We start from the raw sequence: 72,089 nt of genomic DNA, 5'->3' as shown, positions 1-72,089 counted from the left end.
AAAAAAAATGGTCTTAAGGGTTTTTTTTTTTGTTTTTTTGGCAGTTAACATCCATTTCTCATTGGCCTGACAGTTTAGCATGAACAGTAAGGTAACATGACTAATATAATAATTTATATTAGTCTCTTATGGCAACAGTGACAATAGAGTTGAATACAGTTTCATTTCAACTATGTTGTCTTTGAGATACCATATGCAACTGCTCATGTTTCTAATTCTATTTATAGACTTAAATAAGAGAAAAATGCTCGACCAAGGATTAAACAGAAAGATAATCTCATCTAACAACGCGCATCATAGAGAGGCTTTACTAATAATCCACAGACTCCAAAGTCTTATGTAGCTCTTTTGCTCCAGCTAGCTTTGTGAGCTTCATATTTTCATGTAATAAAAAAAACCCCAATACTCATATTCAAAATGGATCCTCGAATACATGAGATTTATTTCACTATCTCAGGAAATATGTTTTCCTTTAAATGACTGTTGGCTCGACTATCTGGTTTCGCTTCACAAGAGCCTAATGTTGATAAATGATGCTGTCTTGTCAAGGTGGTTTATTTATGGTTAGACTACTGTGCCTGTTGTGTGCTCAGCTCAGTGATTTGATGGTTTGACCCACCTCCACCATCTTACATTTCAGCTCTCCTACTCATTCTGTGTCTGCTTGCCAGAAGCAACTCTGCCTGCCTCAATAACATACTAATAACTTCTTTGTACCTTTGCTGAACTTCTGTGTAGAATAATTGATTATCTTCATGACATTTTACTGACGTTTTGGGTTTTTTTATTGGGTTTTTTTGTAATATTGAAGCAAATAAAATATAGAGAAGTGAGGAATGGAATAGGCGGGTCAATAGTAGACTGTAAATACCTCAGTCATTTTATTCTCTTTCTGAACCCCCAACAAAAACTGCAGGAAGCCCTTCCTCCAACTTGAGCCCTCCCTTTGTGCATAGTGTTTATTAAATCATAGCGCACATGGATGCTTTATTAAATGAGAAAATATTGAAATTCAGACATTCCTCTCCAGTTCAGTTTGTTCTCACACTCCTCTGCTCTTAAATTGATTTCACGCTCTATGGCTATATGCATGGGAAATAATGTGCAGCATTATTAACCAGGAGAAGGGGAGGAGAAAATCACAGGGGAGGACAGGAGGCTCTGACTAAGTATTTGGGCCCCAAATAAATGCTGCCAGTCTGTCATCTAAAGCTGAATCCAAATCTAAACTAGGTATTCAGCCCAAATTAGCATTGTTCACTTGATGCCATACTTCTCCTCAGAACTGAACTATCAGGGCTTGGTGTTTGTTTTGGGATGGCTTTGTTGGCCTTCTTAGCCTTTTGTGCCTGCCCCCGTCTGGACCAAATTGATTTTTAGTCCTCTCTCTGAAGATGCAATTGCTCGGGAAAGTCACTATAATAATGGTAAATTACACGAGCACAATTGTGCTGCCAGCTCATATTCATTTTCCGCAGTCCTAGCTACTGCAAGCTCTGTGCATCTACAATTAGTTCAAGTCATGCACACTTTTTGGTGCTCAGAGAAAATACTCAATAGTAATTGTGTAACTGTCCTTAAAGCCTACACTGCACGCTCCATTTCCTAGTTTTGTAAGATAAACATATTGGATCATTTTAAAACTAAAACAATTAAAAAGTCTTTTCAATAGTCACTAATAACACATTCTGTACTCCTTGAACTATTTTATTTTGCTAAACCGAGGAAAAAATACAGTTTTTTTTAAATGTATAAACAGATTCCTTATTTAGTATGTACCATAGTGTATGTAGTTATTAATGCTAACAGACTGTTATTGTTCTGGTTCTTATTGTTCACCTCAGAAATGTTGCTGCTAAATATCTAACTCTAGTGTCTTTTTGCGTCATTTTTAGTCATTTGAGAAGTGTGATTGGTCACTCCAGAGAACACACCTCCACCAGTGGCGGTGTGCTTTACACCACTACATCTGATTTTTTGCATTGAGCTTGGTGATATAGGCCTTGGGTGCAACTGCTCGGCCACTGAAACCAATTCCATGAAGCTCACTGTGCATTGTTCTTGACCTAACCTGAAGACCACAAGTGTGTAGCAACTTGGGCGAAGTGGGCTTGTTACACAGGTGATATCTTATTATGGTATCACGCTGGAATTCACTGAGCTCCTAAAATGTTTATAGAAAAAGTCTGTGTGCCTATGTGCTTGATGTTATACACCTGTGGCCATGGAAGGCAGAAATAAATGGTAAATGGCCTGTATTTGTATAGCGCTTTACTAGTCCCTAAGGACCCCAAAGCGCTTTACACAACCTGTCATCCACCCATTCACACACTGGTGATGGCAAGCTACAATGTAGCCACAGCCACCCTGGGGCACGCTGACAGAGGTGAGGCTGCCGAACACTGGCGCCACCGGGCCCTCTGACCACTACCAGTAGGCAATGGGTGAAGTGTCTTGCCCAAGGACACAACGACCGAGACTGTCCAAGCTGGGGCTCGAACCAGCAACCTTCCGATTACAAGGCGAACTCCCAACTCTTGAGCCACGATCGCCCCCAAAAATGGAAAGCATAAGGATTGGACCTATTGGTCCAGCACATCCCACAGATGCTCAATTGGATCAAGATCTGGTAAGCTATGTACATAAATAGCTTACATGTATGTACATAGCTTACTGGATCTTGATCCAATTGAGCATCTGTGGGATGTGCTGAACCAACACGTCCAATCCGTGGAGGCCCCACCTCGCAACGTACTGGACTTAAAGACTCTGTTGCTCACGTCTTGGTGCCAGATACCACAGCACACCTTGAAGGTTTGAGTGGAGTCCATGCCTTGATGAGCCAGGAATGTTTTGGCAGCTAAAGCAAGACCAACACAATATTAGACAGGTGGTTAGTGTATTTCCACATGTTTTTTTTTTTTAAAGATTCCTGAATCAGCAACGACTCCACAGTACATAAACTAATCCATCTGTCAAGGCCCTTCTGCTTTTGATTCAGTTCACATATCTCTGCCTGTCAATCTGTCAATCTTTGATGCACTGTTGGCTCTAAATAATTTTTCACAACAGTGAACAGAACATAAACTGAAAGATGGAAAGCGTGAGTAATGAAGAAGAATAACGAACACGATGTGGTCAGCCACAAATAAACGGCAAATAAACAAAATAATAAAATAAATAAACACACACCAAACCTTACAAGCTGGCTCGTGATGACACAGAAAGTGCTTTTTAATCTAATAGAGAGCTTTTGAGCAGTGAATTAATGCGTGTATGGAGTGGAGGTAGTAATCCTCAGTCTGGCATAAGCTGGTGCTCTGAGTCCTCCTACGCCGCTACAGGGTGACACAGAGTTCTCTCCGCAAATTCTCTTTCACTCTTTGGCTTGTTAGCCATGTATGAGAATATTTGTAAACAGTACTGAGCGGACCCACTGTGTCTGGTCAAATGCTACATAATATTTGTTGAACTCTTCATTGGCCTCTCCAGTATTTGACCATGTGTCATCTTCACTGCTAACACTGCTTCTTTAAAGAATAGATCTTGTGGTAAATTTGTGAGCAAATGGACTCAGTTTAGTGAACTGACCTTAAAACACCATGATATTGCATGCCTTGCTCAATGGCATGTTGATAATGATAGTTTGTGTAATGCTAGATGCTCTGCAGACACTAGCTCACATATTTGGCATGCATCACTGTCACCACCCGCGTCATCATATAAATGTTTCACCTAACATACTCTCAGTTGCACATTTCCGTTTGCCTAGATTCCAATCTGAGGAAGTGGAATTCCATGTTTTTCTTCTTTTCAGTTTTTTTAAACACGGTAATTTCCATCACTGAGTGACTCACTCTGTCCAGGACGCATGGCGGCTGAGGACAGAGTCACAGAATATCTCTCAGGGGAATTGGAGATTGCTTTGGAGGGTACTGAGTGACTCTCCAGAGCCAGCGACTGCATTCTTGCACCGATGCAGATATCTCAGCTGCTTTGCTCAATGCTCTCCTGTGTCTTGCTGTTCTCTCACTTTGTCAAACTGTTGCATCCCAGGAGACAAGCAAAGTCTGCCTTTGCAGACTCTACCCTATTCTAATATACTCTCTTATTTCACAAAAAGGAAGAAGCAAAAAAAAAGGTCATTTCCAATAATAACACAAACAATCAAACAAACAAAATTATCATTAATTTGAAACTGCTTTACATTGTTCTTAAACGAAGAACAAAGATACCATGTCAGTCATCTTGTCTGTGCAATGTGTACCCATACAGTTGATGGACACAACAAACTAACTAAACCTTTAAATATTTATGGGTGCACATCTAAATGGTACCCGTAAGTCAAAGCAAACAAAAAACATGCAAACTTTTTATTGCTGGATTGCAGTAAAATGCCATTCCACAAGTTACTGCGCTTGTAAATCAAATACACAGACTCAGTCTTATAAGCCAATGTGTATTCTTTTGGTACTACAGTCTTTGAACTGCTTCATTTAACTTAATCGAATGACCTATTTACTTGTCTCTTCAGTACCAGAACCAGTATTACAACAACAGTGCAGCTGTTTGCAGTTTTAATCACACTGTTGTTTTCAGGTAAGTGCTCACCTAAGTTTATTTGTATGTAATGCATGTGCACTATGTCAAATTTATTTATTGCTTCTTTTTTGCACATATTTAAACTACAGACAGCAGGACCTGCATGGGGATCAATACATTTTAGCAGTAAATATGCACACATTTCAAAGACAGACAATATTGCAACTGAATGTTTTAAGTGTCCTGTTTTCAATAATCTTCTATGTAAATCTCAAATTAATCCATCTTTTGCTCGTTTCCAGAGGCAATAGTTTTTATCACATCCAATTTCACATCTTATCCACCGTTTCACAGAAATTAGTGACAGATAAGGTGTCTCAGATCACTCAGTAGGCTGAGAAACACACACCTTTCCAGTAACATGTAAAAATATTGCCTCAAGCCAGATTCATGAGAAAATTTCAGTGTTTTCATGCTTCTTGGTGAGAAAAGAATGGTAGCACCTAGAAAGACCAAGAAATGGTGAATCTCTTTGAAAGTTATTACAATGCACAGAAAGCATGCATAGCTTATTATCTGACAAACGTTTCAGCTTTGAACTATGGTTTCAGCAACAGCGATTGAGGAAAGACTGTTAAATATTTAAGATATGTTTCTTTTTTGAAATGAGGATAAACGCAGTTATTGACTGGAGTTGAGGTTTCAGTGGTACAGAGAAACTGTGCTGTACCGTACTGATCACATCATACCAAAGAAAATGTTTTGTCAGATCCTACAGATAAGTAGTGTTTACTTCTTTGGATTCAAAGAAGGGACTCATGTTTATACATGTATTTGCTTTTTAAGACTGAAAACACCATGCCTCTCACACCTAAGCAGACACACATAGAAGAGATATCTTCGTACAAGGTGCCAAGTGGGAATAAACCACTGGTATATTAGTAATAGGGAAAAGAAAGAGGTCATGCTAAATATACACTACATTTTTTTAGATTTTTGTGTACACAACATGTAGCATATAGGAGATTTTTGTCTTCTAGCCTTCACCACTCTGTGTAAAATAATTTCTTTGTCTTTGTCCTAGCTGAAAGACAATTGTCTCATTATAGATTAGATTACTCAGATGCCCACAATCTTTTAACCCTCCGGTTATAAGCTATAAGCTAGTCTACTATGTAGAGACTGTGGCCAATTACTTGTTATTTTAGTCATAAATCCATGTTCATGTTAAATCCATGTTTTTTTTTTTTTGTTTTTTTTTTTTTTTTTTTGGGCCTGTCCTGTTTGGCTCTTTTGCCATCAGAATTGTTGTCTAAAGGCAAAGAAAGATGCCCAACGGATTTACTTTACCAAACTGACCATCCCAGCCTTGCCGTAATGGTCCATTTGATTCACCTTTTATTGTTTATTTTATTTTCACTTACTGAATACGGGACAGACTTGACTGGGGGAAAGAAGGGGAGAAAGAAAGAGGGAAAGAGAAACAGCTGAGAAGAGGGACGGGGGAGAAGGGCAAAAAACAAAAACCAACAGAACAGGCAGAGAAAAAAAATGCATATATCAATCACCTGGATCACCTGCTGAGAAAGAAAAAAGAAAGCAAGCAGAAGAGAACAAGAGTAATAGAATAAACAACATCACAATGATATATGGGAATATGACAGTAAATACTAAATGTTAAACATTATTGTGCAGCACATAAGATCAACAGAACACAGTGTGCTTTGAGGTAGGAGCCAAAAAGGGTGTAGTTTGTGGGTGTGATCACCCGTGTGTACACCTGTGAGCATGGACGCGCTTGTTTTTTGTTTTTTTAAAAGGTTCCTTCATGTAATAATCTGCTAGAGGGTGTGGGGGGGCCACAGCCCCGTCCTCCAGGGCGTGAAGCAGGTGTGGAGGAGATCAAAACTCCAGACATCCAGAGGCCCCCAGAACACAAGAGACCAAGGAAGACCAACAGAGGGGCAGCTGCGCCACTGTCCCGGAAAGAGCTGAGGAGAGTCCCAGATGAGGGCTCACTCAGCAGCCGCGGAGCAGAAGCCAGGGGGAGTTGCAGTGACGCGCCCGTGAGCTCCGCCGGCAGCCAGCTGCGCCTGAGTGACCGAGCCCCAGGCCGAGAGGCCGGGGGCACCCCACCTCCGAAGTGGCCCGAGCGAGCCCCAGGCTCCAGGCCCCGATAAGCGGCCGCCAAGGAGTGAGCCGGTGTGTACCTGGACGCCCATCCCCGGACACAAAGAACCACCAACGCACCGATGTCTGAGGGGGTCCGCCACTGGCAGGGGAAGTGGTGGTAGGGGGAGATAGGCCTCCAAACCTTGTTAAATCCATGTTAAATCCAAAACAAATTTCCCACGTGTGGGACTAATAAAGGTTATCTTATCTTATCTTATCTTATGTTGTTGGTGATTTTTAGGGCTACTTGAGCAGAAAGCAGAAAGACAGGATTTTCTTAGAACGAGTCAAAGAAAACTGAAGTAAAGGTGAACTACTAGTACCAAAATTGCATATCATAAAGTAGTTTTTCATAACTAACCATACCTAATTTTATTCATGATAAAGATTTTTAATATATCGTAGTTTTAAATCCATTTTCTCTGCCTGTCCTGTTCTGAGCCACAAGGGAACCAGAACCTATCCTGGATGTCGTAAGGCAAAATGCAGGATAAACCCTGGACAGTTCAACAGACTGCTGCAGTAATTAACACAGAGAGACAGGCAATCATTCTTGAGACAGCCATTCTAGAAATACCAATTAACTGAACCCATGCATATCTGTGGGAGGAAGCTGGAATACCCAGAGACAACACAGGAAGGTCCCAGTAGGCCAGTGGATTCAAACCAGGAATCCACTTCTGAGACAACAGTGCTAAGCACCACATCACTCTGATATTCAGGTTTTTGTTTTGTTTTTTAAATTACAGTTAATATATATAAAAGGTATTATCTCACATTTCCGTTCATATTTTTCTGTTGTATAAAGTCCAAAAGCTAAAATGACAGTTGAGCATGTTATGATGGCGTACATATTTGAACATGTGCAGTCAAAATATGAGCCGCATCTTCGTGTTTATCATACATTCTGGGTGTTCAGTTTCTGCTGAAACGAATTAATTGTTGGAATGAAGAAAGCCATATGCACAGTCTGAAGGGTTATTGCAGTGTTGTGTTATGGTGTTGGACAGGTTTGCATGTTGACTTGTTTGGCTGATGTATCAAACATGTATTTCTCTGACGGGGCTAAAGCAACTGAGATTTTTGAACGCTTTGCTTAATTAAGCATCAACTCATATTCAGTTTAGATCAGTTTCACTAACATAGCATTTTTTCAGTTAATCCTACTGAGGGGCAGATGGTCAGATGATTGGTGAGCTGAATGAGTCCAGACACAAACTAAGCAGAGGCACATTTCAAATCAGTGTTAGCCAAGATCACAATAAAAGATCATGTATGGAAAGCAGTATATTCCTTCAAAACATAATGCCTTAATACCAGTGTTGGGACTAACGCGTTATTAAGTAACGCGTTACAGTAACTACGTTATTATTGTGGTAACGAGCACGGTAACTAGTTATTATGCCAAAACCGGGAACGCGTTACTCGTTACTGGGATTTAGATAGGCTCGTTATTCGTTACTTCGTGTGGTGGCTATCGCGGTCGGAGCGGATGAAACCAGGAGATGTCCTTACTGAATCATCAGAGCTGTGATGGAGAAACAGGTTTACCTTTTAGGTGACATGAATGAGTTGAAGGGAAGTTATGAACTGTTTCTGAGAGACAAATAACACCAGGATCCTTTTCTAAGTAGCTGACAGCTGGTAACTGTGCAGGGGCGGGTCTAGCAAAGTGTTGCCAGGGGGGCATGTAGGGAATTAAAAGGGAAAGGGGGGCACAAGGAAATACTTTCTTATTCTCATTTAAAATGTCTCACTTTTAAAAAAATAATTATCTGCGTCTTACAACAAACGATTGATAGATTGATACATATATACCATCAGAACAGTGTACATCACTGTCACAACAGCATTTGTTTTCATTCAAAGGCTTTATGATTTTTCCTATAATGGTGGGCCAGTCTCTAGTCAAAATGTCCGGGCCAATTTTCTGTCCCAGTCCAGCCCTGTATGCAGCTCATCTGCAGTCTGGTGTTACCTACATCTTCCTATTCAGAAGGCAGAATTTCCGAGTTCTGAGTACAATCGAAAGCACCACGACTGCAGTTTTTGTGTTGGATGTAAAAAGCGAGGATAGAATGGCTAGGATAGAATCAGGCGTGGGATTTCTCTCGTAGAAATGTGCACATTATTTTTTCCTTTCTATTGGTAGGTGGCACAGTGCACTTGTGGCAAGTAAGCAAGCTAGAAGACTGGCAATCTTGCTGGGTATCCAGTTACGGAAGCAACACATTAACAAGAGAATTCTGAGTTAAACCAAAGTTACTTTCCCTAGTAACTAGTTACTCTGAAAGTAACGAGTAACTTGAAGTAACTGAGTTACTTTTGATAGAAGTAACTAGTAATGTAAAGTTACTAATTTAAAGTAACTTACCCAACACTGCTTAATACACTGTTGTTAGACAGGCTGATTAATTTGCGTTGACTATTCAGAACCTCCAGAAATCAGAGAAACAGAGATTTGATAGATATGATGAATACACCCCTATTAAAATAATTAGCCATTTGCCAGCATGCCAAAAATCAAACCAGTTGTATTTTGAGTTGACCTTTTGTTGTAAATTCAGCTTCTTTGGCTTTGCTGTTGGCACTATTTGTCAAACACAAATAAACAGAAAAGTCTAAATTTGATGCAAACCTTTTTAATTTGACTGAGAGAGTAAACTCATACAGCCCCACCCTCTTTATTTTATCTCCTGTTCTCAACTCAGATCTCTCAATATGCAATACATACTTTACATACATTGTCACTGTACAGATCTCTTGTATGTATGTGTATATATATATATATATATATATATATATATATATATATATATATATATATATATATATATATATATATGTGTATATATATATATATATATATATATATATATATATATGTATTTTATGACTATTGTTCCTTTTATTAATTGTGTTTTTTGTAAGGTGACCTTGGGTTTCTGAAAGGCGCCCTCAAATAAAATGTATTATTATTATTATTATTATTATATGTACCACCGGCAGATAGGGGAGGCCGATATCCAGAAATCCAGTGGCTGGACAAAGCTGGACTGAAGGACAGCACAAAGGCACTAATCATGGCAGCACAAGAACAAGAGGCTGGGGTCTATCACACCAGGCAAGACCCCAGGTCCAGGCTGTGTAAAGATGCCCCTGAGACAATCCAGCACATAACAGCAGGGTGCAAGATGCTACCAGGCAGGGCATACAGGGAACGCCATAACCAAGTGGCCGGCATAGTGTACAGGAACATCTGTGCCGAATATGGCCTGGAAGTTCCGAGGTCAAACTGGTAGATGCCCCCAAGGGTGGTGGAGAATGACCGAGCTAAGATCCTGTGGGACTTCCAGATACAGACGGACAAAATGGTGCTGGCTAACCAACCGGACATAGTGGTGGTAGATAAACAGAAGAAGACGGCCGTAGTGATTGATGTAGCGGTTCCGAATGACAGCAATATCAGGAAAAAGGAACACGAGAAGCTGGAGAAATACCAAGGGCTCAGAGAAGAGCTCGAGAGGATGTGGAGGGTGAAGGTGACGGTGGTCCCCGTGGTAATCGGAGCACTAGGTGCGGTGACTCCCAAGCTAGGCGAGTGGCTCCAGCAGATCTCTGTCCAGAAGAGCGCAGTCCTGGGAACAGCGAAGATACTGCGCAGGACCCTCAAGCTCCCAGGCATCTGGTAGAGGACCCGAGCTTGAAGGATAAACCGCCCGCAGGGGCGTGCTGGGTGTTTTTTTTGTTTTGTTTTTTTATATATATATATATGATGATACAGCCACTGGCTTTATAATGTCTCATGACACCCAGTTCTTACTTTCTTTATATTAAAGTCAGGTTTGAGGCTCTGGTAAAACATAGGTCAATTGCTTTTCAAAGTAGGAAAATGAAAATATGAAATATGTACAACACATTGATGCTTGTTCTAGGGCAGATCAAGGTTATTTATGCGCTGTCTTTCTGTGGCTGTGCTTGCATCTATGCTGTAGTTGAATTTACAAATCTGCATAAACATGAACTGAAGAGCCAATCTTTATGAATGCTAAGTTTGTCTGTGAAGGTTCTCAGTCATCCAGGTCATCGTAGTCAAAGGAGCTTGCAAAGAAAAGCGTCTGGACTTCTTTAAGTTGCTTGAAGACGTTTCACCTCTCATCCGAGAAGCTTCTTCAGTTCTAAGGTCAAATGGTGGAGAGTCCCAGATATAAACCTAGTGGGAGTAACCCCCCACAGAGGGACAAAAGGACCCCCTGATGATCCTCTAATCGCCTGAGCCAAGGTGGGCGTGGGTCCCAATCAGCCAGAGTTTCGGGTGTGTTCATTGTGAAACCTGGCCCCACCTTATCATGCGAATTCCTGAAGTCAGATGGCCCAGGATGTGAGTGGGCGTTAAGGCTTCTGGGAAGGGATCTCATGCTAAGTTTGCAATGTCATCTTAATAAATGCTTTGTAAGACAAAAAAATGCAACAGTTGCAACAGTAACACTATGCTGTATGAATGCTGTTTCACCTAATATATATTTTCAGTTTTAACTTTACATGTGATGTATTGTACAGCTTTCAAAATTAATGCCGTCATTTACACTTGTATTTATATTTGTTTATTTACTAATTGCAGCTGTGACAAAACTTCTCATGTGACAAAACAAGAGAAATGAAATGATCGACACTATTATCTAGCATGAAGTCCTAAACATACAAAGGTAACAGAAAAATATGTAGCTTATTCTGAGTTAATTAGCAACCTCAGAACCAAGAGTGATGAGGTTGCATCACTCTGGAAAGCTGAGTGAATGTTGACCCCAGCCCAGCAGTCAGACCCTGAATGTGGGACCGTACCCTGCTTTGTTTTGTTAAATGGTAGTCGATGTCATTTTACAGAAAGCGCAAAAGTAATGTAAAGAGTATTATAATAAATTATTTTCTTCTGAGAGTAATCAATAATAGTAATACATTAAATTTTTTGAGTAATGACCCCAAAACTGAGTACAACAAATTGGTTAAATATCTCTAACATATGCACTAATGTAATGTCTTTGATATGGTGACTTTCAAAGCCAAGCCAATGAGAACCAAATGAGAATCCGTAAGGAATCTAATTGATAAGTGATAACCATAATGTAATTGGAATTGCTAAATTCTTATCAATTCCCATCCCTATTTATGGCTGCTTTCTTGAACTTGGGCAGGAACAGGATTTTTTTTTACCTTTCTGGTTTTAATTTGTTTGTTTTTCTTTGGTTTTTTAGTTTTCCTTTTTACCATCCATCGAACTTTTGCTGCTTGTCCAGGTTGCTGGGGCAGCAGTCTAGATGGATGACATAATCCCTCCATCATGTCCTGGATCTTCTGTGGGACCTCCTGCCAGTTGGACATGCCCAAAACACCTCACTTAGGAGGGGCCCAAGAGGGAAAACTAATCACCTCAGTTGACTCCTGGATGTGGGAAACTCTAAACCCCTTCTGAGTGACCCTATCTCTAAGGGAGAGTTCAGGCACCCTTTGGAAGAAGCTCATTTCTTTTGCTTTTATCTGCAACATTATTCTTTTGGTCACTACCCACAGCTTGTGGTCACAGGAGTAAGAGAAAAGGAGATTGACAAACTGACAATTTTGCTTTCGGACTCAGCTCTCTCTTTACCACATCAAAGCGCTTGTCCACATTACTGCAGATACTGCACCAGCCTATTCATCAATCCCACATCCCCATACATGTGAACAAGACCCCAAGGTCCTTAAAGCCTTCCACTTGGGGCAGCAACTCATTTCCAAAGGAGTGGACACGCAACCCTATTATGATTGAGAACCACTGCATCTTGATGCTAATGTTAGTTCTCATTGTTGCTTCACACTAAACTGCAAACGTCACCAGTGCAATCTGGAGGTCAAGCCGACCGAATCACATCATCTGCAAAAAACAGAAATGGGTCTTCCCCAAGTGCCATGTATGCCCTGCCTGCTAACATCTTGCACCCTGCTGTTATGTGCTGGATTTTCTCAGGGGCATCTTTACACAGCCTGCACCTGGGATCTTGTCTGGTGTGGTAGACTACAGCTTGTTCCTGTGCTGCCATGATTAGTGCCTCCGCTCTATCTTTCAGTCCAGCTTTGTCCAGCCACTGGTAGGATTTCTGGATGCTTGCCACTTCCTATATCTGCTGATGGTACATACCGAATTGAGGTGAAACCCTCCATGCATGGTCAGGAGCTTCCTTGTCTTGATGTCAGTGGCTTCCATCTGCTGCTTTGGCCAGCCTATTATCCCAGCAGGGTACCTGATCCCGGGAAGGGCGTGGGTGTTGATAGCCTGGATCTTGTTCTTACCGTTCAGCTGACTCCTCAGGATTTGCCTGACCCTCTGCCGATACTTGGTGTTTGCTTTCCTAGCAACCTCTTCATGGTTCCCATTTGCCTGTGCCAGGTACTTGTAGCTGTCCTGAATATCTGTAATGTTGCCTTCTGCTAGTGTGATCCCCTCAGCTCTGTCTACCTAGCCAGTCTTGTCAATGATCTCACTGTGGGGTTCAGGCCTATGCAGAACAGCAGTGGGGACAGAGAATCTCCTGTTTAGATCCCACACTTGATGGTGACTTGTGCTATGGGCTTGAAGTTGGCCTCTGCTTTTTTAACACTATGTGACATAATAGACATTTAACTAAATTATTTCACTTATCTAGGTATGTTTGTTTCAATGTTTTTAGCATTTTTAGTTTTTAAACACTTGTTACTGTGTTACTCATTCTTCCATTTACTTTACATTTACAGTATCTTATTTTGGAAAACTTTTTAGGGCACAAGCACAATTAATTGGATAGTCCTACATCATTTTATTTGGCCTCAACTTCAGAGCAAATGCATTTACCTTGCAAAGATTAGTTTTGAATGACGCTTATATAACACATAGCCAAAGCAATCAGACCTTTCCCCATAGCTTCCTGCAACTCATTTCTTTGAGCAAGTTTAATTATCTTTAATAGCAAAGTCGGCCTCTGCATATCTGGTAAGAAACAAGGTCCATACCTCATAAATTCATTATACTGCTGGGCCTGGGTAGGAGGTAGTGCTTAAGGCAAGTAAGCTGCCTGTGTCACTTATAGAAAAGCACAGAATGAAGTTAGCTGTGGTATTTTGTTTTGATTGGACTGCAAAGAAAATTATAAATTGAGACAGAAATACTTAATTGTAATCAACCTGTATAATAACCATTCACACCCTGAGGGATGGACGTGTTTTTAGATATATCCTGATTTGATTAGATTTTTTCCTTAACTGTATTTGTGACTCTGCGACTGTCATGAAGCATCTCTGTCTTTGTAATCACAAATATCTTGCATGCACCAATAGAGATTGACAGACCACGTGACTTTCGCGCATTGCATGCCGGTAACTCGTGGCAAAACAATCCAAGTACCTGCATCAAATGCAAGCATTTGCAGCACCGCAAAACGTTCATTCTTCGGTTCCAATAAATTCTTGCTTTTTCTTTGCCGCACAAAAAGGTATGTACAAAACGAAGGAGAACAATGCCGGTCCGTACAAAGACAGACTTGATGAAAATTCAAAGAAAAGATACGAGGAAAAAAATCAAACCAGTGAAAGGGTCAGACCCTTACAAGCACACAGAGGAACAAAATACGTTAGTGTGCTGCCCAACTTTCACCACGCTCATATTTATAATCATACGGTTCTTGGAGTGAGTGCATACACTCGTGAAGTTTAGTAACTTCAGGTCACTGCAACAAGCCCAGGTACAGTTTACCGATGGATGGGTACAGGACCTTGAAATGCACCGTGTAGAAAGTAAAGACCATCGTACCTATCATAAGTTTACCAGTCTCACAAATCGTCTTCATAAATACACATTCGTTAACCGTTTATTAATAGGACCTTTGAGCTCAACGGTAATTAATTAGTAGTAGAAATAATTTCTGGTACGCATCACAGAAATGTAGCAGTGACAATAATACTGTATGCTGTAATCGCACTGGGCAATTAGTGATACAAAACAACTGTTTTATCCTGTGAATAAAAGTATATGTTTTTGTCAGTGTACCATAATAACAGAAGCGAAACACAATATTGTGTCAGGACAATTTACTATTTATGCACAATAAATAAAGGAGCATAGCGCGACAATTTCTGCTCAGCGCCAGACTTGCTTGTAACCTATATCACCAATTATGTTAAGAAAAATGACGCATTAACTACAACAGCAGACTGACCTTTGTGGAAATGCTTGGAGCAGACTAACCTGTGAGCTGGAGTGTTCTGGGACGTTATATTTTGTCTTTGAATGGCTGCAATCCAGTCGCGTCTTTGTTACTTCGGAAACATGGCTCGAACAATTTCTCTTCAACGACGTAATCCGAAAACAACCGATCTCTTTACCCGTCGGCTTCCCGTGGCTGTCATGCGACCGGCTATTGCAGTTAATAATACAACAGCTTCTTGCCAGTTTTTGTGTTTCTTTTTATCGCTGTATAACTGATTTCAATTGAAAGCCTGCGTGCGCTAGTACCTCTTGCCACGAGTTCCCAGAATTCTTTGCGGTTTTACCCCTGAGTGACGTCACATTTTCAATCTCTATAGTACTAACTATAGTGTTGGTTACTTTTTTTAAAAACTATATCTCAGTCTGCTCCTGTTTCAGTAGTACCAGCCTGTGTTTCATTGTACCTTCAAGCTCTCAGTTAATAATGCTTTCTTGGTTTCAGAAATCCTACAGCACCCAGTGTCTTGAGTTGCTCTTTAATGTGTCAAGAAACATGTTTTCTGGTAAATTCATCCCAGGGCCATTTGGTCTCTGTGGTGGCATAGGTCACAGATCCTGCCAGAACAAGCAATATGGGATTAGGAAAGAGTGTCTTCGTTAATGGCTGGCTCCATTGTTCCAGACTGCTAAGTCTAAGATAAGCAGTTAGCAGGTAGATATTCAGATCTACTGTCTCCAGGCTGAATTTGTTTCTTCCAGTTCAGGATGCTCACATCATTTAAGCCAGTCGTTCCCAAACTTTTTTTGCTGGGCCCCCCTTTGTTTTACAAGAAAAATGTACAAAATATCAGCCTGATATTATATGTATCCCACTGTAACGTTACTGTATAAAGAGCTAACATCTCCAAGATGTCAGGAGTAGTTATTTATTACAAGTGTTTGTGAACTAAAAGTCAAGAATGTGGGATACTGTTTGTCTGTGATTTGGAGAATCCTGCGCGTGCTCCCGACAGGGAAAACCAATTCTGCAGGGGAGACCTACCTTGGCACTTGTGCAGGTGAGCCAAAGGGAAGATATGCTTCACCATATTTTCTAGTCTTTGGCTTGGAAGGAAGTTGGTTTGGAAACATATTTGGTGATGCTTCATCTCCTGCTTTGCATTTGTGTGGGAGCCCCATCAAAAACCTGTCCATTATGCCAGCAGTGTCCAAGCTTTCTTTTTTTTTCTTTTTTTTTTCATACCGCGCCCCCCCTGCAATGACTCTGCGGGCCCCACACTTTGGGAACCTCTGATTTAAGCAGACAAAAATGAAAATTCTAAAGCATTTTTTATCATCAGTAACCTCAACACTAAAAAAATACTTCATTTCCCATATAGTGCTCCTAAATTGCACCAATCCTTCAAACACAAGCCCATACTCCCATCAGTACACAAACAACAACAAAGCCTAAAGAGGCCCCAAAGGATCCTCAAGAGTAGTTTAGCTGGCTTTGAACAATGTATGTACATTTTATTTACCCCACAGAAATGAATAAAACGACTATTGTAACCCAGTTCCTAAAATCATCTTAAACAAAAAAAGAAGAAAAAGTAAAACATTTGATGTTCATTGTTTCTGTTCTTACTGTCCTTGTTTAATGTAAGTAACTTGTTGTCGTAGAGGACAGAGTGAAACCGGAAGGTTTACTGAGCTGTGGCTTCACGTAAACACTAAGCATCCACTCGACAGCGGTAAGCTAAATGTGGCTAATTAGACACGTGATGTACCGAGTGCGGTTACAGTTGTGGGGTGTCTCTAAAACGCACTGTTGTTATGCTAGTTATATCGTTAACCAAGTCATTAACCTGTGAAAGCTGTATATGTTTAAAGCAGCTGAAAATAAGTTTTATGGTAATTGTAAGCAGACTATATGTTGCTTCCTGATACTGTTCTAATGTCATTATAATGTCATATACTCAGTATTGAACACTTGGAGGTAATTTTTAGTATATTTCCACTTCTACTAATAGGCCTATGGTACAAGCTGGATTAAGCACATCTATTGTAATACTCCTATCTGTAGACTGAGTCCTTTTGTTTACATGTTATTGAAACCGCACCTAGTGCTCCGGTTACCACGGGGACCACCGTTACCTTCACCCTCCACATCCTCTCGAGCTCACACACTGGTGGAGGCAAGCTACAGTTGTAGCCACAGCTGCCCTGGGGCAGACTGACAGAAGCGAGGCTGCCATATCGCGCCATCGGCCCTTCTGGCCAACACCAGTAGGCGGTAGGTGAAGTGTCTTGCCCAAGGACACAACGACTGAGACTGTCCGAGCCGGGGCACATTTTTATTTTTATTCAATTTTTTTTTTTTTTTTGCTACTTTGGGGAAAAAAAATTATACTTGAAGTTCTGTTAAAACCTGTTGTAATTCAGTGTTGGTTACAACATCACTAAAGTACTTTTAAGCCACACAACTGTGTTTGTCTGGTTTCTCTGCCAATCATGTACCAGAGCTCTAAGAGTCGTTCTTAATCTTCTGATACTAGCCCAAAATTCTCATTACCTTGGTTATTATCCATTGGTACTGTGTATAACTCCACGTAAGTGCTACATGATCTTTCTCTTTATATCAGCAAAAAGGAAAAAATATGACATGACGGGAGGCCTTTCTTATATATAGTGTATTGTGTGACAAGACTTTATGTAATCATGTAGTCTGTAATTTCAGGTGATAATACTAGGTGGTTCCTTGAACCTCATGTCATTTATAACGTGGTCCACGCTTAAACAAAAGTTTCTTGAGACAGAAATTATTCCAAGGATGACCGCTAGATTACCATCTGTAGGCAGATCACAGCACAGATCAAGTCAGTGAAACCACTAAATCAAGAGCCACAAAGCTCATTTGTGAACAAAGGGAGAATGAATAAAAAAAAAATATGCATCTTTGTTCAAATGTGAGAAAACTTCATATCCGATCCACAATTTTGTGTGCATGATACATGAACCTATTAAATTTTAACAAAAAAAGGACCTAAATGTGAGTGCAGCTTACTAATATTGTCCTTTTTAAAGATGCAAACTCTGCAGAGAATCAATTATGTGAAATAGAAAAAAAGCAGCAATTCACTCTGTGAATGAAGGCGACGCGCCACAGAGAGATTTGCATTGTGCTTGTCCAACTTGCAGAACCAACCTGCCAGAGATGATTTTGTGTTTCCTTAGAAGGAAGTACTGTCTGTAATACAAATGAACATCTTTGGTGCAGAGTTGTAACCTTTTTGTACTTAATGTGTTTTGACATTATGTATTATCTATATAAAGTATAAAAAGGGATAGTCAGGGAAATGAAGAAAGTAGACAGACTACTGAGGGATTGCATGTATAACAAACAGAGACATGGCAAAAGTAAAGGAAAAGGCTTACAGTAAGTTGCAAATGTGATTGCACATTAAGGAAGGAGAAAAGGACTTGTATTGATTAACCGCGCTGAGAGATCGAGCTGGAAAGGATGTGCAGTAGGTTAGAGTGGTTAAGAGTAGAGATGGAAATGTGCTGACAAGTGATGAGAGTGTGGTGAGAAGATGGAAGAAGTACTTTAAGGAGCTGAAAAATGTGAATCTACAAAGTCCAAATCTCAACCTGATTAAAATGCTGTGGCGGGACCTGAAGAAAGCTGTTGATTAGCAAATGTCCACAAACCACAAACCTCAATAAAGTGAAACAACATTGTAAAAAAAGAGTGGGCCAAAATTCCTCTAGTGATGTGAGAGACGTCCATAAAATGACTACTTTAAGTTTGTCTTGCTATAAATGGTTCTGCAAGCTACTGAGGTCTATTTCTTTTTTCACACAGTGCTTCTGCATTTTTGGCTAACTTTTATTTATGGAATATGTCATATATTTTTGTTTGTTTGAGGTAAGGACTAGCTATTTATTCTGTCCTGATATATAAAACCTAGGCACTGACAGAGGCTCTGCTTTGTTTTAACATATGATAACTCATATACCTTCAATAAGGGTGAAATTGGTATGGTTTTGATAACAATATTACTACTGCCACTTCTACTACTACTATTACTAATAATAATTCAGTTTCATAGTCATATAATGACTGAAAGCCATAAAAAAGACAAAGAAAAATATTTCAGAGAACTCTGTATTATTTTATAAGACAACTGAGGCATCTCTGGAGGTTTCCTCTATGGTGTAATTTGAGAGAAACAGGATTTTCTCACCCTCATCTTCTTCCTTGTCACCCCTTTTAAATAATTGAAAGCTGAGCAAAGCTGGGCAATTCTGTCCCACTGAATAAGAGAAAATTCTTTTGTGCACTCCTGCAGTGAGACTGCTAAAAAAGCCAAAACAGCTTAGATTTGTAATATCTTTGCAGCTGTGTGGTGCCTTGCCATTGTTGTATTGATCATCCCCAGGGCTTTGCAAAGAGAGAAAGTCATTGCTGAGACATTCAACTTGTTTGTGTTATCCACCCTTTTTTCTCTGAGGGATTTGGGTCATAGAGAACAACTGGATTGATCACAGCTCCCTTTGTATTGTCAAGTACGCCTGAACATTTCTCTATGAGAATTTTAAGATATGAATTGACCTTTTAAAGTTACCCTGTCATACAGTTATTACCTCTGGAGATAATTAGTAACTGTTCTAGGAAATTGCTTTATTTGATAATGCACACTCCATGTAATAATAATACCGCTGTCAAAAATAAGTGATTCTGAATAGATCAGCTCATTTGAGAATGACCTGTAATTAACATCAATGTATATGGAGTCCTTTCCTTTCTACATCGATGCCTATATGCACCTCTAATACAGGGAGCACACTTTATCATAATGATGACACAATTTTGAACACAACCCATCATTATTTTAATTCATAGTTGAATATGAGGCATTTGCAAAGCATGCCACTGAGTGGGAACAGCTGTGCTGAGGGAATTGTTTGTTTGTAGAACACAAGCCACGTGCATTTCATGCACTTCTATCAAGTGTTCATGAACTGTTTGGCTCAGAACTGTAATATACAAATCAGTCTGTCTATTAAAATTTTAAATGTTTGATATGCCCCAATGAGCTTCCAAGTGCTAGCAGCTTCATATTGTAGATGACAGTTCCAAACTATCTAAAAAATTTGAACTTGTTCAGAACCTGGATCCTGGTTCCTTGAGCAAAGGCAAGATACTTGGAACATCACCAAGATGTACTTTGTTAATTGTTGTTCTTCCTGTCTTCTCTGGGATTGCACTACATATGGGAACATTAGTTAGTGAACAAGTGAAAGTCAGTCAATAACATTAGCTGATTAACTAAATGCTAAAGAGACTGAAAGAACAGTTAGCTATAGAATGCATACATAATGCTGTTTTAGTCTGCTTTAAATAAATTACAATTATTATTATTATCATTTCTTAAACAGGACTTTCATATACAAACTCATTGATTTATAGTTCAATGAAATTAATTTGTTGTTAATTAAGCTTCAAATTCAAGTCAAAATATAAATGGTAAATGGCCTGTATTTGTATAGCGCTTTACTAGTCCCTAAGGACCCCAAAGCGCTTTACACAACCTGTCATCCACCCATTCACACACACATTCACACACTGGTGATGGCAAGCTACAATGTAGCCACAGCCACCCTGGGGCGCACTGACAGAGGCGAGGCTGCCGGACACTGGCGCCACCGGGCCCTCTGACCACCACCAGTAGGCAACGGGTGAAGTGCCTTGCCCAAGGACACAACGACCGAGACTGTCCAGGCCGGGGCTCGAACCGGCAACCTTCCGATTACAAGGCGAACTCCCAACTCTTGAGCCACGATCGCCCCTGAAAGGCTCACCCCTTTGATTCGACATGTTTATATTAGCCTACAGGTCATTATCATTTTATGCCTAAAACTATAATACACTATAATGCCTGAGGTAACAAAAATGGACTCTGAGCTGAACTATAGGGATGAAAACATACTATATTTTGGAGATAAAGGTATTTTGAATTAAACACCATAATTTCCCACCAGTATTCTTGTAATCTGCCTCTTAAAAGCTTTAAGACCAGTAGATGTATTGCCAGTTCCATATGATTATACAAGACCTACCAAATATCTCATATTTATTTTATTTCACTCCTCCTACAAATCTTTCTTGTGGTCCTTATGTTCAAAATGTTGAACCTTCAACATGAATGAAATAACATATAGCAGGGCCTCTGAAAAACTACAGACAGGCAAAAACACAATATCAGAAAACAGATGGAGAAAATAATGAAAGATGAAACCCGCACTCACCTGCAGATATCTTGAAACAATGCTGACAAATGGGAGTAGCAGCCTGGCTATGCTGTTTCATCAGATCACATCGTCTATCTCACAACAGCACCTGCCTCAGCTACCCCATCAAATTTCTGCAACCTGCTGTCCTTGAGGCAAGTAGGCAGAAGCCAAATTATTTGCAGAATAGCTACCCACTTCAAGGTGAAACAGCAGCTGAGATCTCAATTATTTCACAGCGGCATATTCAGGACTTGTGCAGGGGAATTGGAAATGGAACACAATTATAGGATGGATTGGCCCCTTACCGTCTTACCTATTTACCTGCATAATAATTGCCCAAATCACTGTGGTAATGCATTTGCCTATAAACAATCAGCTGCCCCATAAAGTGAGGACAAATGATAGGCTCAGTAGAGAAATTTCCTTTCATTGGGTTTATTTTAGCAGGTTGCCAAAGACCTGGTTTTAATGGCAGACAGATGCAGTCTTTTTGCTGTCACATTTCTTTGAACTGGGAACTCATGACTCTTTCATGGGGTTGTTAAATAAATAAGAAGGCTAGATTGAGTCGCCTACAGAGATGTGGGTTGTGGCATATGGTCCAGGCCAAAATGGGCCTCAACAGATTGCACTTTTTGGATGCCATCTTTGTCCATGTTTCATAGCCACAAGCTGGCCACAACAGTAAAACAATAGCAAAGCAGCCTTTTAAAGAACGCAGTGGGAAGTGTGTGTGTATGTATGTGTGTTTGGGGGGTGGGGTGGGGGGGAGCCAGTGTTTTTAACATAGCAGGGCTCAGGGTGGTGTTTACTATGACTATGCAGAACTCTACTAAACATCAAAGCAACAGCTAAATCTCCTCATGGGAGCCGCACCACACATAAACCCCTGAACTCAGAAGGATCAAAGACTCACCCACTATTCAACTAAAGGCATATTAAACAAATATGAAAATTCTTAATATTTTGTTAGAAGTATAAATAGACAGGCCTCCACTTGGAACACACTTTTTACGATGATCATCTTATAATTACTGAGGATATTCAGAGAAAATGTTATGGGACTTAAGCTGCCTCTTTGTTTTTTGCTAGATTCTCTGCTTTCTGTAGTACTCTCTTTCTAATTTTATCTACCACTCTGTATTTGCACTTATAAAAGCTTTCATGTCTAATTTCGAAACAATTCTGGAAATTATAAGGAAAAAAGTCACCATATATTACATATACTGGAATCCATATATTGCTGAAAAAGGACATTTCTGCTTTGACAGAATTCCATTAAAATGAGACAAGAGACTCTTACCTTGTTCCCTTAGAAGAGCCAGGAAATGGTTGGCCTTGGTTCTTTTCAAATACCTATGTATAGACTTCATGTTCACATTAAAAGTACAAACCTTTATCTGGCAAAAAAAAAAAAAGATTGCTGGCGATGCCTATTAAATAATCATTATTATGATGATTCAACTGATTCAACTATGATCATTCAACAGAATAGCATGGCTCTGGTGGGGAAGAAAACTGCACATGAAGCTGAGGGACACCTGGGTTCTGGAACCATTTTCCTGGTTAAGGCCTGGACTCTTTTCCACTCTGGAGTTTGCACTTGTGCATTGACTGACAGCTCAGCGTACCTTCTTTGAGCCTTCTTGGAGTCACTGGTTGGAAAACTGAATTTTGCTCCCAGCAGGAGACTCCTTTATCCTGCTGGAAAATTTCAATGACAGTGAAACTGGAGGATCATGAAGGGGCTGAACAGAATATGAGCCCGAGTGGAGTTTTGTAATTGGACTTCTGCGCTCACCACAGACTGTCCATAACAATAAGATCCATGGACATATGTCTTCGACACTTGAGTGCAGAAAGGGACCGAAGAGTCAATCCCTATCCCCATCTGGTGTAAAACTTGCCCCATCTGGAGGCAAGTTTTACACATGACCCTGAGCCTCTTAAGGGTTATTCTGAGAACCTGTGCCATTTCATTTGTAAATGCAGTTTCTACTTTCTCAACTTCGTACACTTTTTTCTATGTACATTATACAGGATTAAATATAAAAATCATATATGTTCCTGAAGCATTCAGGTCTTCTGAGTAAAGGCACCTTATAAGGTAAAATTGTAGACCCTCTAAAAATATGTTTTCATTTAAAGAACATATTCCAAAAATTAGAGCTAGCATTAGCAAATAAACATACCTTTGTGATTTATCATCATTGATACGTTTTTCCTGATAACCAACCGTGGCCAAGCTGTGAAATCTAGAGGAGGCTGCAGTGTGAAAAAGGTCGTAATAGCTGCTTTAGCACCTTAGCAAAGAAAGCCCCAATGATGAAGACTGGATGTCAGCTTTAATTTAAAAAAAGTACGTTAAACAGACTGAGACACTACCAGTTCTCTAAAATTAGTATCTATGAAAAATGACGTGGTTAACTGAAATAAATTAAATAAATAAATAAACGCATGAAAAAATACAAAACTTTCTATTTTCCAGAGTCACCACCTTCATTTTTCATTAATGCTTTTAATCTGTAGATATATAGAGTTGCCCATGTCACACAGTGTTCAAGACTTTTAGAAATATATTCATACTTTTTTTTTTCTAAATCAAAATGTTGGCCTTTGCTTCTGAGCTTTTTAAAATCGATTTAATTAGAGGCGCGGACCTATATTATTTGCCAATAATATAGTTGTTTATGCAGTGACATTTTTTCATAGTGTTTTACTTCTTTGCTAAAAGAATGGTCCTATAAAGTTCCTCCATTTCTAGGGACAGTTAGCTAATAGGGAACACTTTGATGATGACTACAGAAGAAGTAATATATTTCAGTTCTTCAATTCATTCATATGTTTGAAAATGGTGCTATTTGTCAATGCTGTTAACCAACGGATAACCAACGAAGATCTATTTACTGTTTTGCTAGCTTTAACTCTGTTTTGCTAGCTTTGCCTCAAATTATGGTAGTGTTTTATTTTAAGCCTGGTTATTTCACATACTATACTTTCACTCAATGTAAAAAAACTGTGTATATTTTAAGCATATGTTTAAATGATTAGAGGGTTCAAGAGACTTATTACTACAATATAACATTTGTAACACTGTTGGGTACGTCGTCCTTAAAATTATTATTCAGTTTATTCATTATTAATTTAATTTGATTTAAATACATTTTAAGATGTAACCTTTTTCCATTTTAAATCAAATTAAAAGTACAGTGGTTGTCCCATGTGTACTTTGTTAATTATTGAATTGGAATATTTTATGAAATATCACATATAGGATTTAGAATCGATTTTAATCAGGACTGTGTATGGTTTGACTGAGAGTGACTGAAATAGATTCAGAAATAGGTATAATATAGAAACACATATAATAAGAGATGTTTTCATCCTTTGATATGAATATGAGAGACAGCGACCTGCCATGAGTTTAGATTCCACATCAACATAAAAATCTCAAATGACTTGCTTTTTATTTTAGGCATCTGAAGCTTCTACTTTCTGATAGAAGTGCAGCCAACAGCAAATTCCCACTTTTGTTTGCTTACATGCTGTGTTTCCCAGATGTTGTTAAGAGCGTGGATTTGGATGAGTGCAAGGAAGACCCAGAGGTGTGTCTATATTTTCATGCTCAGCTGAGGAAAGACAACTTGTCGCATGGTGTCAGAATCCATCAGCCTGTTCCTGACCTAGAATTTTAAGCACAGATCTAATATCTGAGGAATGAAAACAATGGATGTCTCCATTACTCCCTGGAGCTCTTGGGCCTCAAGAATAGCTTCTTTCCTCTTCTATTCTGCCTGTCTGTTTTTGAGTCAGAAGATAAATGAGCATGCTTTGATACAGCTTGAGGAAAAAAAGAATGTCAAAAGTCCCCACGGAGTCCTAAAAGGCAGCAAAGATATGGAATAAAAGGGAATGGGACAGAGATTCAAACTCACTGAAGGACAGAAGTATTTTATGAAACCAGGCTGTCCTAGTCGTATCCTTGGTCATTTCCCATAATCGTCAAAGGGCAACCTAATTTGCTACTGTTTTTCTAAGACATATCACAGAATAATAGTGTTACTCAAAGTGAAACAGCCAGTATTTGGTTATATTTCGAAGTTCCCTAGCTGATGACTTTGTCTCTTTTAAAATTACAATTGTGCAGAGTAAATTAAAAATATTTCCAATATGCAACACAGTGCCAGTGAACCTTTACTAATGGTGGTTAATAAATGTTTAGAAGCTAGGCAAATGAACAATTGGACTACAATTTTCCCTGTAAACAAGTAATTAGCACTGAAATATATGATATTAAATTTCCCTTCAGTCTGAATCATCTTGTAATGAGCTATTCAATTGAAAAAAATCAAACATTAAGTTCCTCATTTGGCCACTGATACACATATACTTGGTAAACAGAAGTTTAGAAAATTATGCTAAATTAAAAAATGAAAAAAAAAAAAAGAATCTGGTAGCTTGTAAATGAAATAATTAATGGAAATTGTGGCAATTTTACATAAGTGATGAGGAGCTTCAGCACCTGAAAAGTCATCAGTACATATATCTGAGCTGAATCTACCGATACATAGCTATGACATATATATTATTTCTATAAGAAAAAACAATTGAAACTTTAAAACCAAGATAAAAGCATCACTTTTTTTTTTTTTTACAAAAGTCCATAGATTGTTTAATACAACATACCATATTCTCAACAATTCAACATCAACAAAATTTTGTTAATTAAAAAAAAAATCTGCATATTACCTTTATTGCACAGAACAATTTGAATGTATTTTCCATAGATTTCTTTTTTAGTATATATATTTTTTTGTAAAAAGTTGGCTTGGACTACATGGTCAGTATAGTCCATGGTCAAAATCAAAAAAAGTAATAACATATACCAAAATCAGAACTTCCCAAACCACTTAGGAAGGAAAAAAAAAGGCTAGGTACAGTTGCCACACTTTGAACAAAGAGAGCATTCATAATCAGCAAGAGGGAGAACCATGAGCCATATCCAGCGTTTTTTTTGTTTTGTTTTGTTTTGTTTTGTTTTTTTCTCCTTTATGCAAAACGGATTACACCAAAGCTGCTTCAGATTGCTCCATGGGTGAAACCATCTGTGTCACTTCAACCATCTGCATATTCAGTTCTTACTTCCAGCCATTACTGTGATGTAATATGCAATGTCATCCATCATAGATAACTTGGCCTTTATCCTCACATGTTTTCAAAGCCCGGCTGTACAACAGTGTGTACTTGAAAAGGTAACTTTTGATTTTATTTGCAGAACCAAGTGGGAGCATAATATGCTGCAGTTTTTCCCCCTGACAAATAAATGCACATTTCTAGGAAAAAACGAACATATAAATGATTCTGGAAGGTAATTTTTCCATGGCTTTGCTGGGGGAGGCAGTATTGTCATGAATAAAGCATTAATTTCATTAAATTTAAAAAAAAAATCAAGAAAGAAATGACAGAAATGTTCTTACAGCTTGAGGAGCACATCATATCCAAAGCGTGAGCACCGCAAGTTTTATTCCATCTAATCATGTTGAGCACAAACTAATACTATTACATAAGTTTTTTTGAAATGCTATTTAAAAGCTTAGGAGTAAGTACTTAAGTGCCAGAGTCAACCATTCTTTTGGATGGCAAAACTGCTGTGGATAGGTGCATCTATTGTGAGAACAGAGCATGGTTTCAAACACTTTTCTCATTTCCTTTTTGTGTCAGGTCCTTAATCTATCTGTGAGCACTGTCTGGGTAACATCTGAAAATGGACTGAGTGGCACTGGTGCTAAGTACTCACTTCAAACCATTATGTAAAAATGTTTAATACTCACATTTAACATGATTTTATGCATTTTTTTGCATTAATTATTTATGTGAATATTGTCGGTGTAAAAATGCAATTTTTCTTATATACCTTTTGGCTGTTTTTTAGCTGATTTTTTAGATCAGTAAAAATGGACCGATTGCCAAAAATTTGCACCAAATTACTGCTGTAATCATCATTGCGTTAACAGGGTTATAATCTGATTTTACAGACTGTTAATTGTTTTTTCTTGGTTATGAATTGGGTGCTGTGAAATTAAGATAACATTTTACAGATGTTAGTAACAGTTTTGTCTCTCGAAGAATTTGCTGTGTTTTTTTCATAATATGACACAATAAATTTCCTGAATCACAGAAAAACCATGGAAAAGAAAAAAAGGAGGCACAGGAGTATTCACAATGATATACAGTGATGAAGATGTACTTGAATTGGCCAGTGTTTAAGGTGCTCAACAACCCATACAAATATCATTCATAAGAGAACACCTAACTTCAGAATAAAGCAAACACGAAATAAAAAAAAATACGCACAAAAAACAGAGACGGCCAAAATATGATCTGCCCCTCGCATTCTAGCTTTTAAAATGTTTTATTTTTATTTTTGTGATATAGTTATCTCATTAGAAATCCACAGGAATAAGAACTGCCTATGACAAATCTGATTTTCAATTAATGCCCCCACAGGCCTTGTGGAAACCACAGATGCCATGTAACACTGGGTGTGGTTTCATTCCTTGTCCATCAGTCAGGAGAAAGAACATTTTACTCTATGTTAACAGACCAGGATCCACAGGTTTGTAAGAGAGGAAAGGAAATGTCTTCTTTACCATTTGTCTTATTTTAAAGTTCAAAATTAATAAATTCCACAGCTCTGTTAGATCATTTTCATGTTAAATTTGCGAGGAGCATCCACTGTGTTGCTGCTCATGCCAGCGTCTGATTTCCGTGGCACATACTCAATCTCAATGTTGTGTTTAGTGTTGCCTTTACCTCTGCTCCAGAGGAACAGCAGTACCAGGCAAAAGAGGACGACACCAAGAAAGGAGATGAATCCCATTGTAGTTGCAATAATCAATGTCTTTATGTCGAATGGGAAAGGGGCATTGACTTTTGTATCATTAGCTCCAGTTTCTGTCGGCTGGTTGGATATGAAAGCAAATGTTTTGTTGGGCTGGTGTGGCCAGTCAGGCGAATAGCTATGAATATGAAGGTGTGCAAGAGAGGTGTCATTTCCACCTGCGTTGCTAGCTATACACACATATGTACCGTTGTCTTGAATCTGGGCATAGCGCACTTCGAGAGTACCATCTGGCAACACAGACAGCCTTCCAATCATCTTGGTGGTGATAAACTTTTTCTGTGGAGATCGCCACATTATCACTGGAGCGGGATCCCCATCTGCTTGGCAAGCAAAATGAACAATGGCTCCCTCGTCAACAAATTTTTGCTGAGGTTTGCGATCCCTAATCCTAGACTTGCGACACGTGAAGTAGTTTGGCTGCAGAACATCTGGGAAGTCTTTGAACTCTTTGCCTTGGACGAACTCAGGGGAGGCACAGGTGGGCTGCTGCCTGTTGAAGTTCAGTCTCCAGCGCCGGCGGAAAACCCACAATAGTCGACAGTCACAGGCCAAGGGATTATCATACAATGCCAGGGTTTCCAGGTTGCCAACTGAATGGAAAGCAGACTCCTCTAAAGTACTAAGCGAGTTCCCAGACACATTTAGTATTTTCAGGTAGTTTAGACCTCGGAAAGAGTAGGGTTCAATCATTGCCAGTCTGCCTCCCACAAGGTGAAATTCCAGCAGACGCAGCAGATCATGGAGCTTATTTCCTTCAATGGTATGGATAGGGTTGTATGAAAGATTGAGAAAGCGCAAATAAACCAAGTGCTGCAAGGCTACATAAGGAATTGTGGTCAGGTTGGCATTTGCAATCGTCAGGTAGGTGAGATTTAATCCATACAAGCAATTTGGGGTCATCGTATCCAAATATGGCCAATTTGCTATTTCCAATATTTTTAACCGATAGAGCCGTTTAAAAGAATAATCCCGTATGACATTGATATTGAGGTGACGCAGCCTGAGAGTGATTAAACTGTGGAGGTGGGTAAAAGCCTCTGTTGGCACAGAAGACAAGTTGCACTTCTCAAGACTCAGGTGCTCAAGACTACTTAGGCCATGAAAAGCTCGATGGGAGATGAAAACCAGATCATTATCACCCACTTCTAAAGAGCGGAGGTTATACAAATCCTGGAACATGTAGTCCAACAGGATGACAATCTTGTTCTCACTTATGTCCAGCTGTGTAAGATTGCTCAGACCTGTGAACACACCGAGCTGGATGAGCTTTAGCTTGTTGCTACGTAGCCCCAATATTCGCAAGCCATAAAGGTTGTTGAATGCTCCAGGCTCAATAGTGGAGATTGTGTTTTCACTCAGTTCCAGGTGTTCAAGGTTGGGACAGTTGGCAAACTCATCTGGGTTAATGGTTCTGATACGGTTCTTGCTGAGGTCCAGCAGTCTTGTTTCTGCAGGAATGCCTTCAGGAACTGTTATGAGTCTCTTGCGGTGGCACATCACCGATCGCTCTTGAACATTGCAATCACACCGGGATGGACAGCCTGTTGTGGATCCAGACAGAACGGTGCTCAGCATCAGAATCAGAATAGGCTGCCAGAAAGCCACCAGGTAGCTGTGCCCAGTCGCTTCCCTGCCCACCATCTTATCGGTTACCTAGAGAGACGCAGATACATAGCAAAATGTTCATGATGATCTGTTCAGTTAAAAGACAAATACAGTGCAAATTGTGAAAAACTGAAACATATGAGCTAAAACAATAGTTTTAACAGTCTTGAGCAATGAGTTGATTTGTCATCATGCAGTTTAATGATAAAATTCTACTATTTTACATTATATGTGGGAGATGTTCAGAACAGGAGTCTGAATTAATAGCTCTCAGAACAATTCTCTTTGGTTATTATGTGCATTTTCTGGCAGTTGGCAAGTTCAACAACTGCATGTGCTAAAAGGACAACATTCTGATGCGACACAAATGCTAACAGAACAGAGAAGAGTAGAGAGAGTGTGTCCTGCTGCAATATTCATGAACAGACTAAAGATGAATAGAGGTTACAAGGAATAAGGTATGTGCATGCAATTATAAATTCTGCATCTTGAACTTGCCAGTGCAGAGTTTCAAAAGGTATTTTAAATCCGAGCAGCTCCTGTAAATACACAGTCGTCCATGAGACCTTGTTATATGAATAAAAATACTGATCCAAGGAAGAAAATCAAAGGCAAAATCATTCTAGTAATCTACATACATCTTTCACTACTGTATACCCTCTTGGTGTACGCTGTGGAGTCCTGAACATATCTACACTAAACCTTACAAATAATCAATCAGTCAATGCTGTCTCCGTGACATAAAGCAAAGAGACGTGTCTAGTGGAATTAACAACATATTTCTGTAATCCAAGTCATGCTGTGTTGTAACAACTTTTTCTGAGCACATCCGTGGTTTAGTGTGGTATTTTGAAGTCTTTTTCTTCCTATTACTTAAAATGTAAATTTGCTGTGTGAGGGTTTGCTGTGTGAGGGTGGAGCAACAGTAACAAAATGATACAATCAAAGATAAAAATGGTGGCAACTATGACGTATGTGCTATGGATGACAGTTGCTCACAGTTAAAATATAGACCATCAGTGAATTAGAAATGGAGAGATACATATGTACAAGACAGGAAACAAAACCTGTTTGATTTGATTCCACTGGTTAGCGTGAGTCTATCCTTTCTAACAGCAATGAAATGATCCATTTGTGTCATAGCAGAACACCCATTTACAAACAAACAAAAAAAGAGCATGTGATCAGCATTAATGCTACAACAATTTTGAACTATATTACCACACAAGGAGTTGGATGAAAATAAGAGGTAAAAAATGTAAAGAAAAAACAGGCTGAAAAAAATTATTTCACATATAATTTGCACTCCTCTTTAGACATGTCCCTGGGAAATGCCTGTCAATGTGTGATCACTGTTGTCACAATACAGTGAATATTCCCAGTGGTATGCAGTTTTATCTCTTCTTCTAAATTAGTCTTTAGGATCCCCAGCACCTCATCTGGTATAGCATGCGACTCAGATGCCAAGGCTAAGTTCTCACTACATTAACCCATCCTGGTCTCTGTATTGCGTGTCATTCCCCGTCTCTGTCTCCCAATCTTTCTGTCTCTCTGTGAGGCACACAAAAGCCACCAAAAAAGAAAAAAGTCAATTTCTGAGTGGTTATGTGATTGTTCTTCCAGATGCCCAGGAGGTCTGTGAAGATGGATAATGCACCTTTATATTTCAGCAGATTCAGTGGACCACAATACATTTGACAGATTGATAGTGTAGAAAGAAAAAATCAGTGATATCCAGCTTGACAGTTAATTATGGGGTAACCTGTTACTACTATTGTGGCCACCAGCCACTGATAATTTTTACCCCAGTGAGCCCATAGTCAACTGGACAGTAGAATCATGAAAAAATGGGTTAGATTTACTTTGCTCAATTTCATTTTATTCGCTCTGAGGTCAAAGTTCAGATTGGGGATTTGATGATACCATCTGTAATCAAGTGATGCCAGAAACAGTTGAGAATTTGTCTGAATTCAGAGACCTGCACCGGAACCTGCTGTGCTTCATGCTGCCTCTGGATATACTTAATATTTCTTGTTCCTTAATGTACACTGATTAAGTAAGTGGCCTGTGAGTGACATAGTGTGTCATAGGACATCGCAAGAAGTCTATGAAAAGTGAAAAAAAAAATGGCCTCATGACAGGCTCAGACTCTATCTGTTGGCCTACATTGTGGGGATATATCACATATTGGCTATCACTCAATGAGATGCTATTATGCCCAGCCCTAATGCCACTGACACGTTAACACAATCATAGAAATATTCAAAGTATAATCCCCTGTTGGTAAAGCTCCTTGACTACAACTTCAGCAGGTTGTGGATTGCAGTAAGGCTTCCGAACAAGTCCCTGCACTCTTCTATACATCCCAACAGTGCACGTGATTGGGCAATATTAATAAGAAATTTGAATATTTAAGTAAAGTTTTTGATGAAATTGCATTTTTATGACTTAGATGCATCTAAGTCATTTGCAGCACAATTTACAATTTATAGCACACGGCTTCAGCAGCAAATATGCAATGAAACATGAAAAGATATGGACACATTAAGATGAAGAATGCTATCCATGGGTAAACATTTGCAGCTCTGTTTTGTTAATGATCTGGTGTTATCATCCCCTCACAGGCATGTATTCTGAATGTGTTCTTCATTCGAATCAGCACTCCAGTGAGCTCCCACAGAATTACATTAATTGAGGTGAAGTGAGAGGGGGTGTGCTGCTCAAAAGAATGAATATGTAAGAGAAATAAGACAGTGGGGCTCAATAAATGAGGACTCACTGGTCCAAGACCAGTAATAACTAGATCAATGAATAGAGAGATTAATGCCTTTATGCCAGGATCCGCTGGGATGCTGAAGATGTTGCTTCATACGTAAAGTAGATGGTGCCCTGTTACAATGGAGTAGGTGTAGGCAGTTCAGTGTAGCATTAAAACACGGTCCAAGTCGCTATAATTAAGTAAAGTTTAATATGACATTTTATGGTTTTGATATAGAGCCCAATTTTAAAATAATTTTCAAAACCCAAGAAAGAGCAGGTAGATGAAGGAAAGATGGTCTTCAGATTCTCGACACACTGAAGCTAACAGTACAGCACTACAATCATAACACAGTAACCGAAACATTCAGCCAGTTCATGTAAAAAAAGGTTCACGTTAAACTTTAACATCTGCACTGTAGCAAGCTAGAAATTATTTTCTTTTCCATATCTTATCATTCCTTTTTTAACAATTAGCACATTCGAGAATATGCATGTATCAGTGTCATTAAGTCCTAATCATCACAGAGTAATCCGAGTCACATTTTAGTTTACCTGTCAGAAGATATCACTTCTGAGCCTTGTTAAATACCATTGTTAAATACCTTTAAGCTTCCTGGAAATCCGTAAGATGATGCTGACCTTATCTGTAGCACAAAGTGTTAAAAGCCTTTAAAGCCCATTCCTCTGCAAACCGCTTAGTCAGCTGCCCGTCTAATCCTTAATGGCCAGACCAAGGACTGGAATCTTACTTCACCACCTATTTACTCTTCTTTAACATGCCCTCACACTCTTGTCCCCAGTGTTTACAATTTCATATGATGCCTATTAGTGGTATCAAGCATAAGTAATTCCAGTCATATTTTCTTTGTATAATTTGCAAATTTATATTTTTGTGTAAGTTGATAAAAGTGTTTTATTCTCTTTCTGCTATCACTTTAATCACTTCTAAGATGCTTATTGGCTTTCTAACTGCAAGTAGCATTGCAGGTATTAAAGCATAAACTAAAAGTGACACCATGACTAAATGCAAGTTTTTTTGACCTTTAGCAAGTGGTAGTAAGATCTGTCTCACACTGTCCTGGATGAATTTGAACAAAATTGTTAACCTTGTGTCATTGAGAAGCTACGCTGCCTGCTGGCACTGTTGGCTGGGTTTGAACCTGTGATATGGCAGGGCTTAAATGTAAGCTGACGCCCAACAGATGGACAGTAAAGCCCTAATCCAGGTGAAGAAGCTGGTTGGTGCATCGAGGTGCAGAATTCCAACAGTGGCCAGCTGTTGTTCTGACAAAACTCTGCCGTAAAACCTGTAGACATGTCCCTCCTGAACTTCACCTCTCAAAGGGGTCATTATTGCTTCTGCGCAGTGTTCTGTTCATTGATGTCTCATTCTGTAGTACAGCAACAAATAGGAAACTGGGAAAGAATTACCAGTACATTCTGCATATGTAGGGAATGACAGGAATTTCTGATGTTGAGTCTGCCTTTACTGATAAAAAAAAAAAAAAAGATGCAAACAAAACTACTTTCTAATTAAAAGAAAAAGCCACTTACACAAAGCCTGTCAGGAGACCAAACTTACACCAAAGGAAAAAACAAAACAAAAAAAACAAACAAAAAAAAAATACTGGGGATGGGTTTATACATTAAAAGTTGATTACTTGGACCAGTCATATTGAAAGGGATTGTTTTGTTGTTCCAGCTCGTAAAAGATGTTTTTTTTTCCTTTTAATAAGACAATCAACAGGGCAATTAGAAAGATATTAACTCAGTTTTATAATAAATAGTGAATTCTTATTGTTTTGACATATTTTTAAAAATCATTTTATAAAACCCTTACTTTTAGCTCTACTTTAGAGATGTTGCCCTATAGTCATAGTAAAAGATTTTGATGATAGTAGACAGTTGCCAATGTAAAGAAAATACAATTATAGTTGGATAGATAATATTATTTGGGTTTGGTTCAACTGATTAGCTTATTGTTAAACTAGAAGGGATATCTATTTCAAATTCAACAGCATGCTTTCAGGAACTGTAAGCTCTAAAATAAAAACAGTGTAGCCAATAATAATAATAGCTAATGATTCTGGTCAAATTTTTTTAAATCATGTTTCATTAAACATTAGTTTATCGAGGCCCATAGCTGGGGCTGTTGTGTATTTTCTTTTTTCTTTGTTGGGTGTTTGGTGTGCAATTTAGGGATCGTGATGTTCTATCATTATTAAACTATTCAGCTTGCCAGCTCTCTGCAGAGAATCGTGATTTTTTTTTTGTTCTTTCTTTTTAAGGAGATAAAGTGTATTTTGGAAAGACTCAAATAAGACTCACTAATGAGAGCTCACATGTTTTTCACAGCATCCAAAACAATTACCGTAATAAAAGGAAACGAGCCAAACTTAAGCCTAGAGGAATTACACAAAAAGGTCTAAAAAAAATCATTTTCTAATTAAAAGCATACTTATAATGATGTCAATTATCTGAATTTGGCAAATTATTTCATCATATATTTTGTTAAGACTGACAAACAAAACAGAAAAATCTAATAAATGCGGTGAAGCTGACAAAAACAAGAACGTAGGCTATTTTTCACTCAGCAACTTCACTTGGATATGTCTGTTGTTTAATAGTTATCCTGTTTAGAGCTTAGTTAAACTATCATGTGAAAAAACATGTGTAGGCCTTTAGGAAGAAGTCATTAGCAATTTGGATATGAGAGCTATTTAAATCAGCCCTGACAGTTAGAAGACGATCCTGATATAATATTGATGAACTGATAATGTAAAGCGTGATGTGCTATTTATAACTAATATCACAGTTCAGACTGCCCAGCAACACTTCAAAATGAATAAAAGGGAAACTGATTATAAAAACTTACTTATTAGTGAAAAAATAGCTCAGTGGATATCATTCCAACTCTATCCATGTCTTTTTCCCCCCATCACGGGGCGACCGTGGCACTGGGGGTTGGGAAGCGCATCTGTTGGCCAGAGGGGCCGATGGCGCGATATGGCAGTCTTGCTTCTGTCAGTCTGTCCCAGGGCAGCTGTGGCTACAACTGTAGCTTGCCTCCACCAGTGTGTGAATGTGAGAGTGAATGAATGGTGGCATTGTAAAGCGCTTTGGGTGCCTTGAAAAGCGCTATATAAATCCATTATTATTATTTATTTTATTTGACCTCCAAACACTGAGCGTAGAATGAAACACAATAAATAACAACTTGGGTTGTGTGTTTGTGTGTGTTTAACTTTTCAAATGGTTAGCCAATTAGACAAGTGTACAGCAAAGATGTGGCAACCACTTAACATAGCCTTTATCACTTTGTTAGCTAATGTTGTGGACCCCATTTTGAGTCTTGATTTCTTTTGCTGAAAGAGACTCTAGGGCTCGAAGCAACTAAGTCAGGGTCGCACACATCTACACGTGGGCTCTTCTCCCAGCAACACAGGAGAAGCCAACACCCCGAGCTCCAGAAGCCAAACTGAAAACAATGCAGACATTGCAATAAAAGTAGAAGAAGCACTAACTGCTGAAGGTCACAAGGCTTTAGGTTTCATACAGAATACTGATTTCATATGAGTGTTTTAGTGTTGGAGCTGAACCTGGCCTGTTCTACTTTGTGTAGTTTGGAAGACTGAGAGCAAGTCTGCACTAACAAGGCCCCGTGAGGTACTTGAGAAAGTCTGTTTGAAGCAATGGGCCAGAACCATTTTTTTTTTTCCACAGTCAGCAGAACTTGATATATCGCTGTATACAATTTTTGGATAAACACTATTTGTTTCAATTGGGGGTAAATAGTTTACAAACTTAAATCTGATGCTCATACATAAGTCAATCAATTGTTTTATCGATTATGGATACATGATTAATACATGAGTAACCATGTGGTTCATTACATCATGTTAAAATAAACTGAGAGACTAACAATGAAGGCAACAACAGCAATAAAATAATAATGATAATCAGCAGAAATAGTATTAGTACAGTGAGAGTATAGCTCAAGCTAGCGGTACCAATGTAAATGCACATGTAGGAAGTTTAACCTAGTGCCCAAAATGGAATAGGAGGCAGGAAATTGAGCTAGATAAGAAGAAGAAAAAGAACATAAAAGGAAAAAAAAGAAAATGGATGAGTTATTGTTGTTATTATTGAAATTTTAGCTCATATGTGAGGGCAAATAATAACCACTGAATGTAGCATGCTATTAGCAGACAAACTGAATTTGTATTAAAGTTTTTCTTGATCAACTTTTGCATTGGTTTAGTAAACAAAATAGTGCTCGAGGCAATTAAGTTTCACGGATAATATCCCAAAAGGTCTTCTGTTTGATTTGCTGAATGAAAAACATGCTGTGAGTTTTTGCAAAATAGGGTAAACATGCACTGAGTAGTATGAGCTCAAACTGACCAATTGAGATAACCTGTAGTTTAGGTGCACTTTGTCTGTTATGGACTAATTTGCTCTTCTTATCCAGAAACAAAGAAACTGTTTCCTTGGCTACTGATGAGCAAAAAACACTGAAATCTCACCAATATTCTTGTAATGAATTTGCAGGATGATGTGCAAAAAACAAATGAGCTTAGGCGAATAAACAGGTCTCCCAATGCTCATCAGACGCCATGAAAACATTTGGTTATGTAATCATCCATCCATCCAATTTTCATTGAAAGTAAACTTCAAATCCTGAATATTCTTTCTTTAGAGTTCGTCATTTGTTTGTTGTTATTATGCACAAAGTTTTATTTATGAATATTAATGTTTCGTTACAGTGCTTTCATCTAAAGGTTTGAGATGTAAAAGGTAAAGTTTTCAAAAATAAAGCTGTAAAAAGTATATATAATTTTTTATATATACTTTTTAGATATACACCAGTTGATCGATAACGGCAAGCTGAAGGACATTTAGAATTGGAAACAAACAAAATCCCTGTCAGCTCAATCACATATCCTGCCAGAACATCCAAACCTATTTGAATACTCCACATTTTTGCTCTGAATTAATCATTCTTGAGTGATGGGTTAATATTATGCTGCTGAATCAAGCCCTTACCTCTTCTATGGCGCATAAGCATTTGCCAAGACATAGTGTATGATTTAATTTGAGAATGACAGTACTTATGCAAATCAAAACTGTCCTCAAGTAGTGCTATGGGGGAAGAATCGTTATTTAGAAGGTGAAGATGTTAAAATTGTAAAATTCAACATAAGGACCCTACTGAATAGCTTCCGAAATTTATTCAAGGTTAGAGGGAGGGTAAATGAACGATTTGCGAGGGGGATGAACATATTGCTCTTCTCACTAAATTTGTGAGTGAATAATTTTTTCCCTCAGATGAAGTGAGCAGATTTGGCAGTTACCCTCAGAGTGTGTTGCGGGTGGGGGTAATCTGTTTGTTGGTGAGCTCCTTTGCAGGCTTATGGAACAACTAGTATATCAACTTCCCCAAATACGTAGCCTTAATAGCCTCGAATAGACTGAAAACTGCACTGGTTCTTCAATTAAAGAAGTCAACATGGAAACATGCCTTCATCTCGTAATGAATGATTAAGGGCATATTTTATCAGCTGCTAGGAAGTATGACGGGCACAGTGTGGAGAGGCTCTCGGCTATATTGACTTTAATTGTGACTGGCATCTGAAGGCTTTCTTCCCAGTGTGGCGAAGAAAATGTCCCTTTTGCTTAGCTGTGCCTGCAGCTCACAATAACGGCTTTTAAAGGGAAACGAGCTGTAATTAGTGGATAGAGAGTTGACCCTCATGCATAAAATCCCCAACTAATGCACCGGGATCAGACTTTAGAGGGTACTGTTGTTGCACAATGTAGTAGGGAATGGCCTATATTAGTGAAGCTCCAACCACACAGGAGTTGTTTACAAAACCCATTATTGTGTGTCAGGACTTTTGTTTTTACAACTTGCAGTCACCAGGAAATATATGTCAAGTTGAGATGAACTTAGCAGTATTAAAAAAGATTATGATATTGCCAACACAATTTGCACAGTGTGCTTAATCAGACTTACTGTGTAATAGAGGGTTGGGTAGGAAGGAAGACGCCATAAATCTTTGTAACTGCTTGACGTGAGTTGAGATGACAGAAGATTTTAATCAATAAAGCATACATTAGTGTTTGCTGATGGATTGCAATTGCTTAACATAAATACTCAAATATGTTCAAAGTACTTCATCCATGTCTAATTTCCAAAACTGCCTTAATTTTCTGTTCTCACAGTCTCAGTGTAAAATCTTAAGCTCCATTTTATTATTCCTTTGTTACATTGCAGCACGGTGGCACGGTGGTTAGCACTGTTGCCGCACAGCAAGAAGGTCCTGAGTTCAATTCCAACACCAGGCCGGGGTCTTTCTGTGTGGAGTTTGCATGTTCTCCCCGTGTTTGCGTGGGTTCCCTCCGGGTACTCCGGCTTCCTCCCACCGTCCAACGACATGCAGCTTGTGGGGATAGGTTAATTGGATAATCCAAATTGTCACTAGGTGTGAACGTTCGAATGAATGTGAGTGTGAATGGTTGTCTGTCCCTGTGTGTTGGCCCTGCGACAGACTGGCGACCTGTCCAGGGTGTACCCTGCCTCTCGCCCTATGACAGCTGGGATAGGCTCCAGCGCCCCCCGCGACCCTGAAAAGGATAAGCGGAAGCGAATGGATGGATGGATGGACATTGCTATTAATCTGATCCCTTCACCACAGATGGGACGGATGTTAACATATACTTGTTAAGGTAGAGCTTTCTATCCTGATAACCCATACTCTGTGGAGCAAAGGCAAAAAAGGAAAAACATCAACAGTGAGAAAGACACACAATGGGGAGTTTATTTGCTATTTCTAGCACCATGAAAAAGAACCTATGCCATACCAGTGGGAGAACCTTGTTCACATAAGATAAATGATTTAGCCTACTGTAATTAGTGACCATGAATGGATGGCTATCAATTGAACAGCTAAAATGGTATTAGATCATTTATCTATTTTTATACGTGCAAAATGATTCACCAGTCGTTCAGTCTTCAGTCTTTTACCAGCAAACGCACACAATGAACTAGCCTCTCCCTAAAATAACAAAACAAAAACCACACAGTTTCATTTATCTCTAATTTAAAATCTATGCAACACTTCATTCTATTTTCCTCTTGTTTTGAGATGATGGCTCAACGCACATTCATTTTAAAGAACGCAGAGGTGGATGGGCTTGTTTGTATCAGTTGACATGAAACTACACATGAACTTTAAAGCTAATAGTAGCAATTCACTGCATTATTTGGGAAAAGAAACTCTATTTAGATGGCCACAGCTACAATGTTGGTCTGTTTTCTCTCTAGCCACAATCCACGAAGGATTGAACAGGTCTGGTCATCCCCACAGTGGCTTCAGAGCAGAGATAGGGGAGCTTAATCCATGTCCTCTGAGAGATTGCCCAGAAAGATGAAGCCTTAATTAGCCAGATAAAACCTCACATAATGACGCTATTGATATAGACTGAGAAATGAGGTCTAAGCTGAAACCCTCTCCCCCAAATAAAACAAAGACTATTGCGCATAAGATGGTTGAGATGGGCTGGGAAGACACTTTGTAAAGTGACTGCGGTGGATGGAAAAAGGGGGCAGATCGCTCTCACTCTCAACTCCAGCAGGGGAGCATTGTCTCATCTCTCTGAACAATCCACCTGCTCCAAATTCTCTCATAAGAAGCTTAGAGAAAAATGCTGACCTTCATATAAACAAAGATTATGTGGAGGAAAACAACAACAGTTTTGGAGTACTTAAGCAATAGCACTCTGGGGAGGTTCAAGCAATTAAAGGCAAAATTACTCATCTGAGCTGTCCTTGTATCCTCCCATTCCATATCTTTGCTTTTGTGTAGTAAGACGAGGTCATAGAGATAGTGAAAAGAAAGAGAATCACATCTCTATTCTTCTGCTAATCCTAGGGGTACTAGAGGGAACAAAATCTTACTTTCAGAAAGACAATCTAGGTATTTCACATGCTATACATGGATCAATGACAAGGTGACCCAGTACAGTAATAGCAGATGGCTTTAAGGTTGGCAAAGACACTGCAAACCTCTTCAATGCTTGTTCTTCGAAGAAGTTACAGACATTAGCACCAGATTCCTTTCGTTTTCTTATTATTAAATAATAACTCCTACAACTGACTTAAATTTGTAGAATTTCATGTACACTATACGTAGATTAATATATCTTAACACTAGGAAAAGAAAGCCTCATTATATTTGAGTGCAACTGATATCAAAGCACATCCAGCCTCAATCTGTAGAGTTAGGAGGTGAGATCCCTTCTGCCACTCATGCCTTAATTAATGAGAATGGCTGTCTGTTTTCTTTGTTTCCCTGCAAAGAGCAGTGCCTATGTTGAAGCACACTGACAGGCAGACGCTTGTGGACACACGTTTTAGAATTTCATCTTTGTACTCTTGTCATGTTATTCTTGTCGTGATGTAACTTGTATGCCATTTACAGAGGACATGTAATTGCTGAAATGAAGCCAACTGTGCTGTAAAATCCTGTTTTTTGGGGTTTTTTTTATTCACTTTATATGTTCAATCTGGATTGAGAAACACATTTTTATTTACAGAACCAGCTGAAGGGATCAGATAAGATGAGCCATTACTTAACCAATAAGCATTTTCCCGCTGTGGAAAAAAAAAATCCACAGCCGATTTTAATGACATGTTAATTCACTATTTGAAACGGAAACGGTCTCATAACCAGTTAACTGTACTGGACATTTCTCATATACATAATTTTACTTTTCACTGTATTTCCACTTATTATTAGTGTTAAAATGTGTTTGACAAAAACAAACTGTAGAAAGTTGTTACAATGCTGTTTTACAGGCAAAATAAATAATCAGTCATTCAAAAAGTTGATTCATCTATAACCAAATTAACTTTTAGTCATCTGATTAACTTGACAGAACCTCTGATGATGACTTTTTTGTCTGTCACAGGTAAAGGGAACACTAGCTTCTTTAATTTTTAGAGCCTGTTATAATTTATTTTATTTTTTTAACCTTCTGCCCACTTTTCAAGGTCTTTAAACCTACGTAACTTCATTACCGTTTGTGTTAGAGACAAAATTCAAGTGGTTTTTGAAAGCTGAAAAGATGAGTGGCATACATGATAATTGGGTGATAAAGGGTTTTAATGTTCTAATCTCAAAAGTAAGAATTATGTGAGATGAAAATGATCCCGTCTATTTCTCGAATGTATTTGAATTTTATTCATTTTCTCATCAAAATCATTTCTGCTCACCTTTTGCACTGTTTTCTAAGTCAGTTATGAGATGTGTGGGTTAAATTGTCTGGACCATCCTCTCACACCACATCAGTGCTCCTCAGACCTGATCTCTTTCCCCTCCTAATTCCCACAGGTTCCCAAACTACTTTGCACTTCTGTGGCAGCGCAACACACGCCGGCATCCGACAAGGTCAAATGCCATTTCATTTTCTCATCTTTGATCGCTGCACGGCTCTTTCATCAGTCTCACCCTCCCCATCCACCCGCATGCTACCGTCACCATTTTGCCAGTTAAACTGACCTTTCTTCTCTCCCTCAGTTTTGAAGAATGGCAGAAACTGGAATTAAAATACATGCTCCAGATGTAAAATATTATCAAAACCATAAAGCTTGTGAGAGTGTCTTTATTTAAAGAAAATAATAATGATGTCTAGGGAAAAAGAATTAAAAATAAAACAAGTCCACCTTGAAAATCCTGGATTTCTCTCTTGTATCATTTTTAGACTTCCGGCATGTTTAGGCTTAAAGGACTAAAAGGAAACAGCTGCTGAACTGTCTGTCACATCAGAATACGGTGTTAAAATGCCAAACTGCAACATTTATATGCGTTTTTCCTGCTAAAGATAGACTTTCAGTATCCTACATGTCAACTGACTTCGGGGTCTGATTGAAAAAGATTTAAACGTGAATGCAAAGTCTCAGAATTTCTACGAGATGCGAGACAGCACCGTGCAGGAGTCTAACTGTAGGTGGGATTATTACTGCCTCTTCGTGTCTAGCAAAACAACATCTCTTCATGCCACTCAGTCTGGTCGATAACCTGAAATCTGACCTCTTGTTTCCTCCCTGCACTTTCCCTATCCTCCTTCAACAATATTAGCAGTTCGTTGTTACATTGTTCGGTTATTCTCTCTCTCTCTCGCTCTCTGTTAACAGCCAGAGGGTAAAAGAAAGTCGTAGTGAGGAAGGGAAACGGAGAGACAAACCAGACTGAGAGAGCTTTTAGGGAAGTTAAACTGAAAGAGTAAGATGGAGGTAGAGCACCAAAGAGATGAACGAGGGGAGCTTTTAGGGAACTAAAAGCTGCTCCCCCTTATACCTCAAAGCAAGGCCCCTGTTTTCTTGAATCACATGATGAATGGGAACAGACTGTCAATGGATAAAAAGCAGCTTCACTGATCTCACGAAAGGGAGGGATAATGGACTTGAAGCACATTAAAATACTTGAATTATCTTGAGTCACTTTAATCCATGTGTCATGGAGGATAACCTCTCTATACTTTGGCACTAAGGTGTCACTTTCTTAATGAATCCTAATGGGATTAGTGGCTTTTAATGGCGATTTTAACTTGTCAAGGCCCATCAAATACAAAGAAAAACAATGCAAAATCAGAAACACCTTATTCAGAGCTCACTATCTCAATGTAAAGTAGCTTTGAAAAATATGGCAACATTTTCCAACCAGCCAGTTCAACAACCAGTTAACCAGAACTAACCTATTAGATTGTATTGTATCTACTCTATTTCCATGTCAAAATGCACAATACCGACAGTTTAAAGGCTTCAATTATCAGATAAAGGGAAAACCTTTACTACACAATATTGTTGGTAAAAAGATAACAGCACATGGCTCTTTCTTAGCACAAGCTCTGGCATAGTTTATGAACTCATACACATGTACTCTGTCATACAATACCAGGGTCTGCATGGCACTACATCTGTCTGTCAAACCTGATGAATCAGTGTTTGTGTACAACTCTCAACACTTCACAACAAAAAGGAAGGAGGCACCACCACCACATGTTGCTATACTGCAATTATGCTTTGAGTTAAATCCAGTTTTTCAGCTAAAAACTACACACAAAACAATCCTTAAAAAACATCCTTAAAAAACCAACAATGAACTCTGCCAATCACTGATTACCATTTGCCCAACCATAATGTAAAAGAAGATCTGTATTGTTGTTTAAATGAGCTCAGCACTAGCCAAAATATTCTTTTTTTGAAGACGTGACTTTTACGCTACTACATCAATTTGAAATCACAGGAGACATGTAGCAGGTTGGGTGCAAATGACAACTCCGTTTCTAAGTACTTCCTCAGTCAGCCTACTAGACAGAGGGAAGAGAGTCGAGAGTACTAGCACTGCACCTAAACACCGGACTCTGAACTCTGAATCTCAATGGGCTATTTTAACAGCCATTACATCAGGGAGGTGGGGCACAAACACAAATCTTGTTCCCACTTATGAAAAATATCATATGCTCCATTCAAGTGAGGCTGTGAAAGTGGAGCTGCTGTTGTATCACAATTGTGTTTCAAATTGCCACCAAATAGCACTGTTTGAATTGCTGCTTTGAATATAAAGATGCAACATATTGTAATTTTGCCTCACAATAGTAATCATCAGCGCTGCTACACCATTTATTCAAACTCCAGCCATGAATGCATGTGACATTATCAAATGGGTCAATAATATCCATTGTCTACAACTGGAAAAGAAGGGAAGACGGCTTAAACGACGGACAGGGAATTTACATGTCAAAAACATCACATTTTCGATGATCCCGGTTCAGTGTGTTTTGTGGCCTGCTGATACACCTAAAATGTAACCATTATTCTCCATAAAAGTATATATAGTGCGCAGCGTAGCTATACACTAGATCACCTGTTTGCCATATGACTATAAGCTGTAAATAAGTGAAACTATGGAGTACGTTTTCAATGGCTGAGGCTACCTTGACTGACTTCTGATCGGGTGTTTTCACCCCAAAGTCCCATCTGAAGCTGTCAGTCTTAGGCCATCAGCTCACTCAGTCAACATAATTTAGAGCCCACTAACAGTTTAGGAGAGTGGCATTTACACGCAGTCATCCAAGAGGTGAGTGTTTAAGCCTTCTTGGCAACAGAGTTTCATTACTCTTTCATCATTCATGACTCCACTCCACAGGGTTGGTAAAAATCCTTAGCAAATACAAACCTTTGACCAATAGCTTCATCTGGCATCAATAAAGGCTAAATTGTTATTGAAATCCAAATTTTTAATAAAAGTTGATGGTAGGCATGCAATCAATTTTGACTGCTTGTTGCCATTCAAAATCCCACCTCTTTGTGAAGACCTTGATCTCGCACACAAGCACAAAATGGTTCTCTGAAAGCCCCTTTGGAGAATTTCCCTAAAGCCATTTTTCACACCGCTGTGAAGTAGATCAGAATTAGCTGCACTTGTCTGATTTTTTTTTTCAAACGCGAATTCTTTAAATGTTAATGAACCCCACAGGCTAATGTAAATGCATGACATTTACACATGCCTCTGACATGCCTCTAACAAGATTGTACACTACAATGACATTTTACTTAAGGAGTAAGCAGTGGGCAGAAATCTAAAACAGCCTGAATTTGATAGGTATCTGCCCCCCTCCATTCTAAACCTCTCCCACCTGACTAACACGGGCACAAACATGTGCTTCATGCACTCTGGAAATAAGTAAATCCTGACTTCAGACTTAAAAAAAAATTAAAACCCCAGTCTTTTCAGATACTTTGCTTTTATGCTACTTTACTGTATGTAGAACTGCACAAACCACACCCCTGCATTCCCTCTCGGGTCACTTGAAATACAGTATGCAAACAAAATGCAATATCCAATTTTTTGGGGGTGTTTTTTCTCAGACGACAAAAATATGTTGCTTATCCGAGTTTTAAAGCATCCATTGGCTGCTTATTTGCATTAATTTTCTCTTTAGTTTCCTGCTTTTGATTGCAATGAGCCATGAAAGATATGTCATGCAGTTAAATATTAATGTAAAAGCCAAGTCACAGCAGGATGTGAATATTGTCTGTTAGAATTCACACATCAAGACTTGAAACCCGTGCATTTCTGCATATTAAGTGTATGGTAGTTGCAGCTTTGTGACAGGTATCTGTGATGTGACAAATAAATGGTTTCCATTCTGGTGTAAATTCTGGATTAGTGTGCACAATAATCACGTTAATGTTTCTACCATCGCAGGATTAAGGGCAATGCAATTAGAATTACAAATGTGAAATCAGATGCGACACAGTGAAAGCCATTTTCACTAAAATGGTAAATGGCCTGTATTTGTATAGCGCTTTACTAGTCCCTAAGGACCCCAAAGCGCTTTACACAACCAGTCATCCACCCATTCACACACTGGTGATGGCAAGCTACATTGTAGCTACAGCCACCCTGGGGTGCACTGACAGAGGCGCGGCTGGCCCGACAGTGGCACCACCGGGCCCTCCGACCACCTCCAGTAAGCAACGGGTGAAGTGTCTTGCCCAAGGACACAACTACCGAGACTGGCCAAGCCTGGACTCAAACCGGCAACCTTCCGATTACAAGGCAAACTCCCAACTCTTGAGCCACGATCGCTATGCTGCCCTCACCACACGTGACCATGTGAAGCTAGACAGCTAGCGAACAAAATAGACGAGATCTTCCACACAAGGCTTGCTTTTCTTGCTTTTAATGAAGATCCTTTAAAGCCTTATCTCTCTCAAGGCTTCTCCTTGCTATTTCTTATTTGTAACTGAAATACACAGAAAGTGAAAATAAATTGCTAGCTAATACACATCCTAATGACAAACTTAAAGATTAGCCTAGCTTAACACGTGCGTTACATTAGCATAGCAGTTCACTCCAGGTAAACACATATAAAAGTTGTTTCTTAACACATTAATATTCACAAAGACGAACGTTTCCCAAGGTACAAGCGTGTACATGAACTCGTTCACTCTTTTAATACGGAGAAAACACGTCAAAGATATGCGAATGAACCGAGCGCTCCCTCGCTCCCGTTTCCGCACATACAATACGAAGATCGCTTGTGATAACGATGTCTCACTCTGAGCAAATTTCGAATCCATACATTTTAACTGTTGTTAGCATGAATTACTTAGAATATTTCTTAACTTTGAACTTATTTATCACTTTGCTTATGTAACTTAATCAGACTATGCACTAACTACTGACCTTTGACCAAAAGGCATAACAATCGCCCTATCGTGGTAAAGTTGAGGGCACAGCAAGGGCCACATATCCTCAAATATCTTTAAACAGCGAATCATTTACAGTAAGAATTGTAGAAATTCAGAATAAATTAACAGATATTCTAAAGAACGTTTTTTATAGTAACGTAACACATTAAACATGTGCTTCTTTATCTTTTTGGAGTTTTTTAACAAACCCTGACACTGCACCACCACAAGACCAGTAAATATATAATATGTGCACAACTGCAAAGAAACACAAACACAGAGTGTAACACATAAAAGTAGTTTAAATCTGCAATGAGACACAGCCCCTACATGGCAGACAGCTGCTACATTATAAAAAAAATTACACTGCATTTCATAAGTTGCGTTTGACTTGGGCAGGTTAGCCTTATGGGAAAGAAAAGAAATAGATTGCTGTTGACACTGTTGAGGAGCTGTTTTCAGCACCTCTGCTATGCTGTCTGGGACACTTTCCCAATTGATGGAAATACTTACATGAAAGTGATTGCACTGCTGGAACTACAAAAGCGAGAATAAAAATGCTCATGAGTTTTTGACAGCACATATAGCTGTTCCTTCTCCTTACCCACTTCTAAAGATATCAGCCAAGGACAAAAGTGACATGTGAACAAGATGCTTCCTCCTCCCATCAAATAGCCACTATGATCCCACTACAGATCTTTTATAACCACACCACCCAGCCTCGGGCAAAAAGTGGAACGACAGCCGGGGGCTTATAAAAACAACGTAATTGCAGTCTCATGTGAAAAGTCTCAGCGCTGCCATCCTAGCATTATGTGGGCACCATGGCCTCACAACTGGGAGCTAATAAACACCTTGTCAATGCAGTAGGTGTTAGCTTTACACCCAGGATGAGTGTCTCCAGGATACATGTTAACACATCATAAATCCACTCACTATTGGTCACTTAGTGTGTTGTGAGAAAGCAAGCCTGTGATCAGTCATCATACACTAACATCATGGTCCACACCATCACCACCCACTTTGTCTTGACTGCTTCTCTGTCCCAGTCTGCTGTCTATGATGAGGCTGATCTCTACCATGAATGAATAATGCTGCACACATATTTCAGTCTGATCTCATTAGTTTACTGTTCCATTCTCTGTCTATATCTGGTTACATTTCAAGCATGGGCTACTAAGACATAACCATTCTTCACTGAAATATAATGGTGTTACGAGGATCAAGATTTTCCTGTGATATCTGATACTCTGTATTATACTGCCCGCTATGTAGAGATTTAGCTTATTGCAAACATTGATCAGCACGTTGTAATTCAATACTGCATGCCAACAGCAGCATGAATTTGTAGGCCAGAATGGAGAGGAGCGTTTTCTACATGTGTGTCGTAGCCTACTGTACTGTAGGGCAAAGAGGTTAATCCTACTGAAAAAATGTAGATAGTCAAGGTCAGTGGCTGCACATTTGTTTAATGAAGGCAGCCGGGGCGTCTGGACAAAGCGGATCACACACTTCAGGAGCCTCTTAACTGCTGCAAAGCAGCTATGATTGAGTCAGCAGTGTGCCAATCATCAATGAAAACAAAAAACAGTAAAACATGACAGAAATAGGGCTTTAAGCCTGGGGATAAAATTAACAACCACAGGGCAGGATTTAAAAAAAAAACAAAAAACAGAAAAACACTTACTGTAATGGGGTCACTCTAAAGTCATTACTGAGTCCAAGAAGCAAACAAAGGTACCTTGATAGGGAGAGCACATCGGACCATCCAACCAAAGCCCCCCACTCACCCACACACATACAGGTGCCACACCCTTGTGGCTGTGTGATATCTCAGTGTACCCCCTATCTATCACGTTAGATTGTGCGCCCAGATAATGCCAGAGAAGCTGTGCTGCTGCTGTTGATGCTGATGGAACGACTGGAGGCTGCTCCTGTTCGAGCTGGCTGTCCGCTCCTTCCGGCTATTTATAACCAATAGAGCTACAGCACTTTATGAATGTCTGCAGGCACAGCATCACAGAGTCTTCTGATGCTCTGCCTCAACAGCTTTTGTGAGAATTATATGCATATAACAGTACACACATTATAATAGGCTGTCCTGCACAATAAAGCGGGAAGACATTCAGGGGCCGCTGTCACATTCCCTAAAAATGCAGCCTCTAATAACAAACAACAGATGGAGTGTGGCACCATAAACGCACAAGTTTCATCTTGTGGACTGCTTCGTCGCAATTGGTGCTATATATAGATCCCACGTCTGTAGTCTAGTTGAAAACAAAGAGTCCCAAGTCGTTTCACAAAAAAGAAAAAAACAAATGCACCACCACACCGCTGCAGAAGCCTGCTTGCTTTTTATACGCTGCCCATTTAACAGATAGCCATCTTTGCAGATGAATAAAATGGCATAGGAGGGAGGATCACGACTGCCTCACACTTCAACACAATGACAAATGTTATCTCAGCAGAGCCTATACGTGGTCAAATAAAGGCTAGATGAAGATAACATTTTGCAATTCACTCACCTCCCTACACACACACACAGACACAGTCCATGTTCTGCCTCTCTCTCTCACGAACACAAACACACACACACGCACACATACACACAGTCCATATTCTGCCTCTCTCTCTCTCTCTCTCACGAACACAAACACACACACACGCACACATTCGCGGGACAATTAAATTTGATTAATGCTTTAAGCTTTCGTCCTCTCCGACGAGCACACGCACACGCAGAAATGAGCAGAAAAGCAGATTTAAAATGTGCACCGATAACAAAACTCTAAATGAATTTGGAATGTGTCTTTATTGGATGTTCTGATACCTGCAGAGGACGCGCCTAATCACACTCAAGTCCCCGTTTGCTTTTCTGTCCTGTCAACAAATTCTGTCCTTATCATTTGGGACTTGCAGGAATATATGTGTATATGTATATTGTTGATTTGACATCGGAAAGCGCTCCTTGGAGTTACAAATAAACCTCTCTTATGAACTGATGTCGCCACTAGCGCACTAGAATTCACATATTTGATGGATGTTTTCTTCAAAGTAGCCAGGGGGAGACCAGGGTTTGGCTGCATACTATCCACCTCTCTAAAATCTTGGCCTCACCCCACATTAAACCGCAGTGACATAAGCACGGAAACCGAAATGTATCTGCATTATTTTATTTATTTATTGATTGATTGATTTTAAAAACAGTTTTTCCTAAATTATTTTATTTTATTTCACTGGCTTTATTAACCAAATACTCACCTGCTGTAGCCCTCACTGCTTCCAAGCATCCTTTCGCATTTCTTCCCGACGGCAACTCCCAGCCACCAACACTTAAACTGAGACGCACTATCTCAAGTCCATCTCCTTGATAGATAGCTTTAAAAGATGACAAGGGAGAACAGACACCAGGCAGCCGTTTCCTGCTGATTTCCAACGACTTTCTCCAAAACGGCACTGCTGCAGTTCTGAGACGATAGCAGTAGTTAAAACAGATAACCCACACAAACGCGCACATACAGCGCGATCCTCCCTTGGTAATGGGGCTCCTTGTGAGCCCGAACTCGTCCGATGAGAATAAAGGAGGAATGCAAATGGCAGGTAGAGAACAACTCCCACGCACTGCTCCCGATCCAAGCGCACAGCTCCCTGATGCAGTCTCTCCACAGCACACTCTCGGTACTGTGTGACTGGCTGTCGTCAGTGGCACAGGCAATCCGATTGCTGGAGGGAGGGACGGAGATGATCAGCGGAACGCACTCTGCCCGGTGTCCTACTCAAGTGTGTGTGGTAAAGCTGTGTGTTTGCCTGGGCGTGTGTGCCGTGTTCTATCACGTCACATACGCAATTCGTCCATTTAGTGGTATATTCATTTAGACCCCACGCGTTTTGTTAACCTTCCTTATATGTCCAGATATGTCTTTCCAGATTTCAGCCTCTCCTCTGGCGCGCACAGAAACGTTGACGCACACGGGCACATGGGACATAAAGCAGCAATATATTCTGAGGGTAAACCGAACCTAATTTGTCCGCGACACCTTTGTAACGTGCAAATGCTTCACCGAAACGTCATGGAAAATACGGTTATATATAATTACATATGTGTCTGAGAAAGAAGTGGAAACCAAAAGGGAACGTGAGACGAGGAAGGAAGGGAGTCTATGAGAAAGTAGCAGTTCCCTTTTTAAAGGCCTGATGGCACTGTGGGCTTCGAGTACTGCAGTCAAACATACACAGGCATTCACAACACACTGCTTCTTCCATGAGGCAGTCTGTGCAGTATGCTCCCTAATACATACCTGATATTTTACCTCCTGTGATTTTTAAACGGAGTCTATGGACAATCACTTAGAGATGGTAGGTGATTTAAAACTGGAAAATAAAATTACAACCCCAATCAAAAAAAGGGTTGCTGTGTAAAAACGCAGTGATTTCTTGTAATCACATTTTTCACAACAAAACATAGAAAAAATAGATATTTAAACTGAGACTTTTTACTGTGTCACTGAAAAATAGGTATTTATGAATTTGATGTCGCCACACTTTCTGAGTAAAAAAGTGGGACAGAGCAACAAAAGGCTGGAAAAGGAAGTGGTAGAAGGAAGGAAGAGCAACTTAGAGAGTTTCTCAGAAGGAAAGATGGGCAGAGGCTTATTAATCTGGAAAAAAAAAAACTGCATCTACAAATAGCGGAGCCATTTCAGAGTAACCTTCCTCATAATGAAATTGCTAAGACTCTGAATATTTCATTCTCTGCAGTAACACAATATCAAAAAAATCAGGAGAATCGCTGTGTGCAAAGGACAAGGCCAAAAAACCCCAATACTGGACACTCATGGGTTTCAGACCCTCTGGTAGCACTGCATTAAATACAGGCATGATTCTGACATGGAAACCATTGCTTTGACTGGGGAACACTTCCAGAAGTCACTGTCTGTAAACACTGTCCAGGATCCAGGATAAGAAATCTATCATACAAAAAAAACATATGCTAACATGATCCAGAGCAACTTATGCTCCCTTTTAGATGATGTACTTTTCATGGATGGTCTTGCATTCAGTAAGACGTTGCTAAACCACATACTGCAGCTATTACAACTTCATGGCTTTAGCTGGTCTGCCTGCAGTCCAGGCTATTCACCAACTGAAAATATTTTGCACATGAAATGAAAGATATGAAAAGGAAACACACTGCTGAACACCTAGAATCCTATATAAGAGAAGACTGGGACAACATTCCTCTACCAAAACTCCAGCAGTTGGTCTCCTCAGTTCCCAGATGTTTAGAGTGTGTCATTACAAAAAGAGGGGATGCTACAGTAGTAAGCCCTGTGTCAACTTTTTTTTCTATTGCTGTCATGAAATTTAAAATGAGCTAAAAATTTTCACAAAATAACGAAATATCTCAGTTTAAACATTTGGTATGTTTCTATGTTCGACTGCAAAATCGGACTTATTCACCATAGACATCTGTAAGTTTACATGGTGCTTGCACTGTCTGCCATGACATGTTCCATTTATGAATCCTTACTTTGCTGTTAGGTGTAACCCTTACCAATGACCCATTTTAAAAAATTATATATATATCATTAAAAACTTTTATCAATGTCATAAACAATAGGACCTTAACTCACTGATTGGTGAAAACTTGCAAAGCACTGTGCCCATGAGTTAATGAATGGTCTTAAATGTAAACCAAAAACCAAAACAATGGATTTTACATTGTTTCAGGAAAAACACACACATATTTATGTGCATATAATACAAACACAATTATGAGTGTTTAATTCATTTTCAGAAATAGAGTCACATTAATCTTGTCTAACCTCGAGTGGCCATAAAGTTGAACATTAGCATGTTTGTTAGCATGGCAAAAATAAATTGTTGAAATTTAGATTTTTCAGCAATTTTCTCAATTTTCTAGTTTTTCTCAATTTTGTGCTCATGATGAAACTTATTCATGCGTTCAGTATAGAAGATCTGTAACCACCCATTTAGCCACTTCCTTGATGTCCACCTGCTAGTCTATTCTTTACTGCACTTCCCACGCTGTCAAAGTCAATGCTGACATCATTACTCAAGACCAATCATTCTCTTGCCCACCTTCAGTGAGCCAATCAGCTCCAACCCATGTGCTTTAAATCTCAGTGCTCTTCTGTCTTCCAGTCTGTCATTTGTACAGCCACCTCCTCCCCATCTCTGCCTCACCCTGCTCAATCAGAACCCATCCAAGTCCCCATCTTCACCAGCACCAGCGTCTGGGATTCTGTTCTGCCATAATGAGTCTTGGCAAATAAATGAGACCAAATAGATTAATTAATTTCTGTATCACAGAAAATCATGTTCCATTCTTACAAACGATCTCTTGAACTACCTGTTATCTTTGAGTACTGGATGCTGGTGTTAAATGATTTGGTTGGTTTCGTATCACTGATGAACATACTAGGAAGGCACTAACTTATTTTTTTTGTGATTAGCTGAGGTGTAATTACAGTAAAAAATAGAATATTTTGTAACTGAAATATGATTTTGATGGTGTTTACGTCTGTGTACATTAACTGCAAAAGGTCTTTAAAGTAAGCTATAAAATGAAGTTATTCCTATTTTGAAGAGTTTTAGGACTTAGATTTTAACTTCGATTTCAAAAACTATAATGTACCCTATATTATCTGCTTACACTATGACAAAGTCACACAAAATATTTGTCCAGCAGTCTTGAAATCTGTCACTTTTGCATGCCTAAAGCAACTCTGCACAGGAACTTAAGCCATTCTGGCACCACAGCTACTTGTCAATGTCTTCAGCAGCAGATCACGCATGGCCAAGGTACCCTTGCAATGAGTAGAAGGAATTTTGCCAGTATTTTAGAGTTATTTCCACGCTGCCTGGCTATAAAACCATTCTGTTAGACAGGGGCTTTTTCTTTCCAGATCACTACCCTAGAACTGACAGTACACAGCAAATCCAGCATGTCCAAATTAACACTGTCGGATTTGATTTCAACACTATTAAAGTGTCTATATGGGTCCACACCAGAGAGTGTTAATTTAACTCTTTTTGGAGAGTTGGTACGTTAACTCTGATTTAGTGTTAAACACCAAATCTGTCTGGAGTTGATAATTTAACACTTGGTGTTAAGAGTTTATATATTAACTCTCAAAGAGTATTTTAGTTTAACTACGTAAGAGTTATCTTCTAATTCATTCTAAAAAGCGGGAATTTTACTGTTCTGAACTTCTAGAAATTTCTTTTGGAAATAAACATTTACTAAAAAGATGCAATGGTTTTTGAAAAACATTTATTCTGAACTGTGCACCCCAATTTCAAAACATTTTCTGAAAGATGTAACAGTATACATGTTCTCACTTTCATTAGAATTTTGTTTATCAAAAGGTCTGACATGGTAAATGCAAATAACAGCATTCTCATCACTTATTTCTTCAATACAATATGCATGTCCTTCATTCATCCCTTTGTGGAACTTCAACGCACTTCTGCTCTCCCCCATATTCCATCTTCACAAGCATATCCTGTGTGGAGATTGAATAAAAATTAGTTGACACTAATTAATGGCACAAATAATCCAGTAAACAATTGCAGCACAGTAAAAAAAAAAAAAAAAAAAAAGGAATCCTCTTTGAGCCATTACTTGTGTAAAGTATTTTCCCAAAAGTCAAAGACACAGGCAACAGGTAATACTGAACTAAATGTAAAACCTCAACCCTTTTAATTTTTACCTAAACCGTGTGCACAAAACTCTGGAGGGATCTAAATGCTACCGTGGAATCCAGTCAGGACGTCAGCTACTGCTGTTTGCTCGTTGTTGTTTTTTTATGGGCGATCGTTTTCAGGCTTAAAGTAGCACCATTACACCAACATTTCACATTCTACACATTGTTTTAGGTGTATTTGACCAAAAGTTTGACTGAAAATTCACATGCAAGCTTTTTTTCAAGGCTGTGGTATTTGCCCGCAAACAATACCTTTCAGCTAGCTAAAACAGAATATTATGCTATCAGCGAGCAACATGGCTAATGCCTTTCACACAGCTTTGTCTCAACTCCAAAGAGCCACAGAAGTAAAAGCTAATAACAATTGAAACAATCTTTGAAAAAATGACTTACCAAGCATGGCAAACAACTCAAATATGTAGAGCAAAATGTTCTGAAACGGCTTCACTTCAGCTTCGATTGGAGCCGTGCTGGGGGCGGAGTCTGTGAATTTACTCTGTTGGTGTCATAGCCCCTGTAGGAGTTCAGAGTTAAGAGGTCAAGAGTTAATGTTTCCATTTTAACACCTCCAGATTTGACAGAGAAACACTCATTTTTAACACTCGATTTTAACTACTATCATTTTACACCTCAGAGTTACATTAAAAGAATGTGACTCTGCTTAGAGTAAAATTAACTCTACTTTTGCAAGGAGACTATTAACACCAAAAAATTTAACACTTTTGAATTTGCTGTGTATATTTCCCTATAGATATAAAGTTAAAAATAAACAATTGTAATACGTTTTGTGTACTGGTGCTTGACATGTTTCATCAATATATATTACTCATCAGCTGATCGATATGAGTAAAATAAAATTAATAAGTAAATGCACGATTATACTCAGATTTGCAGTACTAGTCAAACATGCTCACTGTGTTATTAGATGAATAAAACTCAGAGAAAATTAGATTCCAAAAGGGAACATTTGACTGTGACATGATGCACCTCATAGGCGGGAGGAGAGAGGCGAAGTTCGTAGACCTCATTCTTCTCTACTTCGTCTCCATCCTCTCTGCCCTGCTAAGAGCTGTTCAAAAAAGACTCAAGAAACAGGACAAAGAGCCCATGGTATTGATCTAGACTCCAGACTCTCACTTTGTAACCCACAGGATCAAAATGATCCACTGCCAGCTTTCCCTGCCAGCCATGGGACGCCCATGGTGGTTTTTAAAGTTGTGGCTGATTTGTGTATTTACATGTGTATTCACCTGGTGGGCTGCCAAGGTACTGCAGGAATAATAACAAAAACTCAGGTTGAAATTACAACTTCGTACAGTTATATATTTATCTAAATATATTTGTTTATTTACTGTTGGCTGTGCGACAGACTGGCCATCTGTCCAGGGTGTATCCCACCTCCTGCCCTATGGTAGCTGGGATAGACTCCAGCTTCCCTCTACCCAGAGACTGGGATAAACGGAAGAGACTGTGAGGGTTGGTTTGTAAATTAAAACTGATAATAGGAGGTTAGTTTGTTATATTACTCATGGTCCTCATTTACTGCAGTGGCAGGTCAACTTAATATCAGAGCAAAACGTGCAATAGACATGTTGGTCCGCTGTGTCCATTTCACGCTTTGCCTCTCCAAAATCTGAAATGGAGATGCGTGAAGAAGTTGCATTACCAGCAGGGCGAGATAATATATTTTAAGACACGAAGTCGGTGGTGAGCAAAAAACGTACTAAGGATATTTCCGGGTCCTTAATTGTCAGAATCGATTAAGCTAGGGGGCTAATATGTATTTACATGTAAATGTGACAGTAATGTCTGCTAAATGCTTTCCTGTGATTATTTTCATGTAAAATAGCTCCCTTTACTGCAATGTTTTGGAGACCAAAGTGTGAAATTGACACGGTGGACGGGCGTTTCTGTTGTTACACACTTTGTCGTGATATTGGGTTGGCAGGTGGGTCACACATTGGCCTCAACGCTTGACTGAGTAGTATTAGCAATTGATCATGTTTTTAAAAAATGAAATTTTCAAGGAAATGCAGTGCTTTATCTTGTATTTTGATTCGAGTGAAGATGTAATATTGGGTGGGTCCCAAGGGAATTTTCTGGTTTTTAAATGTGCTGCAGCACTCTTGACTTTGGGAACAAGCTGGGTTTATTTATTCATACAACAGCAGTCTCACAAAGTGGCTTTATTTTATAGCACATTAGTATATGATACGCCCGTGAAATACAAAAATAGTTAGAAAGATGGAGTTTTTATTTTTTAAAGATCTTTAGGAGTATTGCTTATTTTCCTTTGTGTTACAAATCTGCATTTGCTGGTTGTTTTCTATTTTTAAAACTTTACAACCGTGCAAAAAATACTTGGGTATAGCAGGAATCTGTGGTTTGGGCAGAAACCCTTTGCACATTTGCTGTGTGCCACAAAATGCAGCAGCCAGAAACTCTTTGGGGGGGATATGTTAGGCAAGCATTGGTCCTGGCTGGGACCAAATTTGACATCTCATAACACTTACTTGCTCCAAAGTAATATCGATTTCTTTTCCAGAAAAGAAACAACAACAATATAAAGCTAAAAAAAACCAGAACCCAGACACAGCACAGCAAAACTCAACAACAAGAAAAACCTCTTGAAACAAAGTAAACAGGACTTACAAACCTATAAACTTTCCTTCTCTGTTTTCCATCAAACTTTGTTGGCTGTTAAGTTGGTCAAAGTAAAGAAGCATAAATATTTCTTTCTTGCCCTGTTTTTCTTTCTTTCTTTTTGCGGCACTTACCTAAAATCCATCTCTTTACTCACTATTCTTCTAATCCTTACAAATGGCAACACACTCCCCACTGTCACTCAAACGTCCTCACACATAAATAATAGGTACATACATCGACTCACTCATTGTCTCTCAGTCTCACACTCACACTCATTTGCCCTGACTTGTGTTATTGTACTGCTATGTAAAATGGCTGGTGCAGTGAAAATGGAAAGCAGTGAGGTTGGAAGGGAAAAGTCCCTCAATGGGCTTTGAATTGCCAAGGTCCTGAATAAGCATTGTAATATGGGCTTGCAGGCAGCAACCAAATATGCAAAGAATTGGATTTGGCATTACTGACATCTAGTTTTACCCTCGCAAATGCGCAACCTACAGAAATACAAAATCATAATTTAGCGGTAATGCACACTATTAACAAGCTTTAACAATGTAAAGGATATTGTTCTGGGACTGCGTGTGGTTTAGGGAGTGATTGCTTTGGTTTTGTAGCATGACATCCTCAGATATAGAACTATGTTCATAACAAATAATTGAAACTCATAATGTTGCAAGAGTTTCAATCCAACATGAAAATGACAGCCATCAAGATCATGAAATCTGTTTGAGATGACAGCAGTACACCAAAGGAATATGTAATGGTCATAAAAATGATGACATATTCACATTGATAAGTCAACTAATGAACAGCTCAGCACCCATAATCATTGCTGAACACATTTCTGAACCTTGTTATAGTAGCTTTGACACAATTGCTCCCACAGATGTACTAAGTGGAAAAGCATACAGCAAGAAGGGATCCTGGATACTAACTCTAAGGCTAGTGTTTCTTTGGGCTTACTAGCACAGACCATACTGATATCAGAGGTATTATCTGGCCTATCATAGTAATGAAGAATAAATACTGTGGCAACTTGGACCTAGATCTGGACCTAGACCTAGCCCAGTGGTCATATGAGCAATACTTTGTCTTCAGTGGTTTATATTTCCCACAAAACAATTGGCAGGCTGCTGCTCTCTCACCGCTACTCAGGCTCAGTGCAGTGCAAGAAAGACTGCAAAGAAAAATGATGCTCCCATGCCACTTGCACACACTGCTTTGGGCAGACTATCATTCCCATTAAACTAATAACAGTTAGCTTCTTATCTCACAGTGTCTTGGCAAAGTCACTTCCACCCTTGAACACATTGCCTTTGAATGCTGGGGCTTAATCTATCACTGAGGCCCAAATGAGACCGCATAATCCTCTGCAATTTTTTGTTCTTGTATTTCACATTATCACTGATTTCTACTGCATTTTTTATAAACTTTTTTTTATTTTCTTCCATTTTGGAACAATGATGCTGTCCTTCAGTTTCATAAGCAGACAGAATGTTCAATCAAGAAAAAATAGCTGATGTCAGAAGCTAGTACATGAGTGGGTTTATTCTTTTGTTGAACCAATTTTCATTATCAAATTACCATTTGAAACTATTCAGATAGTGGAAATATTTAAAGTTTAATGTAAAATGTGACAGTGTCAATGCTCCCATCCACAACCTTATACAACACTTGATTCTGGAGAATCAGTGCACAGGTGTTTCGATGCTTTAGAGGCAAATGAAAGTCCAACAGGTCCCAGGTCAGTTCGTATTCTCTCTTGGCATTTAGGACTTTGGTAAAGATCAATTTTCTTTGTTTTACCTTTAAATAATGCAGCCCACAGAAAGACTAATTTAAACAACACCACTAACAGAATATAATAAGAACTTTCTCAGCAATGAACAACAAAACAGTTTGACCTGGAAATATTCATATTATTGAAAGCTCAATTATGTTTTTTTTACTTTTCTTTTTGCAAACAGGATAACATTGCTAACATGAATGAAAGCTACAATGATCTCACTCGTTTTTTTTTATGTTAAAGTTCAAACTATCTTCACTCATTAAGAAGTGTCAGCCTTAACAAACCAATTCAGCACCACTGCTGCTAAATTTGATCAATAATACCATTAACAATAGCTGTCAGTTTGCTGGGTGTGGTTGAGCTCATGCTGAATAAAAACACAGAACGTAAAGAGAATTAAAGAATATTATTTCTTGCTATCACCTTAAGAGTCAAAAGAATATACTTTGGATTAAGACTCATTTAATTTACTGAGGTACTATAAATAAATCCAGCCAGAAGAAAAAAAATCAACAATGTTGTTTTTTAAATAAATGACTTTTTTTTTTTTAGTTTTTTAAAGTAAATTTAAGAGTGAAAGCATTTTCTGTCTTGCCGACTTTGACTTATACCCACTGTCATTTCTTGGACAAAGGTCAAAGACCTTTTCTGATTTGTGTTAGTCTCTCTGGTGGGGGTTACCTTCTTCTTGGTGTCTCTCTGTGGGCCTTCATCTATCTGATGTTTCTAGTTCAGCGTGTACTCCACTGTCCTTGATGCTCAGTTCTGGTTTACAGATCATATGATCATTGCATCTCTGCTGCCTTCTTTTCTTGTTCAGCAGGTAATTGGTGACTCTCCTGTCTAAGACAGCTATAGCTGAACTCATCTGATCAACCAATGCTGCAGATTTTTCTAATGCAGATTTTTACAAAGATATTACCCAATAATATTGGGTAATATTATTCGCTAGTTTTCATTAATCTGCAGGAGCTTTGTCACTTTGTATATTCTTCTCTTACATCTTTTGAGACAATAGTGTTTGATCTAATACTGTGTAAACAGGACTGAATGTCTTTCTTTTTGTATTTGCTTCATGATCCAGTCAGTGACCAGCATGGCAGTCCTTTTGTCTCTTGTGTTTATGGTGGTGACTATCCTTTAAAAAAGATCGGACAGAATGCAAATATTACAAACACTTCATTCTACAGTGCCTTACATAAAACATAGTTACATGGCTAACATACAGAGAAATACCGTACTTGTTTGACAAGCTTCGGAACAAAATGAGCAAAAAGTGTGACCTCACCTGTTAATTTGTGTTTAAAAAAAGGTTTTAGGATGCATACTTTTTGGAATATAGTCAGTATTTAAATAAACAAATATACACGTAAATAACTCCAAAATGTAAGGAAACGATCCTATGAACCTCTTAATGGCGGCTGTACAATTTAGTGGTCAACCACTGTAGTTGCTCTTTTATCTTGTAGAACGAGCCGTTTGGGTTTTCATTTTGCCAACAAGACAAATGTGACAAATGTGTTTCCCTATAGACAAGCTATTACAAGCAGTGGTTTGGCCTCAGACCCCTGCAGATATTCTGCTCATGGCCTCTGAAACAATGGCTCTGTTTTTATTTATTTTTTTCATCTGCAGGGCACCATCCATTGCCAGGGCTACTCGCTTGTCATCTTGGCATACAGACAATGGCTTCCAGACACAAGAGCTCCTTGTAAAAGATGTTGCCACCCCTCGGTCTCTGTGCAGTACAGACACACATAAAAATCCCAGCAAACACTTGGACACATAAACACAGGCACACACAAAGCTAATCTAGGACTGAATCGAATCGTATCCCTTTGTTTTTGAGATGGTAACTGAAGGTGAGGGAGTGGTATTGGGAGATTGGGAGTAGGATACACTGGTAATCACTATTTCAAATAATTTCACTATCCCCCCACCGCCCATACACTCCTCACTAACACTGCACTATTCCAAAGGGCAGGGAGAGATTTCAATCTCTTTACAGCTGCCACCATGACTTTAGTAAATTGTTGACAGCCAAATCCATGTCGATCTGCTGAGTGATTGCATGCTGCAAAAGGTCTAATCTCATTTTCTCTGCAGCTCACACTGGCTGTAAACGAACAGACATTAAGTTGAAGTTAAGTTAAAACGTTTGATCATAGAAGCCACGCCTAGTTAAGAGTATTATGGAAAATCAATCATCAATAAGCCTTCAAAGCTGTTTGGTACAATAAGACTATGAAATGTTAAACTGTCCATTGTGAAAACTGTATCTGATACAAACAGTGTATGGCCTTATAGTATACACTTCACAGAGGATGTAGATGGCCTGTGTTATTAGACTTTGCTGATGTCAAACACATAAAAATGCTCAAAGAAGCTCAGCGCCTCTGGCTAGTTTTTCCATGGCATGCAATCTTAACGCTATTCATGCATTTAACAGTGTCACTAAAAGACATGAGTCATGAAAAAAATATAAGCCGATGTATACGAGCTGCGTAATTTAAAAACAGGCCTAGAACAAAGTATTTCATACAAAAGTCAAACTGGTTAACAAAAAGTGTTCAATATTATTGCTAATATTGAATCCATGTGTTCAAGGAAGTACTTAAACACTAACTGCTCTAGACAAATAAATAGATTAAATTTGACCACAAGTGTGTTTCAACAACACTTTCAACCTGTGAACATATGCAAAATTTACTACTATCTACTATCTACTCAGCCTCCTTTTTACAGCTTAGATTTACTTCACACAAATTCACTCTCTATCTATTCATCCAGTATTCATCAGTCGGTCCAGGCAATCTTCTCATCTAATATATTCTAAAAACACTCTGAATCCACTGGTTTATAAATGCCATCATTTTATTTTAAAATATTTGTCACATTGGTATCATAGCCAAGTCAAATTTTCACCCTCACCTAGAATATTTTGTTGCAACATGTCTGTCTTTAACACACCAACCAATGGTTTGTGATCTACTGCACATTAGAGCGCCACCCGGGCAACGAAAACCTGTTTCTGTTAAAGAGAGCATGAGAACATGTTCATGCCAAGCAACTAAAAGGCAGCTTGCTTTTTAATTCCTCACACATTTCAGGGTCAGCCTCGTCAGGCGATTTCCTTTGCCTGTGGAGGCCTCTGGACAAAGGTGGAAAATGAGAGGAAAAAAATACTGATGAGGAATGTGGCAGTTACTCTGGACAACCAATCGCAAACCAACACTCACTCCAAGCTCTCACAAGCCATGAAAAACAATACAGCATATGAAGTATCTGGCTGCTTATATAAAAAGTGAAGATTTGGGGTATTTTGATGAATCAAATGCCCAACAACAATACCCCAAGGACATCATGGAAGAGTGTCATAAAGTCCTATCAAAAGATGATGTTAAAGACTGGGAAAAAGTGATGCTAGAGAGAAATCACACAAAGTTAGATGGTTTTAACAAAGGACTGAACAAGATTTCTATTGTACACTACTGTATATAAACAAAGGTATCAGATGATAAAGGTGTTTAGGGCCTAGCCATGCACTCTGCCTTTACAAACATTTGTAAAAGAATGGTTTGTTCTAAAGGGCCATAGGAGTCAAGTCAGTTGATGCAAATTCTTCCATTTAAAATATTCCATGATCAGCTGTAATTTGCATTACTGAAAAGTAAAAGAGTTTAGGAACCATAGCAACTCAGCCACAAAGTGGCAGACCACATAATGTTACCCAACTGGGGTTGCTGAGGCGCATAGTTCATAAAAGGCACCAAAGCCCTACCTATTCAGGAACGACAGAGTACCAAACCTAAAAAAATGTTGTGCCAGGAGCTTCGTGTGTTGGGCTTCCATGGCCAGAAGCTCCTGTAGGTGTAATGTGTAGGTGGCCGTGGACTTTTATCTATATAGTGCAGATGCAAAATCAGTAGGGAACAGGCCAAGACAATGAATTGAGAATGAGTCATAGCAGTAGTTTCCTCTTATGAGGTAATGTGTATGCAAAAACTGGCATTCCACATAAGCGCATATGTTGTTTGAAGAACAGTAACAGTTTGCCTAAACTAGTGAGGCTGATCTGACAGCTTTATGGCTGGACACATATGGAGAGTAACTTCAAAAGAAATACATATTCACTATTTACGCAAGGACATACCAAATGAAATGACAGCAATGCAAAGCATCTCACATTCAGCAGGAAATTCTCACAGTGCTGCGGTCAGCTAAATGCTGCTCCATATTTTTAGACTGTGCTCCTACTGTGAGCAGAACAGAACAGATGACTGTGATTGTACACTTTGTTACAACACAGAGGGAGAAGCGCAGAGATTAGAAAGCATTTTCTGGAATTCGCAGAGATAACCGATTGCACGCATCCTTGCACGAATGATGTCACTGGGAACATTAGTGGACAGGATGTTGACATTATGGACACGAGCGGTCAAGGACAATAACGGTAGATCAAATGAGGGGTAAACATAAACATATTCAAAACAGAGTTTGTGAAACGTGAAGGTCAGGTACACATGTGCTCAAACCCAGTTAGAGGCAGCATGAGATGCAATGCTAAAAGTGTCACAAGATGAAAGTCCAACTGCTGCTTGTGAAGCTAAAACTAGATCTGAAGCTGAAGTCATTACAGCTAAGATCAAAAGGCAACCATTCATGCGCCATCATAACATGGTATAGCATTTTAAATGAGATAAATATTACTGGTAAGACTCTGCAGACACTGTGCACTTAGTGCAGTAGTACAGCTGAATGTGACAAAATGATTCCTGTTGGACAATCACACTGACGGCAAATTTGAAAGCATGCAGTCAAATGAAAAATATCTGGCGCAGGAGTTGGATGCAGAGACCCGATTTCCTGAAACAGTGCACTGTGACACCCTCCCCCAAAAAAGGAAATATCTTCAACTACAAGGGAGACAGTGAGGTAGTAATGGATCCACACAACAGGTTTACAAGCTGTTTTACTGGACTACGCTATTGATGTTATGGAAGAGTATTTTTTTTCTCACATCCAGGGCACAGAGACATACTTGGGGAAGTGAATCTGATCGCATCTGTCAATAAGAAAAATGCTAGAACTTTTCCCCAGGGAAACATTGCACTGGAAAAAGCCGTGACACATCGTGACACCAGACACATTAAAAGCAAAGGATATCCTGCAGAATTGAATGCTTTGAGCAGACTTCTAGATGCTGGAACTAAACAACTACAGAAACTCGAGTTCACCTCCAGTCTCCAATAATCGAATCGAATTTGGTTGTCCCACTGCTTTTTGCACCAGTTGCTGAAGGAGATCACAGTTTCCTAAAAGTGCAACAAACAAACAAAAATATAAAAAGCTACTGAGTACAATGACACAAGACAGACTTAACAGACTGCTAATGATCTTCATAAAGGATAATCCGGCACAGAGAATCAAACCACAGGGTCCAGTTAAAGTAGCAAACTCTACTGGTAGCTACCATTTAGTACTTGAGAAACCAAAGTTTGATTATTTTTTAAAAAATACAATAAGTGAGCTGCAGTAAGAGAAGTAAAGAATTTGAAGACATTATTATGAGAATTACTATTATCCTTTTTGTGCTATTGGTGTAATTAGTTGTAGTGGCAAAAACCTCCCCTACAGGCAGTTTTTGCCAGGCTTGTGGCATTTTTCCAAATTCTTCATTCCATATTTACCAATAACTCAAACAAAATTATGCTGCAGGTCCAAATTGTGGTGTCTGTTAAGTATGGGCAGCAGACATTGATCCAACAAATGGGGAAGGAAACATCACATTTGCAGGGGGCTGATGAAATGAAAATAATATATAGGAAAATCAAAAAGAACTAGGACTTATAATAAATCTTTAAGAAAATATGATATGATGGTTAATGCAAAATGTTGTTCAGATTGGCCTACCCATTAAGGAGGAGCTAGAATACATGCAGACATACAGTGGCTTGCAAAAGTATTCGGCCCCCTTGAACTTTCCCACATTTTGTCACATTACAGCCACAAACATGAATCAATTTTATTGGAATTCCACGTGAAAGACCAACACAAAGTGGTGTACACGTGAGAAGTGGAACAAAAATCATACATGATTCCAAACATTTTTTACAAATGAATAACTGCAAAGTGGGGTGTGCGTAATTATTCAGCCCCCTTTGGTCTGAGTGCAGTCAGTTGCCCATAGACATTGCCTGATGAGTGCTAATGACTAAATAGAGTACACCTGTGTGTAATCTAATGTCAGTACAAATACAGCTGCTCTGTGACGGCCTCAGAGGTTGTCTAAGAGAATATTGGGAGCAACAACACCATGAAGTCCAAAGAACACACCAGACAGGTCAGGGATAAAGTTATTGAGAAATTTAAAGCAGGCTTAGGCTACAAAAAGATTTCCCAAGCCTTGAACATCCCACGGAGCACTGTTCAAGCGATCATTCAGAAATGGAAGGAGTATGGCACAACTGTAAACCTACCAAGACAAGGCCGTCCACCTAAACTCACAGGCCGAACAAGGAGAGCACTGATCAGAAATGCAGCCCAGAGGCCCATGGTGACTCTGGACGACCTGCAGAGATCTACAGCTCAGGTGGGGGATTCTGTCCATAGGACAACTATTAGTCGTGCACTGCACAAAGTTGGCCTTTATGGAAGAGTGGCAAGAAGAAAGCCATTGTTAACAGAAAACCATAAGAAGTCCTGTTTGCAGTTTGCCACAAGCCATGTGGGGGACACAGCAAACATGTGGAAGAAGGTGCTCTGGTCAGATGAGACCAAAATGGAACTTTTTGGCCAAAATGCAAAACGCTATGTGTGGAGGAAAACTAACACAGCACATCACTCTGAACACACCATCCCCACTGTTGAATATGGTGGTGGCACCATCATGCTCTGGGGGTGCTTCTCTTCAGCAGGGACAGGGAAGCTGGTCAGAGTTGATGGGAAGATGGATGGAGCCAAATACAGGGCAATCTTGGAAGAAAACCTCTTGGAGTCTGCAAAAGACTTGAGACTGGGGCGGAGGTTCACCTTCCAGCAGGACAACGACCCTAAACATAAAGCCAGGGCAACGAGGGAATGGTTTAAAACAAAACATCCATGTGTTAGAATGGCCCAGTCAAAGTCCAGATCTAAATCCAATCGAGAATCTGTGGCAAGATCTGAAAACTGCTGTTCACAAACGCTGTCCATCTAATCTGACTGAGCTGGAGCTGTTTGCAAAGAAGAATGGGCAAAGATTTCAGTCTCTAGATGTGCAAAGCTGGTAGAGACATACCCTAAAAGACTGGCAGCTGTAACTGCAGCAAAAAGTATTGACTCAGGGGGCTGAATAATTATGCACACCCCACTTTGCAATTATTTGTTTGTAAAAAAATGTTTGGAATCATGTATGATTTTTAAGATAAGATAAGATAGAACTTTATTAATCCCTCGGGTGGGTTCCTCTGGGAAATTCGACTTCCAAAAAAAAGCACAGCAACGTTCCACTTCTCACGTGTACACCACTTTGTATTGGTCTTTGATGTGGAATTCCAATAAAATTGATTCATGTTTGTGGCTGTAATGGGCCAAAATGTGGAAAAGTTCAAGGGGGTCGAATACTTTTGCAAGCCACTGTATATACACACATATGCTATAATCGTTATAGTAAATAAATCCTACATCCTAAGCATGTAGCACTCAATATATTCTATTGAGTTAATACATTTTATTTTACGAGTATATAAAAATAAAATACACAAATATGAACAAGTAAAGCAGACCTTAATAAATAATGTTGTATTTATTTATTTTCTCTTCCTTTCTCTATTTTCCGTAACCTTGATCAACAAACTCAATCTCTTCTCTTTCTTAAAAGCTTGTTCTTGCTGCAAACAAATATAAAACTGCCAACTTCTAAGAGAAATTATGGCAGCTTGGTGACCACAAAGACATGCCACAGTTATTTTGCTCTTTGATTTCCGCTTGGGGGCACAACTGCCAAGGAATAACATTAGAGAATGAGTCTTTGGCTTGGGCATATGGGTGTCCAGACACAAATTAATTCAGCAGTGATTGCAATACACTGTATCTCTAAGGGCACTATTGTGAATAATTTATGTATGTGTGTATATATATATATATATATATATATATGCTATTAATTATTGTAATGCATGACTCAAAATTCTTCAGTGAAGTTAGTTTCTCATCATACTTGCATTTTCATCCTCGGTCTGGGAAATTATTTGAAGTCCTCGAGTGTTTTTCTCTGACCTTGCTAGAATTCTACCAGCTGCTATCTGAGTTTAGCACTGCACCACATGGTGTATGGCTTATTAATCACAATGAATCAAATGAAAAACAAAATCCACAGTTCTGTCTTGTTTGATTTACAACAATACACATTTCAGCATGGGCAACCCACTGCGATCCAAAGTCTGTCAGAAATGCACTCAAACAGAGCTGCATCTGTCAACATTCGCTGGAAATGGTTCAAACGCAAAGTAGTAGAATTTACACTACTGAGACCAAGAGCTTTTATTTAGTCACCCTGAGGGATTTTATGTTTTTGAATTTGGGGTTCCCAGAGGTGTTATCAGCATTCTTTCATGATTAATTTTATTGACTGTAATGCTGAATTGTATCTGAATTGCTAATTTTTGTGCTTGGTATTGAAATTTTCTTCTTTCAGTACACTATTCTGCCTATGGGGAGGTAGGATGGTGTAGACTGGCCCTGGGCAAAACACTGGACTCAAAGCAAAAAGTGAGTGAGTGTAAAGGCCAGTCTTATGGCAGTGAAATAGTTACAAAAAGATTGATAATTTTTTTGTGTTCATAGACATGAATTGCTAAGTTTTTCTCGTAGAGAAACCAGGGATGTGTCACTATGGCAACCAGAAAAGCAAAGTTTGAAAAGATGTGATCACAACATTTTTATATGACTAGCTGGAAAAAAAGGTAACACATGGAATTAATAATGTATTTCAAACAATAGTTGAACATGATTCATCTTCATGAACTCAAAATAATTTTAAGAAATTTAAAGTGAGGAACACGAAAAAGTTTCTGTCCTATGACTGTGTCCTATGACTATGTCCTATAACTATCACCAACTGCCACGAGGCCGGGTATTTTATTCTACAAGCCCTCGCGTTTTGCAACATATTTACTTTGATAAGCATGTGTGAATGAGAAACACACTGAAAATTTGTAGTAGCTAGCAAAGATTAAAGGGTGCTATATTAGTGTGCATCATTTGACACTTCATTCTTCCTGAATCTGTAATCTGTATCATCACCAAAACATTTCTTGGTTTTGGTCTTCACAGGAAAAAAGATGTGGCTGACCTTCAGATTTGATCCCTGACATCCTCATTTAAGGAAGAGTTTCATTTTACTTAATCTTCGTGCTGCCTTCAAAACTGTATAAATACTTTGAGAAGTTTTATTTGGTGACTTTTGAGAACTGCTGGATTAAATAAATAAATTATTGATATAACAACAAAAATGTCTAATTTATTTATGGCTTTAATCTAACATCACATTTTAGTTATATTTCAAAAAGGAAAAAAACAATTTTAAACGACAGTCAGCAACATGAAATCTGTTCTCAAATCAGTGTGGTTTGTCCCAGCTTTTCACAGGTTGCAGGATAAGCACCTCTATGATGCTGTACAATAGCAGTTCCACTACAGCATGGCGATCAACAGAGTAAATGTGCAGTAGCAAATAAAACCATTTAACCTCTTCAACCTACCTACCCTTCAGAGGCAAATGACAAATACATTGATATTTGTACATACATTAAATCCTGTGCGCACATTCACAGCTGCTGAGGTACAAAAGTGTTGCATTCAGACTAGCCACGGTACTCAGCTGAATCTCATTATTTCAATGCCATTTCTGAGGCAATTACTAGGTGGGGAAATGCTAGGTCTGTATTGGGTGGCTTTATTTGTTCCAGGGCTATGGCCATTTCTCACTGTATGGGTCAGGGCAACTGGCCAGCTCCCTTGCAGTGTATGTTTAGTGTTTATGTGTCTCCAATGAGTAGTATTTGCGGATTGCACTGAGGTCATTATTAGGAGTTTCAGTGACAAAAAGCCAATGTCTGAATGGTTCCTTGGATTGCTACTGATGGGGTGAAATGTCAGAAAATAAATCTGCTTACTAGTAATAAAGAATGTTGGAAAAAATACAGGGAGCTTCAAAATGACCTGATGTTTTTGATATTTCATGAAATAATGTCCTTGCTATTCAGAAGCTGATTTTTTATTTTACACTTTTGCTTAGTAGTTTATACTAGTGAAGCTATACATCAATTGAAAGATTTTTTAAATTCTTCTTCAATTTTGCTTTGAAATTGAAGTATAGTAATCACCGTCAGCTGTGTGTGTATGATTACTCTATTTCGATTTCTTTTAATTAATTCATTTTGATAATGTCCCAGTACAAAAGCAATGTTATCTCTGATCACTTTCTACTGTAAGGTAACCTCCAGTTCAGCATGCTAAATGAAGACCCAGTTGAAGAGTAGAGACAGGTGAAGTTAGAAAAAGGATTTTTCTTCTTTTTAGTGACAATCACATAGAACCCTGAAAACAACAGACACCACTGCCGAGCAGATGATTTAGCACACAGAGGTAAAATCTATTGAACATGTAGCTGGAAGTGATGGAGAAGAGACGAAGATGCGGCACTTATTACTTTTTCATGCATGCATACATTACAATGTCTATTTATACAATTTCTCAAAGACTTTTTTCTCTTTTCAACAACATTCATGGTATAAAGTATTTCCGGTATCACTACAGTTGAAAACACACAAAACAATTGAAGAATGATAAAGTTCCTCAGCTCCCAGAAACAAATGTAGCAAAAACACATTTAGTATATCCTTCAGAATTTCTTTTAGTACATCTTTATATTTAGCTGTTCTCATGAATTGTAATCTTATTTTACTTTTTTATGGTTTTAATCCACGTCATAGTGACTCTGATGCAATGTGGATGTGTCTCCGGTGCGTGCTTATAGTGACTGGGTTCACTGTTCTGGCCTTGAGCTGAAGCATTTGAAAGTAATAACTTTGGCAGCACATGCTGTCAGATATTAAAGCCTTTCATGGTGGGAGGACTTTTTTTTTTTTTAACTCAGAAGAACTATTATAAAATAGTAGGTAACTTCTTTCACACAAGGAGCCCCCTGTGGTGCTAGATTTAATTTATAGAATTATTCTTGACACTGATGAGTGAAATGATGATTGAAGGTTAATTATATGCCAAGACCAAGGAAGGAAAGGCATATAACTATTCAACTATTTCTGCTCTAACAATGGTGTTCTATGACAGGTATCATAATCCCAAAGTTTAGTTTTGACTCCTATGTTGTATCCAGGATATTATACTGTATAATTAATATAGAGAATATTAAATACACCTTAGATTAATATGTTATTTTAAAAAAATATTATATAAGCTCCTTGACCCATTTTCCAAAGGAAGTTTTGACCTTTTAATTGCAATGCTTTGTCAGACTAATTAGTGTAAACAGCATAACAATCGGACAATATTTCACCATTCTATAGTTCTTCGTCAGATACAAAGATTTTTGAAGTCATGCTTGTATTACAGTATTTCCCATAATTATTAATAAATGATATATAATACTTAAGTAAAGTCCAAATAATGCAGTAAGGATCTAATTTTTTTGGTGTAAAAAAAAACAAACAAACAAGAAAAACAAAAAAACCAGGACCAGAATCCTCTGGGACAGCTGTGGATATGCCTTTGATTTATTTAGGATCCTCACATAGACTTACATTTTTACTTCAGCTGAAGTCAAAGAGTTGCTTGTCACAGCCTTGGGAAGAATCTAAGAATTAAAGGTGGGGCGGGCCACTACAAGTATCCCACTGATACCACAGCCAATAAACACTTGCTGCTCACAGCTGGAGACAAGCCAATGCCACAGGGAAGTCACTGGATTAAAAGGTCTCCAGAACAATTGACAGGGCAAGGTAGGCTCTGCAAACCATGTAGAATAATACATGTTGTAGCCCCCTGTTTACGCTCTATTCCGTTTGCAAAAAGCATGACAAATAATTTCTTTCATCATGTTTTCTATTCCTCTAGAAGTAGATAAACATTGTTGTTTATAGGCAAATCAAGCACCTCACTCTGGACTATGTATAGATGTTGCTGTATCTCATTCTAATTTTTATGACTTTGTCAACAATTTTGTCCCTAATGATATCACATCTACATGTTCTTGTTTCTGTCTTTATTAGTGCTTATTCTAAAAATAAAATGTGTTGCAGTCCCAGTCAAAAACACCTAATTTTGCCCTTGAAGATTTAATAAATTATTTGGTTAATATCTGCCATGGGTCCTAAAATAAAGTATCATACAGTATCAAGGGAGATAAGAGCTCTGTCAGACATTTCAAGGAATATAAAATCAGATGCTATTTCTGCCTTTGTTAAGTGGATGGGGAACTTCCCAGAAGTTAAAAGGACACTGGGGACACCTCCAGATCTACCTGAGACAGCTTGGGCATACCCTGGTCATGCCACGCATGAAAAAGAAGACCTGATACTGATAAACTGGAAGCCCCAATCCAAGCAGCAATGACACTCCTGGGAGAGAGGAAAACTCCACCTACTGATGTGAATGTCCAATTTTCAGCTGGAAACTCTTCTTGAAAAAGGTGTTTGCCCTTTGCTCCTGAAAAACATCTAACTGCTTGCTCCTCTTTTCACGTGCCAGGGTGAAAAGAGTGAGGCAAACTGTGTGTTTTAGTGTTTGGCTAGATAGTTTAGCTAGATAGTTTTCGTATTTGTCATATTTCATGTCGTCTCCAAGAATAAGTGGTTTCACTTTGTGTATGTGTGTATTTATATGTATGGCATCAGAAAGAACCTGTATTGGTTACACTGTTTAATGTAAAGAGAATGAACTAGCAAATACGGCTAAATCAATATGTTTATGATTGAAATGGATTACAAATTAAAGCACCAGAATGAATGTTTTCATAAAGCCAGTCCTGTGTGTGTTTTTCTTCCCTGACCTTTTTAGGAAATCATGAAATGTGTATTACCTATAAACAGTAAGTGTGTTTCATAACGCTTTGTGGCGTGTTTCTTTTTTTCACCGCTGATTACATTCATTTTTATATCTGGATTATTTTTGAAAGGAAACAGCAA

General features: G+C 38.9%; 1 protein-coding gene across 1 annotated transcript; it reads right to left on the bottom strand.

The window, feature by feature from the left end:
- Window positions 1-25,875: 25,875 nt before the first annotated feature.
- lingo1a (leucine rich repeat and Ig domain containing 1a) lies at window positions 25,876-50,500 on the bottom strand. Its single transcript, XM_080875530.1, has 2 exons — window positions 50,002-50,500; window positions 25,876-29,765 (listed from the first exon to the last, which is right to left on the bottom strand). Exon 2 carries the CDS (start codon window positions 29,751-29,753, stop codon window positions 27,906-27,908), a length of 1,848 nt encoding a protein of 615 aa, XP_080731656.1. The 5' UTR covers window positions 29,754-29,765; window positions 50,002-50,500; the 3' UTR covers window positions 25,876-27,905.
- Window positions 50,501-72,089: the final 21,589 nt, after the last annotated feature.

This window comes from Rhamphochromis sp. 'chilingali', assembly GCF_963969265.1.
Source record: "Rhamphochromis sp. 'chilingali' genome assembly, chromosome: 2".
NCBI classification, from domain to species: Eukaryota; Metazoa; Chordata; class Actinopteri; order Cichliformes; family Cichlidae; genus Rhamphochromis; species Rhamphochromis sp. 'chilingali'.
This window is presented reverse-complemented; position numbering and strand designations above follow the sequence as displayed.

What these genes read in the sequence shown, in the direction of transcription:
- lingo1a (XM_080875530.1), bottom strand. Translation starts at nt 29,753, where the DNA reads ATGGTGGGCAGGGAAGCGACTGGGCACAGCTACCTGGTGGCTTTCTGG.